The sequence below is a fragment of the Sphaeramia orbicularis genome, chromosome 18 (genome assembly GCF_902148855.1).
Source record: "Sphaeramia orbicularis chromosome 18, fSphaOr1.1, whole genome shotgun sequence".
NCBI classification, from domain to species: domain Eukaryota; kingdom Metazoa; phylum Chordata; class Actinopteri; order Kurtiformes; family Apogonidae; genus Sphaeramia; species Sphaeramia orbicularis.
In genome coordinates, this window is record NC_043974.1 from 26,728,233 (window position 1) to 26,789,180 (window position 60,948).

At 38.0% G+C, this 60,948-nt stretch overlaps 2 protein-coding genes and 1 non-coding gene across 3 annotated transcripts; all 3 read right to left on the reverse strand.

Annotated features, from left to right (window-relative positions):
- Positions 1–5,644: 5,644 nt before the first annotated feature.
- LOC115438859 (transmembrane protein 151A) lies at positions 5,645–21,494 on the reverse strand. The gene is made up of 6 exons (XM_030162721.1): positions 21,070–21,494; positions 10,992–11,330; positions 9,025–9,159; positions 8,607–8,746; positions 8,349–8,388; positions 5,645–7,696 (listed from the first exon to the last, which is right to left on the reverse strand). Exons 1-6 carry the CDS (start codon positions 21,136–21,138, stop codon positions 6,476–6,478), a joined length of 1,944 nt encoding a protein of 647 aa, XP_030018581.1. The 5' UTR covers positions 21,139–21,494; the 3' UTR covers positions 5,645–6,475.
- A 258-nt stretch (positions 21,495–21,752) lies between these two features.
- spag17 (sperm associated antigen 17) lies at positions 21,753–58,456 on the reverse strand. The gene is made up of 49 exons (XM_030161906.1): positions 58,349–58,456; positions 57,497–57,637; positions 56,227–56,286; positions 55,978–56,106; positions 55,328–55,463; positions 54,591–54,812; positions 53,320–53,495; positions 51,997–52,143; positions 51,787–51,853; positions 51,560–51,678; positions 51,242–51,442; positions 48,651–48,755; positions 48,352–48,502; positions 48,002–48,190; positions 47,479–47,516; positions 47,280–47,396; positions 45,903–46,057; positions 44,572–44,681; positions 44,418–44,488; positions 44,008–44,274; positions 43,764–43,878; positions 43,288–43,428; positions 43,020–43,127; positions 42,724–42,851; positions 42,516–42,618; positions 42,173–42,336; positions 41,385–41,499; positions 41,122–41,276; positions 40,752–40,896; positions 39,783–40,231; positions 38,437–38,622; positions 37,675–37,817; positions 37,419–37,549; positions 35,450–35,589; positions 35,166–35,354; positions 33,632–33,745; positions 33,477–33,528; positions 33,231–33,321; positions 33,093–33,143; positions 31,869–31,962; positions 28,314–28,440; positions 28,176–28,215; positions 25,941–25,999; positions 25,363–25,499; positions 24,832–25,010; positions 24,532–24,592; positions 23,061–23,208; positions 22,099–22,235; positions 21,753–22,010 (listed from the first exon to the last, which is right to left on the reverse strand). Exons 1-48 carry the CDS (start codon positions 58,454–58,456, stop codon positions 22,129–22,131), a joined length of 6,381 nt encoding a protein of 2,126 aa, XP_030017766.1. The 3' UTR covers positions 21,753–22,010; positions 22,099–22,128.
- trnag-gcc (transfer RNA glycine (anticodon GCC)) lies at positions 51,054–51,124 on the reverse strand. The gene has a single exon. It is a non-coding gene; the product is annotated as a tRNA-Gly (tRNA).
- Positions 58,457–60,948: the final 2,492 nt, after the last annotated feature.

Below are 60,948 nucleotides of genomic sequence, written 5' to 3' on the forward strand. Positions count from 1 at the left end.
TATCAGCTCTGAAATTAAACTCTTATGAGCTATTTTTGTTGTTATTATTATGTCTAAAAAAAAAAAAGTATGTTTCGTTGTACCAGGCATTAAAATGAACAAGAAATTGAAGAAAACAAGGGTGGTCTAATAACGTTTTCTGCGACTGTAAAGTTATTACGTGACGTTATTGTCTTTGCTAAGTTGCTAAGTTTGTTGAAACTGAGACAGTTCTGACCTTGTTCGGATGAGTCCAAACAGATCTTTAGTGCAGATATTGACAACACAACCTGGACAGAAAACAGAGATTTGTGGTTTTACTGTGGCTGTTTTCTGTCTAAAACAGAGCTACGCTAACAGAGCTATCATGTAAACTGTCAGCTGTGTGTGAAGATTGTCAGACAATGTCAAAATTAGGGATGTAACGATTACTGGCATAACGATAAACTGCGGTAAAATTGCAGGCGGCTAGTATTACCGTTTAAATTGTAATTATCATGATAACCATGTTTGATTACTGCACTTTTAGGGGAGAAAACGCCTATGTAAAGTTCTGCTTTTATGTCAAATATTTGAGTATAGTTTTAATTTATTACAATTTTAATTTTATATACCCAATATTTGGAACCAGTATTCAGTACTTTGAAAAGGTTCGTTAAGCATCTGTGTGCTATTTATGCAATCAATTATATACATTTTTCAAATCGGATTTTAGATATTTTTTGTGTTGTTTGTCCTTTTGTGTTGATATAGTAGGTTAAAGTGAAAAAAATTACAGACAGTTGATATAAATGAAGTTGTGCTGAAAAAAAAAAATCCCAAACATGGGTATAGTAAACATTTGTTTATATAGTATATAAAGGCAAAATTAAAGGACTGAAAAACGGACAAAATAGACTCAGACCACTAAGGATTAATATTTGAATGTTTCTGCCAAGAGAAAGTACATTGTGCCAATTATTTTATTTGGTTGTTTTTTTGTTTTTTTTTTTTCAAAATACAATTTGGTTAAATTATTTCAGTGTGTATTACTACTTTTTGAACATTCTGAGCACAGTTTCAACAATACCGCGATAACAATGATAACCGTGATAATTTTGGTCACAATAACCGCGATATGAAATTTTCATATCGTTACATCCCTAGTCAAAATAATCAGCTATGAGTTATAGTTTGAAAAAGAAAACTCGATGATACTATAATAAAGATGTGTAAACGATGAGCTTTATACTTGATTCAGTTGAGAGTTTGGAATATTAATACTACATATAACCCCTTTAACTATTGCACCTACTTGCCGGTGGACTCTGACTACTGTCATTCACCAAAATTAAAATGGAACAGATGTAGCCGTCTATATTTGTGTGTATTTCTTCAGTCCATTGTTGTATAATAACACGTTTGGAATGAAGCCCAATCCAGCAACACAGAAAAGTTACATGGATGTCCAACTGTATCAGCAAATAATGTGCATATATATGAATGTGCACAGGCTTTTTCTCTTTTTTTACGTCTTTTTTTTTTTTTTGCTTTGGAATGTTCATGGATTTGTATTCGTATGTGTGGCACCAGAATGCAGCATTAACTGAAATCCTGAGAAACATAAGTTGGCAACGTCGGACGCAAAGGCAACATAGCGGGACAGATTCATGCTTTCAGTGTGAGTGCGCGTTCGTGTTAAAGAGTCTGGGGGCGATTATGGGTATTAATGTCACTCTAGTCTAAAATAAGCTGTTATAATTGTTGCTTTACTGCTGTGACTAAACATGCAAGAGCACATAAGTGTGTTATTCGTGTAAGACATCATGGGCACGAAGTAGTTCTCTTGGCACACCTGAAGCAGCTGAGGACACACTTTTGACACAATCTGAGATAATAAAACAGCGTAAAAAAAAAAAAAAAAAAAAAAAAAATCATCACGTATGAGTGAAATAAAACTGTAAAATCAATTATTAAATGAGAATTTTTACATCTTGCAAAGACATTTATATTCTTAAAAATCACCTTAACAGCCTGGAATAATAAAAGACTGCAGATGACAAATAAGTGATAAATTACAGACAGGAGTCTTGCCATTTTTGCTGTTAAAACTGTAAAGCAGTCCGATGTTGATTGGAGCTCTAATTTCTGGTTTTGGTAACGACACCGTATGCACAAAAATGCATACAGAGCACGTATTTTCCAAAGCTTATTACAACTAAACAAAAATAACAGAAGTGATTAGACGATCAACATGATCTTAAATTAAACGAACATATAAGTGGATTCAGTGCTTTTTTTTATGCTTCTTTTCGTTAAAGGACGTCAATGGAGACAATTTTCGCCACAAGTCAAGAGACTGAGATGATTTATAGCTGTAAAAATAATTGTCTTTGTATCTCACATTTTCACTCCTTTGCTTTTCTGTGGCTCTGAACAAAACACCTCCCCGTCTTCTTTTCCAGTCCTCTCGGTGGCGTAGAAACACATGTCCTTGTCGCGGTTTTGTTTTCCGTGTCAGTGTTCAGTGTCCATCGTTTCGTCCTCTAGTTTCCTTGTGCCGAGTTCAGATTCCCCCGAAGCTACCGAAGGTCAATGAACGAGAATCAGTGTATGTGAATGTGTGCCGATGTGTGTGAGAGCATATATGTGAGTCCCGTCCGCCGAACCAGGTCATCACTCCTGCTCTACTTTTTCTTTGCACAAATTTTGTTTCTAGAGCGTTCCCCCCTGTCTCTGCTGAATCCAGGTTGACTGTTTTTTGTTTTTTTTTTTGTTTTTTTTTTTTTGTTACTATACGTGTACCCATCTATCATTCATCAGGCGTGCGAAGCGGGTTGTTTTTCCCCCCCTTCTGTCAACGCCACATGTGACGGATTTCTTCAGAACTCCATTGGTTTCGTGTGCTTTTTGAGTCAGAAGGATGCAGGTAGAGAACGAGGGAGACCCTTCCATCAGTGCAAAGTGGCTGAAGTGACCTTTGGAGGGTTGGGAATACTCTAAACTATTCTAACTGCTTCTTGCTACAGTAGCAGATTATGTGCTTTGTAATGTATGTATATGCCTCGAATGACTGCTGAAGTGTGTTATGTTTCTCACCTATCGAGTTAATCCCTGCTGGTTTGAAAACACTTCTTGTCCACGCTCTGTGTCTGAAATTTATGTTCATGAATCTTTTCTTTTTGGCACGGCAGTCATGTTTGCTACATTACATTGCTATTAGTAAAATACCTGAACGATACCTGTTGTAAGGTTACATGCATCTCTATGCCAGCTAAGGTTTATATTTTTACACCGAGGCAATGTTTCAGAGAGCATTGTTGCTTATTTGCAGGTGACTTAAAGAAGAGGAGGTAGCAGTGTGGCACGCTTTGGCCAATCTTGATCTATTGCAGGCTTGTGTTTTACTGATCATCACCATCATTATTATTGATTATTGGTTTTTGCACTGAAGGGTTTATTATTTACACAGTCATCAGGAGTTTTACTGTCTACACTAAACACAAAGCAATTAAAAAGTCCGATTTTGGGTGAGCTGAGGTTGACAGCTGTAATTTGTACTCCCATGCAGTCCAATATTCTGGACATAAGTGAGACAAAGAGATGAATAACCATGCCTCAACTCTTTCTCTGATATATACGTATTGATACTGAAAGAATGCCTTTTGGATATTTTGATTTTTTTTTCTTTTTCTTTAGTGCGTAGGGCTATTTTTGGGTACAAAAACTGTATTCTACTGCACAACTACACAGGCATAAAAAGTGAAAATTATCTTACTGTATGTGATGATCACACCCTGTGTTAGCAACCTCTGCCTGAAAACTCAACACCGATTTCCTCCACTGATCATAGAAACGGACTTAAATACATATGCGTGTGTGTGTATGGTTTATAAATAGGGATGAACGGATACCAATACCAGCATTGGGTGTCAGGCTCGATACTCAGCATGTGTACTTGTACTCATACTTGTAAATGTATAACCACACCGATACCACTTACGGCAGCGTGACATTCGCAATTAAGTGAAGCAGGAGGAGTAATGTTAGCAGTGAGGAGATTTCTCAAAATAAATGACGATGACAAAAGTAACGTTAAAGACACAGACGGATACGGACGCAAAATTCTGTCCGTCCTCTGTGTACATTCCATCCATTTTCCAGGTGCTCACGGATGCGTACCCAGATGGAGAATACCACCGGGAACCGTGGAGGTAGAGGATCTGTTCAAAGAGCGACTGTGTGAGTTAGAGAAAAACTACTGACAGATTTATCACAACTACCCTCATCAATATCAACATTAGTATCCACATTAGTGTTACATCCGTCGTCTCCATGTTTATTATTACTGACTTTCTTCTTCTCAAAAAACTTTACTTTTCTTCATGGTATTTGGCCAGTATGGTTATTTAAGAGTGACGCCCTCTGGTAGATTGATTGAGAAACGCTCATTCCAACACATTAAATGTCAATAGCAGCACTTTGTTCCAGTCAGACTAATGACAACGACAATAAAGCACATTTTCAAAAATAACTTAGAACTGTAACGGTATTATTAAGTACTCATATCGGTACTTGGTATCAGCAAGTACTCAAATGTAAGTACTTGTACTTGTACTCGGTCTGGAAAAAAGTGGTATCGGTGCATCCCTATTTATAAAGATACAATCCTAGGGATGTTCAAAGTGGCGTGACCGTAATGAAATGTAATCCTGTAGCACAATAATGTATCATATAACCAGCGCTCTAAAAGGAGGAGAAAGGGAGGAGCGAAGGAACGAAGGAGAAGTGACAACATGATGAAAAAAAAAAAAAAAAACACAGAAGAGGGGAAGATAATGATGGATGCACTTGATCTATTTTAGTACAGCACTCTCAGGATACATGTCAGAGATGCACAAAATGTGTTCTATGACAAGACTGAGTGTACAGTATTGGCTGCGACTCCACTATGAGCTAAAAACTAGCGTCAGCATGTTAACACAGAATGATTACACTAAACAGAATATTAACCAAACCTGACCTGGGGATGCGACTAAAAGGAAAACATGCGTATACACAGTTTTAAGCCAATTCATGAGACAATTGTTGGCAAATACTTGCGCTAAATAAATTAATAATCCTTCATCTAAGGCTAAAAATGCCTCATGTGTTGCTCAGAATTAGCCTTAGGCACTTGATAGCAGTTAGCATATTTTCATGGGAGGAACAGAAAGAAGAAGGAGAAAGGAGCGAAGAAAATGTAATAACCTGGAGGGAGAATGGCAGGTAGGAACGCTAAAAAAATAAGTGTGTGTGTGTGTGTGTTTCATCAGCTCCATTTCAGTAATGGATCGAGAGCAGCGGGGAAGCTAACGGTGAAGCAAGCAGTAAGATACCGTCAGGAGACTAAGGGGGGGGTAATCAATGTTTCCTCTCATTTCACTGGCTTTTCCTTTTGATGGTTTAGCGTTGGATGCTGTGCTGTAAGTCGTACAACAAATCTTAAAAGACGTGAGAAAGAGCTCATTTGTTGTCAACATTGCCCTCGTTGGATTCTTCTGGCACACTGTGAAAATTCGTTTGATGTTTGGTTGGTTTTAGGTCAGAGAGCTGCTACTCACAGGGTGTCTGGGCTCGGTGATAAATCCTGATTTTTTCCACCTCCTCTTGAGTCTGTTTGATAAAAATGCTCTGTATTTTTTTAATTCGCATGTATTCCACTTTAAATGGAAAATAAGATTTGGGATAATCTGGTCACTATTCTGTCCGTCTGCTTTGTCTCTTTTCCCTGCTACATCACTGAGGCACACCAATACTATGTTCTTACTGTTGCACATTTAATGTTGAAATCCTTTGTGTGTATCCTTGTTTTGTCTTTTCTTTTTTTTTCTGAAATAACCAGAAATTCTTCCCTTGCTTGATATACTTCTACAAAATCCCACTGAAATCTACCCTTTTCCATGTCCATTTCTATAAAATACCCGCTAACACTGCTCTCCAAGCTGCTATCTTTAAACTAGTTTCTCCTCCTTCCTGTGCTCTTGCATAGATTAATCTGGAAATAGACATTCCTACATTTTTTAACCGTTCTGCTTGTCATTCTTCCCATCTGTCACTCTCATCCCACAATGCATTCTGTTCACATCTTCAATCTCAGACATCTTCAGCAAAGTCTGCAATTGCCAAGATTTTACTGCTGCCTCTCATTGCCAGATTGTGTCCTATCTTCACTATTTCGTTCCTTCTCAGCCCTCGTCTACCTGTGATCCATTTATTCTGCCATTCAGAGTGTGCACCGCATCTTAACCGTCCAAACATTTGCGTTCTTCTCTTCTTACAGTCTTTTCTTTTCTTACTTTATCATACTTGTCTGTGGTTTACATTACTATCAACCGACTCATCCCTTCAACCGCACTCCTTTTCATTCTTCTTCCTTCTTTTCCCTCACACACACACACTGATCCGCTCTTGTTTCCGTTCGTTTATCTCCCTCGGCCTCTGCCCGTACCTTCTTGCGCTAACTGTGTTTGTTTCCTCACATGTCATCTCCAGCATGGCAGCTCTCCTCTCCGTGGATAATAAGAACAGGGAAGAAGAATGCGTCCTGGTAGGAAGGAGGCCGATCCCTGTCGCCCTCCCTCCCTTCCACCGCCCCTCCACTCTCTTGCTCTGCTTCCTCATCACATTCTCTTCCTCCTCTTCCCCTCTCTTCTCTCCTCCTCACCACCTCCTCTTGTTCTTCCTCCTCATCGTCATCGTCTCCCTCTCCTTCTAGCACTCCTCTGGTCTCTTCGTTATCCTGTCTCGCTCCTAACCCTAGGAATCCTCCGCTGCTGCCCCCTCCTCCCCCTCCTCCTCCACTACCTCCTCCATCTTCCCTGCTTCCTCCCAGACCTCCCCCCATACTTCGGGAGTGGAACAGGCTGTTCTGACGCCCACTTCCGAGCCTCCCTAATGAGAACCCGCTCCGACTCAGCACCAGCCTCCCTCCGATGCCCCCGCTCCCTTGCCCTGCCGCCCTAATCCCTGCCACGGTAGCGTTCAGGAGGGCTGTCGTACCCATCGGGGCTCTTAGCCGGGATGGAAGACTGGAACTCGACGTGGTCCTCCGGCACCGAGGGCAGCTCTGGAGTAGATATGCCGAGTTGAACACCACAGGCAGAGCTAACGGGGGTGGGTTGGTGCTCTGAATTGGGGTGGTACCTGGCCCAGAGACGGGTGTGGTGGTAGTGGGGTTTGTCCCCCCACTTGTGTCCAAGTCCATGAGGAGGGCTTCGGAGTAGCTCGGGACCATTTGTTGGTTACAACGAATGTGCCATTCCAATTCTGTCATGTCCACTGTGTTGACCCGGGAGATGGCTCTATAGCTTGTCCCATTTAGACCCATTCCAATCCCAATTCCTCCTGGGTGGATTCCATTCTCAGTCCCGCCATCAGTCCCGTCTCTTCCACCTCCGCCCGGCCCTCCTCCTCCACCGCCGCCTCCCCCGCCTCCAGAATCCTCATCCTCTCCGAACAGCTTCTCCACGTGGTAGTGGACGTACGCTGTGCGATATTCAGACACGACCCGCAGCGGCCATGACAGGAGGAACGCTGAGGCCAGCCAGAACACCCTGTGTCTGGAAAACCACGGCTGATGAGCAGGATCAGGGAATGCCAAGATGTGTTCACGGAAGTCCACGTTTTTCAAGTGCATTCCTTCCCGGGCTTCCATGTAGTCATCAAGACCCTCATTCTCACCGAAGAAGCGTGCTCGCTTGGTAGGGCAGAAAATGAGATGCAGAGAATTAAAGAAAAGCAGAGAATTTAAGATGTGTTAAGACCATATTAAAAAAAAATCTAACAAGAGGGATTCTCCATGTTACAAAGGAATTAGACAACCAGAACTGCTTGCAAAGTAAATTAAATTATTTGCTCATGTTCCTCTCAGGCAGGATCTCAATTTCAATTTGCCCACATTAGATTAAAGTAATGTTAATAGAAACCATTTTTTGTTGAGGGAAGATGCCATGTGACACAACAGTTGGTATGATTATGTTGTTTAGTTATAAGATCATCAATCTTTTTTCAGCAAAAACACATTTACGAATGAGACTGAAATGTATTTAACGTCATTCAAATGACATTAACTTCATAACAATTTTCAAGACCCACCAAAATCATATTGAAAGAGATTATAGGGTCTAAAATTCAGATTACTGGATTCTAGATTATTTAAGAATACAGAAACCCTGTTAACCATAATTTAGCCCCCTTGTGTTTTCATCGATTCAAATTAAAGCATTTGTTCTTACCAACTTCAATTTAACTGAATATTTTAAAAACAATAAATACTAATAATATGTATATTTCCGTTACTTTCATAACAACATAAAACATTAAATGCATTGTTTTGTGTGAGAGCTTACCTGAGTGAGGTAGGCAGCTTCAGCACGTGCACTGGAGAAGCTGAACAAGCACAACAATACGTTAAAACCCATTTGACTACTAGTAAATAATTAACAATGTTTATGTAAAAATAGCTTAAGACCTAGTCAGAGCTCTTTGTGTAGTAGTGCACTGCCTTGGTTAAACTGACAAAGAAAAATGTGCACATTGCACAAGTCCTACACACATGTAGTTTCTTTCATTTCCATATTCTGATGTGTTACTGTACAATGTCTGACCTGAAACACTTTGTGAAGCGCAGGCGAACAGCGGGATGCAGCTGAAGATCCAGCAGCTCCTTTGAAACATCTTTGACACCATAACGGGCGTAGTCGAACTCCGAACTGGAGGCGTGAGTGTTCACTCGCTCATGGTATACCTGTGGAAAAGATGGGCATGGATAGAGAGGGATGGGGATGAGGATGATGAATCTGGTAATTGTGAATGTTTATATTTGTGTTTCAGAGTCAAAAAGAATTGTTACAGAATAGAATTATATTTTCTTTACACAGCCGTTTACCCAAAGCACGGCGATATTTCACCACAGGAGAAAAAGAGATTGCAATATTTTTAGAAAATTAAAACTTGTAGAAATTCCTATTAAAAAAGTGAAGTTATGAGTAAGTCTTTGTTTCTGTTGAATCCTGTTCCTCTCACCTGTGTGGTTGTATATGCATCTCCGTTGCGGTACCGTGTCACCTGTCTGGTCCTCCTCACATAGTGATAACTGATGGCCTTCCACCAAATGCAGGGTGTGGCCTGTTGCAATCGCTGCACACGCTCATACACTTCCTGTAACAAAGAATGAATCAGAATCACAACACTTTATTAATCCCAGAGGGAAATTATTGTGTGTTACAGCTGCTCCATCCAAGTATAATAAAAAAGTAGCAGGAGATAAATTACCAATACAACAAAAATTAAAAAAAAAAACATATGCAAAGCTCTAAATATACATAGATATATGTAGCTCTGAATATATCAAATATACATATTAAACAGTCTATTAAGCCACAGTTAGAACAGCAGTTTGTACGATATGCACTAGACAATATAATAATTAAAGAAATATACATAAATAAGTGTGAAAAAATATTGTGTTATTAAAAATAATGTGGTAATAAATAATAATGTGGTAATAAATTATAAAAGAGTCACTAACAGTACTTGAAAATACATTTTAGGCACATAATGAGAAACATGTTTTACCCTAGTTTTAAGAGCTGCAGTGAAGACACAGATTTTTTACACTATAGAATTAGGACAATCCAACAATAATAAGTCTGCCTCGGGTGCCCTGGTGTCCCATCAAGTAGCTATCTCCTCTGTAGCTATCCAAATAAAGTGGAAAAAACATTTAAAAAAAAACAACAACAACAACAACAACAACACATGGGCATTTCTTCAAAAATGCAATTTGTGCAAAAAAAACCCCCAAAAAAACCCAAAACATTTCTAATGAAGACAGACCCTGATAAAGTATGGGGCTAAATATTTATTTGGAAACCTTAATGATGTATGTTACAAATATTAACATAAACAATATTTACTGGAGTTAGAGTTGTCTTAAAATACACGACATCCCATTGGGGATAGTGAATTAAAACAAATTACTTTTTGTTGGTTGTAAACAGTGAAGATGAAGAGAAAGCGCTTGGAATTTCTGATAATGGACCGAGCCGACACTGAATACACACAAGCAAATGACTGAGGCCCTTGGGTCAGTTCATTTCCATACTGTGCAATTTTCTTCTCCCTCACACATGAAAATGGAAGTGAAACATTGCTCTTCTCATAAAATGCAAATTGACTGCATGAAATAAGAAGAGGGTTGTTATCTTCTATCTTTGCCAACAACAACCTTCAGTGTAAATGTTGATCTTTATTCATGCAACCCTTTCTGTTTAAGCATCTTTGTGAAGCTCCTAACCCACAATTTAGTTCTGCTCAAGGATTATTATTATTATTATCATTATTATTATCATTATTATTATTATTATTATTATTACTACTACTACTAGTGTGTTGACCCATGGTTCTAGATCCTTTGATACAGTTCATTCATTTACTTTCTTGGTAAATTCCACTGGCATTTTCAGTTGATTACCTCTCAGCTGGCATGTATGTTTCTGCACATGAAATTTGACACTATCACACCGTGACCCTATTGTTTATCTGTTGCTAGGTAACCCACTTTAATGATGATTCCAGACTGATCTCATGAAATTGCATTGCATGTCACGCCAGTTCCTATGGCATTTGGCATGCTATATGTACGCATTTTCATCCTTTTGCGTGTTATTCAATGCCATTTGAGAATGGCATGCAAAAGAAATGAGCATAAAAATCTAAAAAAAAAAAAAAAAAAAACTACTGTAACTAAGAGAAAAATATATATTTACAGAAATGTGCAATATCTGGGTAATTGTGCAAACTGGTAAACGGTATATGACGTGCAAAACTGCCTGAGGTAAATATGATGTTAAACATGCAAGACTTTTCAGAGATGAACAGGTGGTATATGTATAAGGTGCAAAATAGTCAGTATGATTATTGTAGACTCCTGTCAGCTGTTAAAGAGTCTGATGGCAGAGGAAAAGAAAGAGTTCAATTATTATTTCTACCTGGAATTCAGCATGAGCCAACATGGCTGTTTTGGAAAAGCAGTGCCAGCACTCCACCAGGTACACCACATACAGCATGGCTAGGAAAGCCAGGGGGATGTAGACGTAGCCGCTGGAACACGGACTCTCCAAGTGCAGGATGTCATTGTAGTACGCTGCTGAGGTGGCGTCGTCATCAGCACCGAGAGGTATGGAGGAGGAGCCGAGGACAGGGACGCGGCAGAGTGCACACCAGGCCAGTGTTGCAAAGCAGCCGTACATGAGGAGGGTCAGGAGGAGGCACTTCCAGTGAGACTCGCGACACAGGGAGGAGGCCAGGGACTGCTGAACCGGCCGCTGCTGTGAAAGGGAGAGGAGAGGTCAGGGCTGATTTACTGATGTCAGGGAGCACGACACAGCATGTGAAAACTGCTCAAGTGTATCATTTCTTCATGACACCACTATGACAGACTGACTGTCATGTGGGCTGTAGCGATTCTGTGCAATACAGCGGCATACAATGTGTGATGATGAGAAAAATATATATCATTTCGTATTGTTGAGTCACAAGGCACCATCTTTGAAGCATATATTCAGATATTTGGGTGTGTTAAGTTTTGACCACACTGGTACAGGAAATAAATGAGTATGAAAGGAACACAAGCAAATGTGGATGACAGTGGATGTAAAGGATTCTGAACAGGAAATGTTTTTTGATCAAGGTCTTTTTTATTTTCAATGTATGACAAGAAACATACAACTTGAACATGAAACTGTTGTATCCAGTTCCTATCCAACTGCCCTCCCACCCACCTCAAGTACTGGACCTTCATTAAATTTATATACATTCATGAATAGGAAATGTTTGTATGGATGGACCAAATAAAAGAAGAATTTGAGTGATTTCCTACTAGTCAGGAAATCTTAACACATGACAGACAGACAGACATTACACAAATATTACCGACAGACAGATAGACAGATAGATGTGTGTCCTTGCTAAAACACAAAACTGTGAAAATAATTGTTTTTTACTGATACAACCAAACATTAAATAAATGTTTTCCTTCAAATTGCACAAAAAGTAGTGCCATGATGCTGGAGGGGAATTGTGATGAATGTACATGTTGTGTTTGCTTAAAAATGCCCATATGGGGATGTGTTCCCTGTTCATTCGTTCATCCATCTTGCTAATAAGAGGCAGATGCGTGGTACAATCTGGACATGTTGGCAGTTCATCACAGGTTTGACATAAACAGATGAACATCCAGTCACTCTCACATTCACATCTATGAGTGTTTTAGAATGACCAGTTAACCTACTGAGGTGCATGTCGTTGGATAGTGGGAGGAAGCCAGAGTACCAGGAGAGAACCAAAGCAGGAGGGCTGCACGATTTTGGCCAAAAATAAAATCCCAATTTTTTCCTTTAAAAACTCGAATTTCGTTTTCAATTTTTGGGTAAAACTACAAAAGACAACAGAAGTTATTTCAATCATTTTGTTAGCTGGCATGTTGTTTTTGTGTGCAGCTCGCAATGCACACTGCTCCCACTCTGGTGTGTGATGATGTTTGAGGTGCTGAAATAAGTTGGATGTGCTGTTGTCTTTGACAGAAACTGCCTTCAGGCAGAGTTGGTTTGGTCTTCATTGGAAACTTCGAAGCTGTACCAATTCCACACAACTGGTTTGATCTTGTTATTTTTAGCTACAAACTTCTCACTCCTTAGAAAACGTCATTTGTGTGCTGGTGTGTGGAGACCAAAGACTGTGGAGACTGCTCTCACAGTTAGGAGGAGGAGCCTACGGTAGCCCGGAGACATGAGAGAGATGAAATTCGATTGGACGATTACCCTTTTGTAAACATTGTCCTAAATAAATAATTCAATTCCAAATTAAAATCAATTAATCGTGCAGCCCTACAAAGCAGACAAAGGGAGAACATGCAAACTTTGGGTGTGTTCTTTATTCCATGGCAGTAAGATATACAGTAACACACTGAATCGAAACCCTTGTATCATGATACATATCATATGGCCAGATTCCTGTTAACACCCAGCCCTGGTCTATGTCCTTCATCTGCAGTCCACTGTTTAGATTTTTCACTCTGATTTAATAGGATTTTATTCAGCCATGACCTTGTAGCTTATTGTATCCCATCCTAAGATTAAAAAACTGAAAACCATTCATTTCATAGTGAGCTTTTTCAATCTAAAACTGAAGCTGGTCTGTGAAAGTCTTAAAAAAAAAAAAAGTTTATGCTTTGATAAATAATAGAGCAATACCTCAGAATGTTAAATTTTAATCATGTCTAGCACATTAAAAAATGAGTGTAGATGTGATGAAGATGAAAAATATTTGTACAGGAAACAGAATAAATGATATGTACCTTGTAACACCCCTGGTGAGTTTTTAATAATCGTAATTTTTCTGTTTGGTAAACTGTTATGTTCCAGATCAAGCGGTGTAAGATGAGGTCCTGACCAAAGGAATGCATTACTACGCCCAGTGCCCATCATCAGCCCATCACGAGATAAGTGCTGCATATTAGACACACACACATACAGTTTAGACCTCTCTAAGTGCACACTTCAACACAGCCTCACTTGCACTCTGAAGACATCATATTACAATGCACTCAAAGATACAGTACACACACACACACACACACACACACACACACACACGCATTAGATACACAGACAGTCTAATGTGCCCCTCTTCTCTCTCTTACCGTCCCTCTCTATCCACGCTCAAACAGACATACACGTTCTCAGCATTGTAATGCAGCCAGAGGAGTGTATGTGAATAATTTAGTTGAGAACGATGCTTCTAGACTGTTCTCCAGCCTGACTTGACTCCACTCCAGCACCAGCAGCGTATCACTGCTGCTGCAATTTGAGTGTGTGTGAATGAGGGAAGGAAAGGCAGAGAGGAGACAGAAGGCTGGTGCCAAAAGGCTGAAGTCTGGGCGTTACATATGTGCATGCATGTCCTAAAAACACGAAAACAGACAGGGATGCGGAGCGAAACTCGACGATATGTTTCCATTCGCTGAGGGGTGTTTATATGTAGGACCAAAAAGAACAAGAAAGCAGATGACAGAAAAAGATGGGATGACACGAGTGTCCTCTCAGCCTGTCCTGTCAGCACATCACTCTATTCACAAGCCCCTCTCCCTCTCTTATCCCCTCCGTCTCCTTCACTCTCTCCCTCTCTCTGTCCAGCACAATGCAGCCATAATTTTCTATCCCCTAGCACATTTAGCTGGCTCCAACACACACTCTCATTCTTTTTTTTTTTTTCTCCACTACTGCACATGAAGGGCAAGTGATAAAGGCAGTGTGAAGGGCACCTACAATCCACCAGTCTATCATCGCCTAAAAAAGACAACCAGCTGCACACAGACAGATCTAAACAGTCGGATATCTTCAAGGCAGACTTAAAGTTATCTATGAAGGCAATTCAGTGTAATATTTCTGCCATTTCACTGGCTTCTTCCTCTCCTTATGTAATCATTTTTCTTCCCTGAATCTTCCCTCCCACCTCTCCAGTCCCAACCTCAGCTCTCTATACCCCGTCTCCTCTCTAAGTCTCTAAGTGGATTGATTGGGCTAAAAGTGTAGAGACAGAGCGATTGAAAGAGGAACAGAAGAGACTAAGAGCGTGAGAGACAGAAGAATGGTCATGAACTTTTCATGAATGCAAGGAGGCAAAATTAGAGAAGGTGGGGTGAGACTAAAGAGGTGGTAGCAGTGACAGACTGCACCTCTCCAGGGAACTCCGTCGTTTTCGTCACCCTCCCTCTCCATCTCGCTGTCTCTCATGTCCTTCTCCTCTCACTTTCTGCAGATAAATGTTGCTAAAATGGGAATGCTCTAGCAGTAAAACAGAAAAACAAAAAACAAAACACCGCGCAGAAGCAAGTCAGAAATAAGACCAGCCCCCACCAGAGACTCATCTGCCTATAAATAAGTCATTACTGATGAACTCTGCTGTTTTACCGGTTGTGTCATTACCCTGCCAGCCAACAAAGCAGGGTATTGTTTCCGTTCCTGTCTCTACGTGACTCACAAACATATGCAAGGATCTTTTTAAAAAAAAAAAAAAAAAACATGGTTGGCATATTGACTGAATGTAGGAATGGTGTGCGCAAACTGCGGGGCGTGCTTCATTTGGTCTGACTTGTACTGCTTGAGCTTTACCTATTTACTTGAAATTTGTTTGGAGGCAACAGATCAAAGCTAAAAATCAGTCACAGAAGTTAAGATACTTAGTTGAGACTGGTCTGACACCTCACATCAACACCCACCACCACTCCTGCAAGATTACCTGAAGAAAACTAATGTGAAGGCAGAAGAAACATCTGCCACACTGGTATACATCTTAGCATTAAGTAAAATGCATAACTAGGGGTGTAACGGCACAAAAAAATGTTGGTTCGGAACATTTTCAATACTTTTCAGTACAGTGAAGTAGACCGATTTCATTTAAAAAAACTGATCTTCACAAAACAATGCCGGCACGCCACTCTTGCTTTGTCGACTTATCTCTCTTCATTGACATAACTGACAGAAAATCCGAAATGCTCCCAAACCGGACACCTTAGAGAAGATGGAGGGTCTTCCGACTATGGCTTTGTAGCTGTGACGCTGCTCTGAGTTGCCATACTGGTTCAACGTTCAGCATGTGTATGGTGCGTGTACCGCTTAGACGTCTATCTAGTATATTAAATATTGCACATGGGTTCAGCTTGCGGCCACCCTGCTCTTACTGTGCGCGTTCTGCTTCAAGGTTAATGCAAAAACTTAAGGTGAGTGTTTGCCTTCTTCACATAGGCTACATGTATTCGTTCGGTACACCTTCGTATCGTACTGAAAGCCCCAAACAAAAATGGTTCAGCACCGACGAGTGCACTGTTACACCCCTCTTAAGGACTATACTCATTATAAATTATGCTGTCTCTGTTATCACATAATTGTCTTATTGTAATTATTTTAGTTAACTGCACTTATTTTGATCATCTTCATTTATTTGTATACAAACAACTTAATGAAACCAAAAGAAATGTCATATTTCATCATTATTTACACATTGTTTTGCACCATTTGATATTTGCCTGTCATCTTGTACCTCTTCATAACAAGACTTCTATTGGTACCTGTCACTATCAATACTCTATGTGTATATTCAGTAATAGACTTTATACATGAAGTCATTTATGTCAAAACTGTCCTGTGCGGTTTCTGCTTGAAATGCTTCAAAAACAAATGAAAATGCAATTTCATTAAAGTGTCCCAGTGGTAAATGACAATAAATGGCTCCTCTTCTTCATTAGACATACTGTTAAGCTTAAACTAACAGACTGTTTATGATTAGTGGGTGGAGGAACCAAGATTTCATCCACTGTTTTTGAACATCTGTTTTAAAGCCAGTAGTTTGTGGTTTGGCTGTTACCATGTTGTCTGTGGAGTCAGAAGTCACTGTGGTCATTTCTCAATCTCAAAAGGACCATTCGAGGACTCATTATCAGGAAACTACGTCATCAGTTCTCTATAGAGCTCTTCAAATGACCAGGATCCTTCCAAACACTGAGACCTTCCTCTGGAAAATTTTCAAGGATGCATCTGTGGATGGCTGGTGCTGTTGAACTACCCATATCTGTTGAGGTCTTTTAAAAATGTAGTTACATGAAAAAGATTCTACCAGAACTGCGAAATAAATTTTCAATTAAGAATAAAAAGTTGTATATTTCACCAGTGCAAAATGCGTTTACATGTAATAATCGAGTGATGTTATTAGATAAGTCAATACAGGTTTATTTATATTATATAAAAAAAAAACTTTAGTGTGATTAGTAGTTTAGTGTGATTCTAAGCAAATGGAAGATCCAGAGGGAAATAAACTCCAAACAAACAAAAGACATACTGAGAGAAGAAAGAAAAGAACAGATAAAATTATAACAGAGTAATATGATTTATAATATTTATAACACCATAGTTTTATTTGTTATAAATTTATTGTAATAATAAAGAATTAGTAAGAGAAGGACCAATACTCCTGAATTTCCAAATAGTAAATTATACAGTGAAAGAAGATTTAACATAGAGCTAAATTAAAGACATGAGAAGTCAAAGGTTTGTTTTGGTTTTATTTTTTATTTAAAAATATCTACTTTTGGGATAAAATTAAATAAATAGTTCAGCAGAAGGCATTAATACTGCTTCACCTTTATTATTGCTTATGTAAATGTATTTATTATTAGTTTTCTCTTAAATCCTATTGTCATGTCAGTCAGTTTGTTACTGATTCCTGATTTGAGGATGGGACTTTTTCTGCTTTTGGGTCCACTCATAAGGCCATTGATCAGAAGGAAGGACTATGCTCTGGTCTATGAAGGAAGTGACAACCAAGGAAGGATTCTTTAGAGTGACAAATGGCCCATATTTGGATAAAAGGGGGCAGAGCTGTGGAAGTGCAAGAGGTCATAGATGGGCTGATATTAAATGCTAGCTTACTGATTCAGGTCAACTTTACCAAGCATTGCATAACAAAACAATACTACAGTCCTGTTAGTGTAACCTATTAACTACAACTACAGTCAAGCTGTCCTTCTGGGGGAAAAATACGTGTTAAATAAAGAAATTCTAAAAGTCCAGTCTGAGAGGCAATTGCACTGTCAAATAGTCATGTATATAAAAGCCCAACACAGCAGACGAAGCAATAAATGACTGACTAAATATTTTTAAAAAGAGGTTCAATGTAGCTCCCTTTGCCCTAAACTACAATAGTGGCATAAAATGAACAGAAAAAGGCAGAATAATCAGAATTATTTGTATTTGAAATAATACTCGGCTAAAATATCATAATTGCAACATACTGACTAGGGTCAATGTTACTTTTATACAGAATTCAATTTGTTTACTATACATTATAAAGTAGAGCATATCTGTTTTCCTTCCTGTATGAACTTTTATTATATATATGGCAAATGTGTTTTAACTTATCCTTAGAGTCTCAGAGATAACAACTAAATATTTGCCATATTCCAAATAAACACAAAATAAACTTTGGAAAGGGTCACATATTACTTGATATTTGACTAGATTCCTTATGAATGTATACTGCCAACTCCCTAAAATAAGAAACACATCATCAACACATTTGACTGTTTAGTTTTATATCCTAATTGTACATAAACATCTTCATACCCTTTTACATTTGTTCACAACAAGAGGAAAAGTGTTTTACAAAGCCCTCCCTGTATAAAGGTGTCTGGCAGAAATGTGTTTTTCTCCCTCTCCCTCTGTGACTTACTGATTCAGCTGGCTAGGTGTGACTGGAGCAGCTATAATTAGCAATCCTAGCATGTGGGTGGCAAATGAAGTGAGGAAGTGAGGGAAGGAAAATGTGCTGTGGATACCCGCAGTACACTGTTAAAAAATGATGTGTCATTTCAAGATGATTGTGGGTGTCATTTAGGATGTCAGGTATCTATTACCGATGCTGCAACAATGAATAATCATTAGCAATTCATGTGTGAAGCGTCTCACCAAACACTCACTTGACTAAAAAGATGTTTCCGCTACTACACATAATTTGTTTTACAGTGAGTTTAATGGAGACTAATTATCAACTGTCCAAGCACACATTTCAGCTGTTAATATATGTAGCAAATATACATACTGAACAAGGCACAGGAAATAGGAGCTAACAGCCTGATTGTAAAGGCACCACCCAAAAGCCACGTGGGCCAGAGAGGGAATGAGTAAGATATGAGTGCAAATGTTTGTGTGTGAGAGGAAGAGGTAAGGAGAGAGTAACAGGAGGATGAACCTAAGTAGTCCATGACAGGAAGGAAACCAGGAGGTAAGAAGGAGAGATAGAGGAAAGGAGGCAGAGACAGATGCAGACTAAATTCATTGCATTACGTTGCACTGTCTGCACTGCAGGCACAGAGTGATAGAATTAAGTCAAAGATCACTTCATATGTTTACCTCGATTTATTATGTGCCACACCTTCAAATAACAACCATGTCGAGTGCTAAATTCTGCCAGTAAATTTCAGTTTTATTAGTCTCATGTTGATAAGGATAGATTTGTTTATCATAAAAAAGCAGATGAACAATTATGAAGTAAAACTAGAGGGTAAATTTTATATATTTTCCACTTTGCCAGCTAAAGACAAAGTTACTTTCAAGATATTTAAAGCTGAAGATTAGTCAATCTCCATAGTTTTGACTAGAACTCCATAAATAATCAGAATAAGTAGATGATAATTAGATTCATGTTTCATAATTTGGGGATTTGCTGTTGTTCACATTTTTCAACATTATTAGGTTTCAGATTGTTAGTTTGACAAGCAGTTTGAAAATGTCATGTGTAACACAGTGAAACAGGAATACTAATGTTATCTTCTTTGCAAACAAATCAAAAATTATACTAACAATGTATTTATGGAATTAGATGAGAAGGTATTAAGTAGCAAAGATCATATGCAAGCACCCAAGGCTGCCCCATCTGTCGTACTAGTGTGACGCCAGCATCCCGTAGGGTGCAGCACCCACTGAAGTCTTGCAGCTGGACACACATTCATGCAGCCAACACTGTACATCAGTTTTTTGGTCGATATTGCATCCACGCAAACAAGATGGTGTAAGTGGGTTAAATGGCATCTGGTCACTTGGTGTTTGGTACTAACTTTCATCTTTGCTGGGCAGACACTTCCTCATAATCTGACAGCTCTGTTGTCCCTCTAAAGATAGAGGCCAGATCATGTTAAGTGCAACTACAGTATGGATGCTGACAGAGAGTCTAGCATGCCCACTTCCTTAGTTATCTGTGGTTATTTTTGCCTGCCAACTGACTTATGTAATGTTTTTGAAACAGTCTAAGGTCCAGTCTGTATTCTGCCTTTTTCATAAGAGAAGAAATGTGTTATGAAATAAATAATGCAGAAATATTTACATGCTTAAGGTGGATGTGATGGAAATTTATGACATGGAAAGGCTGACCTTCTCATTAAGACTCACTACTGACAAATGGGATGTTTATGTTAATCAAAGCAATCCTTGAACCTGTATAATCTTATACTTATGTATGCTTATTTTGACTTTTTTTGCTTCATTTATCCTGAATCTGTCTATATTTTACTTGTCTAAAGGTTGAATCTAGATGCTCTAACTGTTGTGGTCTGTTTTTATTTAGTTATTTGTTTGCTCTGTATACTGTAAAATGTGTGTATTTAAAAAAAAAAAAAAAAAAAAAAAAAGGTGGATGTGATGCCGAGGCAGCAGGATGGTGTATCAAAATGTGTTTTAACCAGTTTAAAGCATCTACAAAACTGTGTCATTTCCCTGTGATCTTGTACCAGAATTCAATTATTACGGTTCAGGAACAGAAAAACTTGAGATGTGTACATGTGGAGCAGCGACATTATTTTTCAGCTATAAGAGTTGCCAAACATACAAAAAAAAAAAAAAAAAAAATCTGGATGATGACATTCAGACATTTCCTGCAAAACACAGATGAAAATGAACATTATACTGGGGAGGGCTTGCCATGTGTGTGTAGTTTAAGCTGAGAGGGGTGTGTGTGGCGTAACTGTGATGTCACCCTCCAGTGCATTTTAGTGGAGTCAGCTTGAACATGAACACACTCTAACAGATTATAAACAGGCAACACACACATGCCATTAATTACTTCATGTCTTAAGAGGCATGTAAGCATCTCCTGACCTGTGTTTACCTCCTCCAGCCTCATCCTCATCCTCATTTCTATAAAAGCCAAGGTCCTGCTGGTGTCCTTGCTTTTCTGGAAGGACTAAACGTTAAGGGGAAAACGTGACTTTGCTACCGTCCACAACCCCAAACACTGTTTTGACAGTAGCAGGAGGACAGTTTGCAGGATTTGATAATGGATGTAGGAAGGACCAGCAATGACATGAAAACACAAGGTGGTTCATGCGCACAACTTTAACATGGGGTTCCTAAGATTTGTCATCTCCCATATAAGCTGCACTCTGGCGGTGCCAAATGGAACCACTGTACCAAAAAAAAAAAAAAAAAAAAAAAAAAATAGTCCGAAAATGTCCTTCCTTACCTGCTCTCGTCCTGACCCTTCCTCCAAAATGGGCTCTTCTGCAGTGGCCGTCTCCTCCTCCGTCTGCATTTTCCCTTGTTGCCACTCCTTCCTTCCCTCGAACCGGGCTCAGGCAGCTCCCACCCCGGTATCGTCCGAAGGTAGGGACCTCCCCGGCGGAGCAGGGAGCTCGGTCACCCCATCCGCCGCAGGTCGGTATCCAGTTTCACGATGGCGGGGCCTGCGGCAAATGAGCATCATCTACTCTGGATATTCAGCGCGAGCCGTGTCTCCTTCTAGCCTCTCGTGCTCGTCCGGTTATTTACCCGCTCGGTGGGTATCTCCGGGGCCGCTCCATTATGCTCCAAGCAAACCGAGCCTGAGTATCCGCTTAGTCGGGTCGGTCACCCTCTCTCTTCCAGCCGCCTCCTCAGCCGCCGCCGCTTCCGCCGCCTCTCGTGATGCTACGGTTGTGAGCGTGCGAATGTGCACGTCGCCCGCGTGTCCGACAGTGTAAGAAAACGGAGCGTGGCCAAATGTTTCACGAGCCGATGTTTTTTTTTTTTTTTTTAAATTTTGAAGAACGTGGAGGATTAAGACGCATACAAAGAGACTAGGAGAAAGAAAATTTCGATGACTTATTACTCAACTTTGTTTTGTAGGAATGGTGGGTGCACCTTGCGCCTCCACTGACGTCACGTACCAACATAACCGAGCACGCGCACAGGCATGACTCTACCGACATGCACGCGAGCGCACATTCACGTTTAGGGACGCATGTGCAAAATTGGACTATTAAAGAGAATAAATGCAATTACTTAAGCATTAAAAACACACTTGGATCAGTGAAAAATATCCATTGAACACTGTAATACTAGATTTATTTTTTATTTAATTTTTTTTTTTTCTAAAATAAAGTGTAGTGTAGACTCCTCAAAAGCTGGTGGTCTGATTCACATGTCCTGAAATAGACAAACAGGACATGTAAAATTCATACTCTTCCTTTCCGAATATTACAGATTTTAGTTCCTTTCATCATAAGATACTAACCTGTGTTCATGGGGGGGGGGGGGTACCAGCTCATTTTTTGGGGGGCTGACAGAGTTTCGGTACCCTGTAGCCTCTTTTGTTGTGTACGCTGCTGTTGTCCTTTACCCAAATGTCATAAAACCTCTCAGAAAGGATGGGTGAAATGAATTAAGGACCATAAAATGCATGTTTCCACTTGAAAAACTTCACTTCAGTTTTGAAATCATAATGAACCGCAGGGGGTGTCCAACTCATTTTAGTTCAGGAGCCACATATAGCCCAATATGATCTCAAGTGCGATCAGACCAGTAACGTAATAACAGAATGACCTATAAATAATGTCAACGCCAAGCTCTTCTTTATGTTTCAGAGTGAAAAAAGTAAAATTACACTCTGAAAGTATTTACATATACAAACTAAATGTGACAAATATGAACAGCCGGACGTTTAAGAAAAATAAGTGGATTTTTTTTTTTTGACAATATTATGCCTCAGCTAATCGTTTACACATGTGCATTACAACTTACAGACCACAGTGGATCTACTGTACTACTGTCTAATGTTAAAATTGCACTTATTTTTCTTAAGAAATTTCAGGTTGTTCATATTTCTTCAGGTTAACAACATTTTTGTGAAAGGATAATTTGTAAATTTTCCTTTTTTACAATAAAACAAAGAGAAATATTTGGACTTGTCATTATTTAATTTATTTAAATCGTTTATTTAAAGGTCTGCCCCTCTTGAGATTGAATTGGGCTACATGTGACCCCTGAACTAAAATGAGTTTGACACCCTTGACTGTTTTTTTGCATTTCACAAATTCATCCCACAGGCCCAATTGGACCCTTTGGTGGGCTGTATGTTTATCTAATTTCATATTCATACACCAGTATTTATTACTAAGGCTAAACACCGGTGATTATTACAAATACATGCTTCTAAAATGCCAAAGGTCAACATTTCTTTTAGTATACTTAGGATATTAGCAGTGACAGGCAGGTAGAGGATCTCGGTCTCAGTTTGGATGGTAATGTCCTGGGAAAAGGATGTTTTTGACTCCGCCCCTCCGGCTCTGACTGCACACATGGCGAACAATTGAACCTGTAGTTCAACCTGTAAACCAGCGGCTACCTGCACAGACAAAGCCAACAATATAGGTATTTGGAGTATTTCAGGTAATTAAATGAAAACATTGAACAAATAACATTAAATATATGACACTTCTTTAAAGTTATTAAAGGGGTCATATTTCGCTAAATCCACTTTTATTAGTCTTTGGTACATTTACTTGTGTATTTGTGGACCCTAATAGTTAAAAAAGTTTGAATTTGAACCCTCCAGGTGCTGCTAAGCTATCTTTATATTCATTATGGCAAAAATCGAGTGGATTTCCACAACCCGTTTTAATTCCTGCTTAATTTGTTCTGTTGTATAGCTAGTTAACCTGGAGGGGGTGGGGCATGGAGTGGCTCATGTGCATTTAAAGGGCAAGCGCTCAAAACAACCTTTCTGGTGTCATTACTAATAAACAGGGTTGAAGATGGACCTGTGGAGTTGAATTAAGGAAGAATTCAGACCCAAACATACACTGTAAGAAATGACTGTAGAATTTAAAACCAAAAAGTTGTAAAATTGCAACATAAAAAAACTGTAAGTGACAATACAATGCAAAGTTGTTTGTTTGAAAAGATTTTTGTGTTAATGATTAAATCAAATATGGCTGTAGTTTTTACAGGAAGAGTATGTGAACAAAACTAGATTTGTATGTAGAAATGATGTATTTTAGAAAATAAAACTGCAAATTGAAAAACAATGTGGTGCCGTTTAAATTGCAAGACCATAATGTTAAAATAATGGCCTATTTGCTTTTTTTTTTTTTTTTAATAAAAAAGTTTTTTAAAAAGTAAACATTTACAATTTAACATTTTAAACTTGTAAATTAATGGGCTGGTCGAGTTGGTAGAGCAGCTCGTCCAATAACCAAAGGGTTGGTGGTTCGAATCCTGGCTCCAACTGTCCATATGTCAAAGTGTCTATGGAAGACACTGAAGCCTAAATTGCTCCCAAAGCGCTTTAGGCATCATGAGGGTGTATAAACTGCGCTAAATAAGTGCAGACCATTTAAATCCAATGTTAAATATACTAGTTTAAAATATTAAATCTACATGTTACTCCATAAATATGTTTATAGTTGGATGTGTTTTTTTTTACAGTATTGTTCTGGCAACCACAGCTGCCAGTTTTTTTCCGTTAAAACGACAGGATTTTTTTTTTTTTTTTTTTTTTTTTTTTTTACAGTGTAGCATTTACAGCTTATGTAGACCACAGGGAAATGTTTTAAAATGCATAAGTCCATTAAAAAAAGAGCAAAATATCACTCCTTTACCATATATTATTAAAGACAGTCTTAGTTAACGTGGAGAAGAGCTCATTCAACAAATGGTGGAAACTTACAGGCCCAGGATTGTAGATAACGCGGAGGCCTGTAGAACAAGGAGGCTGCTTCACATGGAACCTTGTACAAGACAGATGATTGCAGGTCAACATTTTCTCCATGGAGTTGAAGGTGACCCAAAAATGCCCTAAACCTATCCACAGTACCTATTCTATTTCAGTTGTGCAGCTGCAACTCATGATCCTTTCGAACATTTCCTGGTATCAAATCCAAGTTTCCACCATTCATTCACTCATACAGTAAAGGGAGTATTAAATACATTTTCCCAGCTCTGTATGTCTAATCATCTTGTGCTGTACCTGCATGTGTCGACGCCCACGTTCTTCATGACCACTGTTATGGTCGAGGACGTGCCCTCCTGCAGCGTACCAAAGTCAACAACGGTCGGGAGGAGCTGGAAGCCCCTCACTATGGCGCTACCATCGGTCAGGGAAACCGTTCGACATTTTCTCCTCACTGGTTCTTCCACAGACAGAAACTGAAGCAGACACATGCACTTTTATGTTAAAAAACATGACCGCAGAGAGACAGGTGTAGAGAAACAGGTGTCAGAAACAGAGAAAGTGATGTGTGTTTACATTTTGTAATGGCATGGCAATCCAGGCACTCATTTTTATAAGCAATTTCATGATTATAGGATGCTAAGGATAAAATTATGAGCTACACAGAAGGTAAATAACAGCAGATCCTTATGCAGAAGTGTCACTTTAGTTGATGTGTTTTCAACTAGAAAAGGGAACTAACAGAGAAATTTGTTATTTCTCTGTGCCAGTATCATATATTTTAACTTAAGCAGAGTAATTGGACATTGGAGAATTGTTTTGCTATACCTGATGATTTGGCACACTACACGGTTTGGAGCTGAGGATGGAGGTGGGCAGTCTGACTTTAGTCCGCCTGGGCTTTCCAGTCACATCTACGCAAAGTGGTTTAGACGTCACAGATGAGCCTCTCAGACTGCTTTCAACTGGTGTGGACACAAATGCAAGGACATGGTCATTTAAGCGTCCAATTCACAGGCACTGCATAATGTCCATCCTTGAAATAACTGTTGCTGTTATGATGCTGGACAAGACAGGTAAAAAAAAAAAAAAGAAAAAGAAATAATTGTTGTATTACCGACTGTAAAACATCCACTGAGACTCACAAATAGGATTGAAAATCAGGCTTTTCCAGCACTGTTTGTCTTTGTACTGCACCGTGAAGAAATGGGACAGGTTTAATGTATTTTCTTGCCTGATGATGCTTTAAATAGAATTCAGAGTACGCCCTGAAAAAGTCTGTGTAATATTCACTGTAGTTCTTGATTGATTATAAGTAGAGGTTTGAGGTTAATTGTGTCCTTGCACTGACTGCAGTCATTTCATTATCTCCTATCAAGAGGATGAAGAAAAAAAAAAAAACAAACCAGCAGGCTGAGGGACAGGATGAGTGGGTCTCTTTCCATGAGTCCTTCCTGCTGCATAACTAAAACATAAAAGCAAACATAAGAAACAATTAAATACAGTAAAAAAAAATAAAAAACATGTCTGGATCCAAATGTACCTACTGCAACTGTTAAATAATATAGAAAAAGGCAGTTCATCCATGTTGAGGATAGGTGTGAGCACTGTAATTTAAACCAAGCTAACATGACACATACGTTTTGGAGTTTCCCTAAACTAAGTGCCTTCTGGTCATGTGTTTGTAACTCCCTTAATGGTGTTTAATACCAAGGTGAAGCCGTCTGCAGAAATGGCCATTTTTGGCATACTAATTAATGAGCTCTTATTGGCCACAGACAAGTAAAATGCCTTTGCCTCCCTTATAGCCCGAAGGAGAATAGCTCTAGAATGGAAATCTCCTGACCCACCAAAAGCATCTGTTTGGCTTAGCGCAGTGTTCTTCAACCATGGGGTAGGGACCCTACATGGGGTTGCCTGGAATTCAAATGGGGTCGCCTGAAATTTCTAGTAATTGATAAAAATGAAAAAAACTTACTAACAAAAAATATATATAGTGAGTTGAGAGAGACAATCCCAATACATAAAAGACATGACAAACTGTGAAGCTGAAACTGAAGCACTGTGGTTCTGTTTATCTTTCAAATGTTCATTGTGGTCGGTTTCAGATGCTGCAGCTCTTTCATAATTCATAGTTTGAGTTCTTGTTTGTTCAGTATTAATTGTCAGCCTCGTAAATACAAGCTGGACTGACTGTACATATCCTGACCAAGGAAAATAAAATTCTCACTTTGTGCAGTAATCTACACCTGGCTTTTCTGCCTCCGTCCATAATAATATACATTATATACACTGACTCCTGGCATCCCTCCATTGCCTCCCTGTGTTTAGAATTGATTTTAAGATTTTACTGATCACTTTTAAAGCCCGAATGGGCCTGGCCTAGGGGCTATATAGACTATATAGATGAGATGCTAGTTGACTACGAGCCAGTATGCAGCCTTAGATCCTCGGGCAGAGGGCTCCTGGCTGTTCCAAAGTTAAGGCTTAAATTGAAAGGTGACTGGGCCTTTTCCATCAGGGCCCCTCGACTTTGGAACAGCCTGCCCGAGGAGATAAGGCTTGCGGAATCAGTGACATCTTTTAAATTACTTCTTAAAACACATTTTTATAGACTTGCTTTTATGTGATGTTTGTCCCTTTTAATTTTTAATCAATTTTTTTTTAAATTTGAATTTTATCCTGTTTGATTATTAATTTATATTCTCATACATGATGTTGTTTATCTCACTCCTTCATTTTTACATTGATTTGACAGCGTCATGTTACGTTATCCTTGCCCTCTTTTCTCCGATTCACTTAATTTATTCGAAGTGTCATGTTTCTGCATTTGTTGTACACATCTCTCTTATTGTGTTGCTTCTGTTTTCGTGTTTTTACTTGCATCTTGTATCCTGCTGTTGTGCCCTCTGCTTTGTCTGTCAAAAGCACTTTGTAAACTCTGTTTTTAAAAGGTGCTATACTAATAAATCTATTATTATTATTATTATTATTATTATTATTATTATTATTATTATTATTAAATGTAGTATAAAATTAACATTGATTTGCAGCATAGTATAGCAAACTATTACATGATCAAAAACATAAATTTTAGCAAAAAAAAAAGTCTCTATTTTGAATGTCAGGGGACGCCAAAAATTTGTGATGCTAAAATGGGGTCACGAGCCAAAAAAATGTTGGGAACCAATGGCTTAGCAATTTGATGTTTTTCCTAAAATTATAAAAAATAACGTATTTCACCAGAGGATCAATTAGAAAGTTCAATAAGTTATGGGACCCCTTAATTTTGCATTTTGATAGATCAACACCCTCCCGTAGCATCATATACCCTGTAAGCTACAAATAATGCGTGAAAGTGTCCCTTATTTATTTACCCATATCATTATTTATATTACTGTGTGAACCATATCCCCTCACCCTTTTTTTGTTTTTGGTTCATATTTAGTGGCAGTTTATATGTATGTGGAAAGGGTGGGAGGGAAGGGATTCGGTTGGTTGAACTAAGAAAAACAATTCAAGACATTATATCTAAAATGCATCATATATTGTTTTTCCTTTCTTGAATAAAAAATAAATTATATATATATTTTTTTTTTTTAAAAAAAGGGCAGTTCACAATAATACTGGGTATGAATTACCTTGTTGACTTCGAGGGTGTTGGGTTTAGGGGGCGTGGAGCTGCAGTGAGAAACACAAATACAGTATTAATCAAAGAAATTCAGAGCAGTTTTCCCAACAGGACAGTTTCATCTGAGTAGTACTGAGCACATACTCACAGTGTAATAATTCAGCTGTCTCTTGTGGTGCATCTTTCAGAAAGTCCTCTGCATTGACTGCCCGGGAGGTTGGAGGGAGATCCATGGACGGCGTGTTCATGTCTCGTGTTTGCTGGTATAACAGATTCTGTGGAATAAATGGGTACGTTGTCATTCATGGTCAGCACCTTGAACCACTTAACCACAGGTACACCCCCAACTTTAAGGTTTTATCACAGCAAAGCGTCGACGACAGCCAGTTTTCAAAGCCATTACTCAGTCCCTCCAGGAATTCGCAATGTTGCAATCGCAACTATTAATGCAAATTCAACCAATCACCGCGAATTCTGCACAGCCCTGCAATTTCGTCCAATCACCGCGAATTTTCTGCAAATTTGACTAATCACCTCAGCCCCCTTTCGCCCACCCCTGTCTACGTGACAAGGAAGTTCACTTCCTTGTTGACGGTTGAGAAGATGAAGACATGTGCGATTAAAAACATTCATATTTACCGACAAATATCACAGCCAAAGTTCGTGCAAGTCAGTTTCCAGATGTGTTACACAAAAGCGGAAGTATACTGTTCTGCACTGCCTGCAGTATTGTGGTGGAAAAGGAATGAAAGTGGCCGCTCCACAGACACTTTTCAACTGCAAAACATGAAAGGAGAACAGCTGAAACTGGAAGAGGAAAGACGAGACAAGTCCCAATGACAGAGGCTGTTGGATCCAGAACAATAGCAGGAGCTGAATGGGTCAAGGTTAGCGCAGATATACTCTATAAGGCAATAGAAGAGAAGAAGAAAGAACCTGTGGAGGCATGCTTTCCTTTCTGTGTATTGTGCGTGTGTGTGTGTGTGTGTGTGTGTACACATGTGTGCGTGCGCGTGTGTGCGTGAGGGAGTGCTAGCGCAAGTCTGTGTGGAGTTAAAAAATGAGCTCACAAACAAAAATAGTCATTAAACTTGGTGTTAATATTAATGTTTACTCTTATGAGTTAGATAGAAAGAGACCCAAGTTTGGCTGAACTGTGTGTCTGTCTGTATGTGTGTATGTGTGTATGTGTGTGTGTGTGTGTGTGTGTGTGTGTGTGTGTGTGTCTGTGTGTGTGCATGTAACCCATCTAACCCTAACCCTAAATATGCTACTATATCATTAAGGAAGCAAAAGTCATGTGTTGTGTTGTATAAATGTGAGATGGGGTGGGATTTAATCAGTTTTCTTCTTCCCACTTCTTTTTGAGCAGTACATATTGAATTTATTTTGTTATTACTAGTGTACATGGCAATTGTTATTTTGTCGTGATCATCTTTATTAATGTATTTGCTCTGATATTAGTTCCTCGTTCACAAAAAATGTTCACATTTTTCTTCTGCTCAAAACAAATAAATGAATGAATGAAAAAAAGCCTGTTTTGTTTAAAATCATTGCTTCCTGGTGTTTTTTAAGGCTAAAAACTCAAAAAAGACTGTTCTAGGTAATTTGCAAATGCCCATGTTCCTGTGACTTTAATAAAAGAAGCCTCAAATCATCACAACTTTCACCGCAATTTTTTGGAAAAGCTGACGCAAAATCAGGCATTTTAGGCCGAAATAATAAAAAAAAAATCCTGCGAAATCCTGGAGGGACTGATTACTGTATAAACATCACCATTATTCTCTACAATATCTGCCAAATTTTCAAACATTTAATGCCGACATTTAATTAAAGTGGAGTTGACTGACACTAATGTAAGACAGCACATTTAGGTCTATTTTTTTTAATAACTGCATTTTTTCATTTGGAAAAATACTTTACAATAGAGTAAAACAAAAACAAAAACACCTCAGCACATTTGTATATCATGTCTGAAAAATTAACAATGGTAAAACATGAAATTTAACATAAACACATTCCATGTACTGTAAGTTCTCCGCCCCCCATCCTTTTTTTTTGTCATATTTGTTAAATAACATACATTAGAACAAAAAGATGTCACATTTCCCCCCTTATTTTCACTATTTTTATTTTAAAATCCACACAACTTTCAAGTCCATTACATTCAACCAGTACAAATATAGCTATCACTTCCAGTTAAGTTAAATCTGGCCTCAGTGGGGTGATATCAGGGGCGCAGAATTGCGTAGGGATGCTAGGGACATGCCCCAACTGATATCAAGCCACTACTGTGTAGTCCCTATCAATACAACCGCTGTCCGTAGTGTTTAGTCAATGATTACGACACACAAAGGGTTAACAGTTGGTCTCTGCTAGAAGTCCCGCCTCTAACGTAAATATCGCTCTCCGATTGGCTCTTTGGTTTTCCTAACGTACATGTGATTGGCCGTCCCCGCTGTCACTCCATCTACTTGTAAAAGGAACCTGCTAGTTGGACCGCTAACGTAAGTTTTCGATATGTTTGGCATTTGTTCTGCCTGGGTCACGTTAGCTAGACGGATTTGAATATCAGCGGTGTCGTTTACATGTACATTTGTACATGTGTCTGTTTTCATGCGTGCGTGTGCACCCGTGCGTGTGTGCTCGGTAATTAGGATGTAAAGGATGTTAAAGAAAAGAAAACTGGTCATAAGACACTTCTTTAGGAGTTAAAGTGTAAGTTAGTTCAAGGGTATAGAACTGTAGAGGCTCAACACAGATATTGAATAAAAGACAATATTTGATACCAAACAGACACACTTTTTCAAAAGTTATTTATCATTTTCATGTATTTCTATGGAAGAGAGCAACTGTTTAAAAACACAAAGATAAATAAAACCTCAGATTCTAAATGTGATTCTAGATCTGATTTTATCCATATTTTTGGGGAATAAATGACAATAATAATAATAATTCAAAGTAAAAGTCTTTTTTGCTCAGGCAATAACTGTACCATCAAACTATGATCACCGTATCCCTAATCAGTTCATATGTCATGCATAAACATATTTATGTCAGGTGACAGAGAGTAGAGAGGAGGGAGGAGGTCGAGGAGGAGAGGCTGTAAATTCCCAGTTGAGGTTAAATAATAATGGATATGTTAGTCATGAGAGTAACATTGCGGAATGCATTAAATTCTTGCATTCTCTTTAGATATTCAGATATACATTATAAACATGTCAATTACTGAATTTTTTTTTCTGACTATGATTGTTTGCTCGTTTGATCAGCTCTACATGATGTGAAATTATGATCGCAAATGCAAAACAATCTATGTATATACAATCTATTTTGACCACATTTCCATAAATTTATTCTGCTTTGCTTTTGATGAAAAGAACAGTTTCTCCATTACATAGATTTTGCAGATTGCTTTTAACAAGTCTTCAAGTTGTGGTACATCTGGTTGTAGCTAATTCCTTTTCTGAGCTTTTTTCCCTCCAATAAGTAGTACTCTCATGAAATATTTGTCTCCTTTAGTTTGAATGTTCTGTGTCTTGGCCCCCCATATACAATGTCAAAGCATCAAATGGGATTGTGGTCTTAAATATAGATTCCAAACAACTGTGAATATTCTACTTGAATGACTTGAGTTTTGGACATTCCTAAAATAGATGGTAGTGATGAGCTATTTAGGTACTTTTTTACAGTATACACATACCTGGTGTAGTGAAACATTTTCTACATGGAAATAGGGAACAACAATCTTCTTCTTCAGAGCCTCTCTGCATGTCTTCTCCTCACAAAGCTCCTGTCTGAAGTACACAAACACATATCACAACCAATACTGCAACCTACACTTTATATGTACATGCATTTGAACGTAATTTCCTAATTTCACCCTGATCTCTGCCTGCAGTAACTGATGTAGATACTGCAAAATAGAAATATTACAACCTTTAATAATCTGTACTAGGTGACCATAGGAAAAGGTATGTATTTAGACACAGAATTATCACAGAGATAAACACTCGTATCATAATGTATAAAGCCCATGACTATATGCTCACCTACAGTCTACAGGAGATATCTGAGCTCAGGCAAAGTCACTATAATTTAAGGGAAACTGAAATCTTCAAGCAAATTAAGTGTAGAATAAACAAAAAAAGCCAGTGTATCTCTGTTAGAGGAATTATCTGTGGAATAATCTGGACCAGAACTAAAAAATGTCTTCTTCAATTTGAGCATTTAAAAGGATGTATAAATCCACTACAATATTATTATTATTAATAATAATAATAATAATAATAATAATAATAATAATAATAATAAAAATATATAACATTATCTGAATAAGTGAATATCTAGTGATAATATAGACGAATGCATAAAATAAGACATTATTGTAATTAATTAATTAATACAGACTATCATGATTAGGAGATATTATCACATTTATTAATGATTGTATTAGTAGTAAATATTTAAAGTGCATATGAATATAATAGTTTATATAAAAAACGGTTGATTATGCAAGTCTGATTGTGTGTGAGGTGACTAAAAAGAGTATGTGAATGGTTTGTATGGATGCTTTGTGTTATTGTAAAAATATACAGGAAAAAAAAGGGTGTTAACAAAGCAAAGGAAGCGGAATTAATTTAGTCATTAGTTTGTAAAAAGGGGGTGGGAGTCTATAAGTTATACTTCTTCCCACTCCTTTTCGAGCGCTGAAAAATTTTGTTTGACCATGTTGTGTGGTTCTTTGTTATATGATGATTCTATGTGCTTGAAATAAAACTAAACTAACCAAAAAAAATAATAATTTGTATTTGTTTTTATTTGTTTAGTTACAGGACAGTGTGTATTGGCATTAGTTACTAAGAACAAGATGCATGCACTAGATTTAGCAGAGAAGCTAAGAATAAATAGAGATAGATGTTTTTACCTATGTTGCGCAAGTCTTCCAGTCCATTTTGATTCTTGTCCATGGGTAAAACTAAATGGAAAAGATGGGTTTTATAAGCGTGTATGACGCTAATTTCACTTTTAACTACCTATTACCTTATCTGTGTGACTCTATTACCTGTCACTATTTGCTGCAATTGTGTCTTCTGAAGCATCTGATTGTTCGACTGGTGCTCCAACTCCCTGGATGTACAGTCTGCCAATGTCCACTGTAGAAACATTCCAAAGTAATCAGACTGCATAGTTTTAACTGAATATTTGCCTTTAATCCTCTTTGCATGTGACTCAAACTGAACACATAATCTGTTTTTTTTTAAATGCTAAAAATAAAACCAGACAACAAAAGACACAAGCATTCACCCACCTGAGGTATTTTTTTCAGTAGCATGATCTGAATCCTCACCCTCTGTGAAAGACTAAAAAAAATACATATTTGATTATTCATACTGTATTATTGTTGTTATTTGTGCAGTTGGTGATAACAGTGACTATGTTATGTATTTCTCTGTGTGTGCTGACCAGGACCAGATTCAGCAGATCACTGGCATGGACAGTCTCCTCCACAGTGCGAGGGTCTTTAATCCTCATCTCCTCTGATCGCTGCTCCCTCTCCATTAAGCTTTCAATGTATTCCTGCAGTCAAAGCCATATTTTAACATTTGTCAGAATACTTTTATAAATAAGTGTTAGATAAATCATCTTTAAAGGGGCAATATGTAGTATTAGTGCTTTCAAATATTTAAAGGAGTGATATTTTGCTTCTTTAAATGGAATTATGCATTTTAAAACATTTCCCTGTGGTCTGCATAAACTGTAAATGTTATGCTTGGGTCTGAATTCTTCATTAATTCAACTCCACAGGTCTATCTTCAATCCTATTTCAGAATAATGACACCAGAAAGGTTGTTTTGAGCGCTGGCCCTTTAAATGCACATGAGCTATTTCATGCCCCACCCCCTCCAGGTTGTTGGCTGTGCTGAACATTTGAGGTAATCGGCTCAAAGTTTGAACATATTTTCAGTTTTTACTACAACCGCTGCTGCTGACAAACAATTATGGTGTACTCGGAGAAATGTTCGTCGGAAGTCTTGACCTTATATGTGCAAATGTCGTCACGTAACTAGTTGTAAAACGTAACAAATTAAGCAGGAATTAAATTGGGTTGTAAAAATCCACTTGATTTTTGCCGGAATGAATATAAAGATAGCTATAGCTTTGCTGCACCTGGAGGGTTCAAATTCAAACTTTTGGAACTAATAGGGTCCAAATACACAAATAAATGTATCAAAGACTAATAAAAGCGGGTTTAGCAAAATCGACCCCTTTAAATTATCATGAGTATTTAGAATAAAAAGTTATGAAGTTATGCGAAGACTCCAGTGTACTGAATTACAGAGATGTGCAGTGAATGTATTCATACCAACAGACTGCTGGTACGAATAGATGGATTTTGTGTGTCCACTGGGAGTAGTGAGGGATACAAATGCCTCGGAGCCTTTGACCAGTGCATTAGAAGGTGACCAGATGGGATAAGAACCACTAAGAAGCAACTTTTAGAGTCAAACAAAGTGACAAAGTGATAAAAGCTAGAAGCACTGTTGTTGTTTAAATGAAAATGGAGTTTGATGCTGAAATCACAGCATTTTTTTCTGCACGGGTGAGTTTGATGATGAGGTTTATGAAGGTATAAAGTTATCATGTGATGTTACTATCTTTGGTAAGTTGCCATTTGTTGACTAACGTCTGTAGTTTTACTGTGTCTGTTTTCTACTTACAAAGATATGTTAACAGCACGTGAAGATTATGACTCAGTGTTATTATTATCGACTGTCAAAATAAGCAGCTATGAGTTTTTTATTGATGAAGAAAATTTGATGATACCACAATAGATGTGTGTAAGCAATAATCTTTATACTTGTGATACAGTCTATGTATTGATTCAGTGGTGGTTTTTGTGTGAGATTTTGGAGTACCAATACTACATAGAACCCCTTTAATAAAACCAATGTTTTAACTGAATGAGCACTTCATCACAGAGATAGATGCCCTTTACCTTCAGCCGCTTGTCCACAGTATTTTTGAGCAGTGTAGTGAAGGGTCTGTGCTGATAGAGTTCACTCATTTCCAGAACTTTTGGGCAGTTTTTGACGGGTAGACGGTGTGCTGCAGAGCCTCCAGACCTCTCATTAAGCGTCAGACCTCGTCCCATATCAGTACCAAACGGAGGACCTGGGCTTTGTTTCTAGATTACACACACAAACAGAGGATGAAGAAACTGCCAGTGTTGAGCTGTGGCAGTGTGCTTTCGTGTCAGTAAATCATTATGTGTGTGGTTACCTGTACCTCTACTCTAGGGAAGTCATGCCAGCTGCGGTTTTTGAGGTTGGGAGGGGTGATGTCTGGGTTTTGTTTCCCTAACAACCACTGAGACCACATACTCTGGTGGCTGGGCCTCAGGATGGTAATGCTGAACTCATCTGTGGTAGAAACAAGCAAGCTTATTATTTATCTTTTAGGTAACAGACTCAGAGGGTTTGCTCAAATAAAGAAGCAAATGTGTCTAGTGTATTGTCTTTTTATTCATTATCTTACAGAGATTTGCAACAATCCTTATTAAAAACGATCTCCTTCTAAACAAGAGCTTCTCTCTCAGGGAGTATCATCCATTGCAACCTTTTATGCCAGTCTGAGGGAGTGCTTAAATGCTGGTGCTCAGACAATGAGGGGGATCTGGGAGAGGGAACTGGGAGTTGTAAGAACAGAGGAGATGCGGGAAGAAATCTGGGATAATCCAAGGAAAATTTCAGTTTGTAACCGAACAAGAGCATTACAGCTTAAGACACTGCACATGTTGTTCCAAGCCGTCTTCACAAATATAAAAAGGATGTCTCGACAGTCTGTCTTAAATGTAGGACAGAAATGGGTGATCTTACTCACTGTCTCTGGTCCTGTGTTAAAACATAAAAATATTGGAATGATGTATACTGAGCAAAAACATAAACGCACCATGTACAGTATTTATGTAACATGAGACACACAGCCCAAAATGAGCTCATGATGTCTTATAATTGTAAAACATGGTTCATTCTCTTGATTTGTAAACAAACTTTGTGTCCATCTCTGTGAGTGAGCACTAGCTCAGTAATCCAGTGATTCCACCCACAACACAGCTGTGGCATGTCCAGACGCTGCTCAAACAGTGTTAACAGTATTCAGACACTCCTTATACTGGGGACAATAAAAGGACATCTCAAAATGTCCCATTTCCTCAGATGTCACCATGACACAGATGTTGTAAATCATGCGGGAACGGTTTCAGATAACATCCCATAGCTCTGTGTAGCCCTTGAAAAGGAGTGGAATAACATTCCACGGGCCACAATTGATAATATTGTCAACTCGATGAGAAGACGATGTGTCCCTCTACAAGAAGCCAATGGTGGACACACAAGATATTGAGTTGTGATTTTTTTAACCAGCCCCCACTGTGTCCACATGAATGTCCCTGAATGCCAGATGCAACTATCATGTTCTAATGGACAGAAATCTGTACCACATTGATCAACAAAATAAACTGTGTGTGATTTAATATATTATATAACACCTATTGCTATTAAAAAGTTCAAGTGTCACATGGTGCGTTTATATTTTTGCTTAGTATATTATTTGCAATACAAAAAGTTCTCAAAATGGAGCTTGAAGTCGACCTGGTTTCTCTGCTTCTGGGCTTTCCTAGTGTCCGTGTACCTGATGTATATCAGAAAAAAACTGTATAATTTTATAGCATTCTGTGCTAGGAAAAATATTCTACAGCACTGGATATCAGATAAAACCTCCTCAGTTGTGGGGTGACATAGGATAGTAATGGAATTCATACCCCTGGACTTCCTGACCTGTCTCGTGCACCACAAGACCAATGCCTTTGAAAGAATATGGAAACCATTCCTTGACTATATTAATGTGAACATATCTGCTATTATGACAAGAGCAATTGAATAAAAATGATTTTCTTTCTATTCAGCTTCCATTCTATACTGCATAATGTACTGTACCTTTCATACGTATGGCCTAAAAGGTTTGTGTATGTGCATATGTATATGTGTGCACACTCATGTGCGTGTATGCATATATATAATTTTATTTATTTATTTTCTGACCATTCCCAGCCTGTGTTTTATTATTCTGTTTGTGTGCATTTAAAAAAGAAAAAAAACAATAAGCACATTTATAAAAAAAAAACAAATTTAAAAAAGGATCTCCTCCTATATTCTTTTAGTCATTGTTCATATTCCTCAGATTTCTTTACCTTCTGTGTCCGGCAGTGGTTCCTTCAGTACTGCTATGGTTGGGTCAGAATATGCATGGAAGAGCAGCTCCTCTACTGTCTGAGAGCTTAGCAGTTCAACCCCAGACCCATCCTCCTGCACCAGAAACAGCCTGCGACACAAAATGCTGCCATCAACTCATCCATTCATGGTCATTATCATCATATAATCTTGTTAGAAAGAGAAAATTGCTAATAGAGCAGAATTTCACACTGTGATAATGTGCCAGAAGCTCACCGTGGAGAATGTCCTATGCGTTTTGCATGAAGCTTGGCCATTTCTCTGTCTTCCTCCTCATCCAATAGCTCCTCTTCATCATTGTTGAGCATACTTGGAGTCGGGCTGAAGTTTAGAACTGATATCTTCCCATCCTCCATCACCTGCAGTGCACAAATACACACATATCGAACTCAGGTTAATTAACTTGTCTGGTAGAATTCAGTATTGTACTTTTTTTTTATCATCCAAGATTCTGACACAAAAGAGTTTTCTTTTCACAGTGACATTTCTTTTACTAAGAGAGCAGCCACAACCTGTCTCTGTGCTCCTGAATTGACTGTCTGATTCTGAAAATAGAAGCTCAGCCTCATAAGCCAACAGACAAGGGATTAGAAGATGGGTCATTATTATGCAGGTGTGGAAGCAAAGGGACACAGCAATAACACATATTGTTGTTGCCATGCCCTGTGGAGGACGGATTTGTACACATTCAGCTACTTTTCCAACATTGTGCTGTGTTTACTTTCTGTCTTCTATTTTTATTATGTACCCATGAATAGAACATATGTTTTATGTAGTTGTTCTTATACTTTTAGGTACTTTGACCATGTGACGGCGACACATACAGGGTGTACCCCGCTGTTGCCCATTGGTAGCTGGAATAGGCTTTGGTACCCCCACAACCATCTCAAGAACTAAACAGCCTGAAATGAATGAATGAATAAATGATCATGTGACTTAACGCTGACCTATCTTCCTGTAATAATCCAATGAACTGACCTGAAAGTGATTCCCATCAGAATCTGTGACATCACAGGCCACATTGTCAGTGTGACTCATTGTGTAACTTCCAGGTTGGTTAGTGGGGGTGCCACCTTTTGGAGTGGGGGTTACAAGTGGATCAGATGTATACACACACTTCCCATCGCTGTGGATCTGCAGAAGCCCCACACTTGAGGGAAACACCTTGGACAAATAAAAAGAGGGATAATATTACTCAAAGTGGTAGATGTGGTTCCATCATTTCATCATCCCACATTTTCTGGGAAGATTTTCATTTTCATTATCAATGCTTATGAGAGCAAGGTAATTTAACAGACATATTTATTCAAAATGACCCTACAGACTGCTTATATTAGACATGGTTAGATTATTTTATCACATTTCTATGCATGCCATAAATACAAAATATTTTCTAACTTTTGTAAAGGCAAACAATTGTTGAAAAACTTGTCAATAGCTGTGAAAAATTGCTGTTTTTGCATCATTACATATAATCAAACACAAATGACATACAAATCTTTTAAATAAGCAAATAAAGAAATAAATGACTAATACTTGTGGTGTTTTTGCTATATATCTGTGTTTACAGTAAAGTTTTCTTACAACACATAGGTATTTGAGAGTGTAAAATAGGAATGCATTTTCTTAACACAACCCACATATGCAGGAGGAAACTTATCTTTCTTTTCCCAAAATGTTAGTGTTAGGATTAAAACTCCATAAAGTACACATTTACACTGTATGAGAATGCATATTTATTTATGTATTTATTTATTTTTCCTATGTGAGTTGTGACTCCCTGATCCTGCTGTTTGTGTTATGTATGTTTGTAGTAAAACAAGAAAAATAAAGTTAAAAAAAAAAAACTCCATAAAGCATAATGATCAAAAACAACACATTTGCGCAAGAAAAAAGAAGAGACAAAATAGCAACTCTTTGTGAGTTTAACTTCATCCACATCATATGCAATGAAACTGAGAACAAATGACCACAAAGCAGCAAGCTCTGTTTTCAGTGTTTCAAGAAGTGTGTATAAAAATTGTATAAAATTACAAACTGGGTGTAAAACAGTGTGTATCAAACATGACATACTATAAATATTGGGAAAACATTTTTTCTCACTTTTGGCACAAATAGTATATGCACTGGTTAAAAAGTATTAATGTTTTGAGAGACAGTGCTGTAAGAAACTGGAAGAAAACTCCCACTTCCTGAATGAAAATATGTCAAAATAATCAGAACAATTGAACAAAAACCCTGTAAACACTTATGTATCTGTTATAAGGGGCGTAGTGGTGATCAAGTATCATATAGTGGACATGGTTTCTTCAGTATCTTCATACCTGATAAGCTCCATTGTTGTTCCCAGTGATCACAGTTCCATCGGCCAAAAACACATGGGCCATGTGTCGCTCTGGATACATCACCACTGTGGCACATCCCTCCTTCTCCACCAAAACCACCTTTTCTTTGTCTGAATCGCTTCTCTTTTCCGTCAGGCATGCACTGCTCCTATTACTCTCATCTACAGTCTCTCTGGCCAACACATGGTCCTGTCCATCCTTAAACACAATACTTTCAGCACACTCCTTTTTGTCACTCAAAACCTCCAGATCTGAATGAGGACCGCCTGCACTGTCCTTGATAATCTCTTCTCCACTGTCGCTAGTATCCAGGATGTGCACATTCTCAATGATGCTCTCTGCACAGCGTGTGACACATGTACACTCAGTGAAGCCACATCCACAAACAGCTGAAGTTGATTTAAGGGTCACGGTCTCTGGCCGATCCCCTGCAAACATAACAAACATGATCTTTGGCTATGTTATCACACATATACAGTATGCACATTATTAAGCTGCAGTCGCAGAAAAAATTATTAGACCATCAAAAGTCATCAAAAACACTGGTTATGCAATCAAGTACTAACTCCTGTGTGTATCATGTGACTAAAACGAACAGAAAAGAAAACATGGAATGCCTAAAAGCACTGTTTTTGGCAGTACAGTGCCATAGATATTGATGTAAGAACTGAAGTGATTTTAGTTATTATCAAGAAAACCATGGAAAACGACTAGATATCAGCTCTTAAATTAAACTCTTATGAGCTATTTTTGTTGTTATTATTATATTTGTCCAAACAAATGTACCTTTAGTTGTACCAGGCAGTAAAATGAACAAGAAATTGAAGAAAACAAGGGTGGTCTAATAATTTTTCAACGACTGTATGTGTATTGAGCCATTTGTGAATGCAGGTTTAATCTCTATGGTTACTCGTGTCACTATGTGTCTATGTATTGTGTGGTATCCACCTGTGTGCATCAGTATGTGTGGTGGTGTGTTCGGTGGTCTGTCTTGGTACAGGTTGGTGATCCTTGTTCCATCTGCGTGCTCCACACTAAATGATCCATTTGGGTTCTGGACAGTCATCACCAGATCCTCCCGGGTCACCATTACCTGACACAACAACACACGATAAGCTTGATTATCATCAGCCAAAATACAAGGTCATCTCAGAATGGAAGGTGTCTCATTTGTGCAGTGTACAGATTTTATGGTTATTTTTTCATACTTTGGGTTTATGACCTAAAATACAGACGACGCGTGTCCTTCAACTGTTCACATTTTCTTCATCTGCTTTTTCTATGGCAAAAAAAAAGCTGACTGTCGAGCCACACTTACTTCATTCGTGATGGGGTCTGTCGCCTTGAAGGCAAGAAGTGGGACTGTGGGTATGTATTCATGTGTGATCCCCACAGTGCAAATGCGAGCTCCAGTGGGAGTTGTAGTGGTCCAACAGCCTGTCTTTGTTTTGGCGCTGGTCTCTGAGCTCTGCGCTGTGAATTAAAAGGTAGTACCTTATGTCATTGAAAGTTAATTACCCTCCTCCCTCCTCTCATTAGATGAGGGAGGGGACACTGTTTTCATTGCTGCTGCAGTCTAACCTTTAGTGTTGTCCTGAATTTCCGGAGCCATATTTTGCTTCTGAACCTCAGAGTCTGGCACCCACACTGGACCAGAATCCTGGCTGTTACTGACCGATCCATCTGCAAACAGCACCTAAAGTACACACAAGGTTACTTGACCTTAAAGGAGTGATATTTTGCTTTTTTTAATGGAATTATGTATTTTTAAACATTTCCCTGTGGTCTACGTAAACTGTAAATGCTATGCTTGGGTCTGAATTCGTCATTAATTCAACTCTACAGGTCCATCTCCAACCCTATTTCTGAGTATTGACACCAGAAAGGTAATTTTGAGCGCTGGCCCTTTAAACGTAAATGAGCCACTTCACACCCCGCCCCTTCCAGGTTGTTGTCACTTGTGTTCGATTATACAACCTAAAACTGAACATTTTAGGTAATCAGCTCGAAGTTTGGACATTTTTTCAGTTTTTACTACAACCGCTGCTGCTGACAAACAATTATGGAGCACTTGGAGAAATGTTCGTCAGAAGTCTTGACCTTATATGTCCAAATGTTGTGATGTAACTAGTTATAAAATGTAACAAATTAAGCAGGAGTTAAAACAGGTTGTAGAAATCCACTCGATTTTTGCCGGAATGAATATAAAGATAGCTTTGCAGCACCTGGAGGGTTCAAATTCAAACTTTATGAACTATTATGGTCCAAATACATAAATAAATGTCCCAAAGACTAATAAAAATGGGTTCATCAAAATATGACCCCTTTAAAGTTCGAGCCTCTATACATGAGTATGTGTGTATGTGTACCTCTGTGGACCCATCTCTCATGTAGCGGATCACAGTTCCCTGACTTGTGACAGTGCGGGACAGTTCTTTGGAGAGGGAGGGGTCCTCAAGCTGCCCTGCATCTCCCCTTCCATGCAGGGGAAAGCTCTGTCTCACTAACAAACCCAGCTCTTTAGAGGGCACTCCTGGAAACATGGACAACATTATAAACTATTAAATTAGATTGTTGTAAATAGTTCTGCACAAAAACACAAATTTAGAGGCTGGGGTTCTTTCAGCCTTTTGGTATTTTCACTTCACAGTCTACACAGTTTTGTACTCAGTGTGTATTGAGCATACATAAACACAGAAGTACAACACTGACCTTGTGTATCCTCCCGGAGGAATTTCACTGACAAGCCACTGGGGACAGACAGGTTGAGGCTGTTGAATGAATAGGATGGCGATGCTAACCGCCCTTCACATGCCTTAGAGTGCACACAAAAGTTATAAGGCAATGTTATATTTGTATGGTTAAAATGTATGTGTGCATTTCTGTATATGTTGGAGTTATTTTGTTGAGGGTATGAAACCTGGGACTGTGGAGGTCCGGTTAGGCTTGACGGGCTCTGAGTGTTGTTGTGATGTGATTCTGGGGGTGTTTCCTTGGCGAGAACTGTGGAGGCGTCTGAGATCCCACCTTCTGCTTCCTTATGACTCACTAGAAAACCATCAAACAAATACACGTCTAAACCTGCACACACTATGAGTCTTTCATTGGTTATTTACTGTATCAAGCAAATGAATGGAACACTGAGATTGTGGACTACTTCATAATATTTGTGTGTAATATTTGTTTATTTTTGGAAAGCGCTACATATTTAAATACCTATGTATTCCCCTGTAGGACCGTAAAAACTGTATGACAGGTGGACTCCATTGTCTAGCACAGATGAGAGGGAGCCCTGCTTCCTTTTCATCCCCACAAGCTCTGACACTGAAGTGGACACAGAGACAGGCTTACGACATTATGCATTATTTACTCATTTGCATCAATGTTTTACAAGGGTATAAAGGTTCCTAAAATTACAAAACAGGCACTCTTGTAGCCATGAATGTTAGGGGCCTCTTAACAGCTTCTGAATCATGACCATTACCTTTAACATCTTCACTTTTTTCACTGGTTTGTTTGTCTTGAGGCTCAGAGGAAGCTTTTGACGACTCCACAACAACGTGGTTGATGTGTGTGTAGAAATGATGCCCATCCTTTTTCACAGCAACCTTCATTAGGCTGGAACCTGGTGTGAAAATGGTTTAAAAAGAAAAAAAAAAAAAAAAAGAAAAGAAATGTGTTGCAAAGGAACAATCACCCCAGGAGCTTCCTACAGCTGTCGAGTGTGAAGAAAAGCTGAGCTCTACAATGCATTCTGTAAAAACATCTCATACACAAACTAGATTTTTCATTGAATTACCTTTTAAATTAGCCGATAAATATTAAATGAAGTTATGAATAGAAAGCAGTGATAAGGAAAACATTTGCTTATTCACATGAAAATATGTCAAAATATAGTTTGCCTGCAGGGCGTGTTTCTTGGCTTTAGATGGTTTTACAGCCTCCGTGTTGTTTCTGTACCTTCAACGTAGCTGACAGTCTCCACGGCGATGGTTCCTCCGTCTGAGGGGTAAAGGTACTGAACTTGACCTGATACATGAACTAACTTTCCATCCATGTTGTAACCTGAAAATCCCTACACAAACAAACACACAGACAGTATTGTTGGTATGGAAATGTTGATTTGGAAGTATGATATGGATCTGAATTTGTTCTTATGTAAAATATAATCTCAGTCATAGATTTTATGTGGGTGACACCTTACATTTAAGGGTTCCTCCGTTAGCTGAGATTCCTTGCTTTCTTCCACAGGGGGCACTGTGGTTATTTTTGTCTCTGGGGAAGTCTTATCTAAGCTGCACGCGGTCGCTGTTCTGCTCTTCTTACCACTTAAAGGGGGATTGTTCTGACCTTTATTATTGTCTTTTAAACTAGCCTCCTCTTTTGCCTGCCTACCCTTCTGCGTACTGTCTTTCTTGGATTTCTTGGACACCTCCTCCTCTTTCAGCCGCTCCTGCTCCAACTTCCATGCCTGTAATGTCATATACATAGAAAATAAGTTGAAGATTTTCTGATTTTTTGCAAGGTGATCGCATGTCTTTAGCTTTCCAGATTAACCAAACAACAACACCATACATATTCCCATTCTTGTGTTTTTGTGTTAATTTTACTGACTTTCAGGGAGTCTTTTCTGATGACTGCCTCCAATACACACTCCTCTGCTGAATGTGCAACCATGTCATCTGCTACAAAAACAAAGCAAGCTCTGTGTCTGAATGGTGACAAGTATCATTGTATTACTAGAGTTTCATGATAACAGCCTCAGTACCTTCTGGGGGTTCAGCAGGGCTAAGCTTTTCCTGCTGCATGGCCTCTGTCTTTGCCTCCTCCTCTTTTGTCCAATCAGTAATTGTATTTGCCACATGCTCCAGGTACTTCCTGCAAAAACATAACAGCGGGATTTTACCTAACCCTATGTAGCACAGATACTGAAGCTATTTTAAATGGTGTAATTTTGCTGATTTGACAGTAATGCGAGGCTTTTCAATACTTTTAACCCTTCATCAGGCAAGTGGGTCAGTCCATCTCAGATCACCCAATTAAATGGCATTTTTAAACCTCACCCCCTCAGATTTTTATGAAATTTGAAAAGCCAAAATTTAAAATTTTAACTTTATTGGACCAATGGTTTTCGAGATATGACAAGGTACATGTAGGCTCTGTATGCACATCTTCTGCACTCTTAATACATAGAATTTACTAGAAATCTTGAGGTAGGCCTTTATTCTATCCCAATTTGCTCAAGTATAAAAAGAAAACCCCTCTAAATTTTTTATATGTTGTAGTTGACACATAGGGCTTCATTTTTCATAAGATGTCAAAGAAATCGAGCATGTCCCACAGTGTCAATTTCAAGGTCAAAACATAAATCAAAAGGTCATCCACCTCAAACATATCCAAATGTACAAATGAATGTTAGATTTAGATTCATTATGGTCTCCCCTTTACAGAAATACCCTGCTTTTTAAAATCAGACCAGTGGTTGCTGAATTATAGCAATTTGAAATAAGGCTGCCACGACCTTTTTGGCAAAAAAGTGACAAAATGAAATTGCCATATCTCGAAAACCATTGGTCTGATAATATTCAAATTTGAAATTTCAGCTTCTCTGGCTATGAATTACCCATACACCAAATTTCATCAACATAGGAGGAGGTGTGGTTTTACTCATTACGTGAAATGAGAGGAACTGACCCAAGTGACTATTTTTGGTAATTTCTGCAAACATTAAATATGGGTCCATATGGGTGCCTTGGTGAGGTCAAGAAGCTTGTTGGTTTTTATAACAGTATACAGTGATTCAGAGAGATTTTATAGAAATTTTGAAGCTGTAAATAGTGAATATGAGTGATTTTTTGTCAGTTTATGGCCTTATACCAGTTGTTTTATTGAACGTGTTTACTTTTCAGCAAGTGCTGCTCAGATGCATATGCCAAGAGGAGGGAGACTGTTGTCATGGCAACCGATGAGGAGGTAGATGGCGATGTCTAATAACACACTGAGGTTTAAATTTTGACTTTCAGAGTGTTTCAGTGAGTGCCCTATAACAGGTTAGTATCATGTGAACAAACATTGAAATATAAGTGCTTAAATTCTGACCTGAACTTGATGTTAGTGTGCAAAGCTACATCCCAGGACTCTTTGCATTGGCGATGACCAGTCATGGGATTATGACAAAAAATGTAGAGAATGTTGTTGCTGCTTCCTCTAAAAGTGTCCATGCAGCGATATTCTTCTGAGGCTAACTGGAGAACCTACATGTACAGAAGACAACAGATTATTTTAGAAAATATCATTTGCAAAGTTTTTGTTCCTGTTTGGTTAATGAAATGATATGTTTGCTTCATTTCCTCAGTTGAGCTTTGAACCTGTTTTGAGCTAGGCAAACATTATGACAGTCATTACAGGAATAAAAAAAGAAAGTAAGATAGTACAGAAAATATGGGTGATGGAAAAAAATGACTTATACCTTAAGATTAAAAAAAAGATGAGTTTGATAGAAAATGAGACAAATGGATTGGATTTAAAAACAAAGACATCAGCGCTGAAATGGTAATGTGATGCCCTTATTTTCCTTTTAATGTATTATTTATGGATATCTTTTGCTGAATACTGTAACCTTCAACTGGCCTTGCTGTACTGTTTGTTGTATTTTATGTTCATGAAGATGTGAAAAGAAATTAAAAACAATGTTAAAAAGAAATAAATTAATAAAATAAATAATAAAATACAAAGTAAGGCTTCATGACTAAAATTCTTCTTATTATTTTATCCAACTTCAAATAAGAAGAAGTTGCCACAGTATGGAGAATGCAATTTAAAAAAAAAAAAAAAGCAGTGATATTGTAATTTACTCTGACTTGTATTTCAGTGTTGACAGTATAGCCACAACATATTTCATTTTTGGTCAGCTTCATTTGGCTTGTACATATCCACCCACAGTATTTCTCACATTAAGGTTTCAACACGAAAGAAAAAGATCAGACAGTGGTAATTTAGGTGAGTTGAAATAATTACACAACTTGTGATATAAATACGTTATTGTATAGATGTGGCCAAAAGTTTAAGCAGTTACACAAATTTTGCTTTTGTGACATTTGCTGCTTCAGTTTTTAAATTATTCTTAATTTTTCTGAGGTAGATTAAAGAATCATTTTAATCACTTTATGAGTTTCAAAAATTTAATTGCCAAATGAATCACATTTACGCAAAGGGTCACTTTGTGTTACTACTAAAGATTTCGAACTCCACTGTAGTCATGATGTGGTACAAAAGCCACCTCCACGAGAGGTCTAGTCTTTCAGGAGCTAATATGGGCCACGGATCACCAGTTTGTGAACAAATGTGTAGAAAATTATTGTATAAATGACCTTCACGTTAACTTTTGCATTACCTGTTTTTAAGAATCCATAATACTAAAATACAAATACTTTATTTGCACAAAAGAAGGATCTGGAGCCAGTGTAAGTATTTCACCTGTGGAAGGGTGGTGGAATTGTGGTGTTCAGTATAGTGCCAGTCAAACAGGGTTCTCAGCCTGCATCTCTGAATGTCAGATAAGTCCAGTTCATTACACATGGGCCCACTGGTCTGCTAAAAAAGAATCTAAATATTATATTCTTTTACTATACAAATTGTATATAGGTAGGAGAATAATTTTATATATTAGCAATACCTCAGTGTTAGTAGAGTCTTCAGTGAAAAATGTGGGACCTAAATTTAGAAGGAGACGTTAGGTACAGTCATGGAAAATATTATTAGAAAATCAAAAGTCATCAAAAACAATGGTTATGCAATCAAGTACTAACTCCTGTGTGTATCATGTGACAAAAACGGACAGAAAAGAAAACATGGAATGCCTAAAAGCACTGTTTTTGGCAGTACAGTACCATAGCTATTGCTGGAACAACTGAAATTATTTTGGTTATTATCAAGAAAACATGGAAAATGGATAGATATCAGCTCTGAAGTTAAACTCATATGAGCTAGTTTTGTTGTTATCATTATATTTGTCCAAACAAATGTATGTTTAGTTGTACCAGGTATTAAAATGAACAAGAAATTGAAGAAAACAATGGTGGTCTAATAATTTTTTCCGTGACTGTATGTCACAGCAGTACCGATGTACGTCCACTAGATACAACTTCTTCAAATGTGAGTTAAGTGATGTAACCACTGAATTAAATTAAATAACAGACCTTTTCTGCTCAGGATACTAAACTGCTGTTTAGCATAAGATAGTGGGTTGTCCCAGGGAATTATGGGAGGTGTTTGCAGTGACCCAGTAGCATTCAGCAGCACTCCCTTTTGGTGTAGCGTGGTCAGCGGCATACTCTCAAACACACTGTGATGAAACAAACGCTCCACCTCTGGCCACGACACTACATCTGTTGGACACGATTAGATTAACAGCTGGTGAAACAACAACTGCAAATAAGCAATTTCTTACTTTAGGAGATATTGATCATTACTTTACTTTATTTAAATAAATAGAGTGAAACTGCCAACATATAGAGGTGAAAATGTGCAATAGTAAACTTTTTCTGACCATCTGCACAGTAATGTTGTAGCTGTTGTTTGATTGTCATCCAGCAGGAGGAGCTGTTTCTTTGTTGAGCTACAGAATGGATCAACTCCCACACTGGAGTCCTCTTCATCATTGTCAGCTCCACTTCTGCTGGATCAAATCCCTGGACCACCTAAAAGAGAAACACAAACACATAGACAATTGAAAAAACTTATTTCTGGTCCAAAGATAAAAATACTGACTAAACAATAAAATTATTACATTAATTGTAAAGTTTGTCTTTTCACAATTAGGAAAAATACTCCAGAAAATCAACTTACAGTGACGTCCCTCAAGCGCAGGGCCCTCTCATCATGGTGTCTGATAACCAGAGGGTGACCTAAATTCCTCTGAGCATTTTTTGTTCCAAACTTCTCCACCAACCTCTAAATATAGAGAAAGACAATAACACAGAAAAATGAAAAGTGTCTGCAGCTGTTGTGACAGATTTGATTATCTTGATGTATCTTGAAGTGCAGTATTTACAAAATTCATCATTTCATTTACCTATGTATCCTTGCTTTAACTACCAAAGATCATTTAGTGTGTACAGGGTAAACAACAAGGATTCACAAAAACTTCAGAATCATTTTTCAAAATGATCTGATGTTTGTGCTGCTTCATCTCCACAGATACAGTCCAGTCGTGTGCAAAAATGTGGTCACTCCTTGAAAAGTAGCATCATTTGGTAATTTTTTAAATTGAAAATATGCAAACACCATCTCCACCAGCGACACTAACGCATAGTTACTTTAAATTTCATTAAATCAACAAAACTAATTACAAAAGAAGAAAAATAAATATAAAATTGCAGCATGTGATTTTATATCTGGAGGGAAATTTCAAACTATTCTTAGGATTATTGTAAAATTCATCCTCGTCTATGCTTCAACTTTTGATGGACGGTGGGAAGTCTGCTTCTAGACTTTGCTGGTATTTAGTGGAATCCCTCTTGTGCCATTGGCTGCAACATACAGGATTCCTACAGGTTTCTACAAATTAAATTTAAGACGTTTTAAAACCTTGTTAAGACTACTTAGAACAGAATTTAATGCCTATTTCACAGCCTATTTCACAACCATACAAAGGCTAATGGCTGAACATGTGTTGGCCTGAATGTTCTGTGATCATTTCTCACCAGGGGCTGTGAAATTAGCAATAGTTGGTTCCTAATCTCAATATAAATTGTCAGGTTGGAAAGGGTGGAAGTGAGTAGAATAATGTTACTTTCTTTGACAGTTTGGACATTTCCCAGACACATCTAAACAAAATAGAGTGAACAAGTTTATGGCAACATAATCTAAGACCTACCATATCAAATTTAATACTTTTTAAAGACTTTTTTAAGGTATTTTTATTAAGTATATTTGTAAATTCAAGAATTTTAAGACTTTTTAAGACCCCGTGGGAACCCTGAACACAACCCTGAAACATGATAGATCCACCCCCATACTTAACAGTTGGAAAGGTGTCCTTTGTATAAAATACTGCTTCTTTTTTTTCCTACAGACATACTGCACTTTTGCTGATTATGGCCAAAGAGTTCTATTTTAACTTCATCGGTTCACAGAACTTGTTTCCAAATCATGTCAAGCTTCTGCAGATGTTCCACTGCATTCTCTTAATGTTAGATTTTATGATGAAGATGCAGGTTCTCTCTTAATGAGGGTTGTCTTTGTGCAAGTACTGCTGCACAGTGGATGGTGCACGTCCCTTCCTAACTTTGCCAAGTCATTTTTTGCAGTCACGTAAGGGATTTGATTTGAAATTGTGCAAAACTGAAAGCTGAAAACACTTCACTATCTTCTTGTAGCCTTTTCATGCACTGTGAACATCAACGACATTCATGTTGAGAGTCTTACACAGCTGCTTAGAGGACCCCATGGTTACTGAGTGTTTTCACAAGGTTTGAGTTTGAGAGTTTTTAAAATCTGTGGAAGTGGAAGCAGTTGCCTCTAATGAGAACTATTGACAATCATAAGGATACAGATCTAAACTTGCAAAAATAATCTGAGTCTTGGTAACTCTTAAGACTGCCAGACTTTTCACACGCCACAATTTGTGAAACAAACTAAATATGTATGATTATCACTGGTAATGGTTCCCTTTTTTCCATATCCTACAGAGACTGTGTTTACAACTTTTTAATTTAAAGCATTACCAAATTATGCTGTTTTGGGGGTGTTTGCTGTTCAAGAAGACCCCACATTTTTGTATAAAACTGAATCTTCCATAAGCAGACAATTATACAAAGACTGTGATTATAGCGCCATCTGCTGAACTGTAACCACTGCTGCTGCTCTGCAGCATGTTTATATGCATATGCTCCTTAATCCTTTTATATTGGAAAATTAATTGTATAATACATGAATTGTGGATTAAAGTAAACAGTAAAAGTCACCCAAAAATAGAAGATATATTCATACATACATATCAAATAGGGCAAATGAAAAAAGTTAAATCACATTTTTGTCACTACTTTCCTGGTTCAAGAAAGCATGTGTTCTCCAGTCTTCACCCTCCCTCACCAGACAAGCCCACTCTGCTATGTGAGCTGCAGGACAGCCCTCCCACTGTGACATCAGAGCTGCTGCTCATTGGCTCTACCACTGAATGGATTTGCATGCAGCCCTGCTCAATGACAGGCGAGGGCGTTACTCAGTGCAGCGGCTGCAAAAAGCTGCTGCATTGGCCGGGAATCGAACCCGGGCCTCCCGCGTGGCAGGCGAGAATTCTACCACTGAACCACCAATGCTTGCATACCCCACAAAAAGTAGAATACCTCAATTATTGCGGATGGTGGTACAAAATAATGAGGAATTTGAGGTTCTTTCTATTATGTGAAGAGATGTTTAAAAAAAAAAAAACATACCTTCTTGTCATCTACATTATGCACAATGTTCAGCAAACTATTTAACAAGTAGCTTCTCTCCTCTTCTGTGTGCACCAAAGGCAGAAATCTTTGGAGAATGTAGCAGGCCAGTTGTTGGTCTAAGTACAGACCAGTTGAAGCTGCTGCCTCCTCTGGCACATTGGAAGTATTTTGAATGGACTGGTCAGTGGAAAGAACCACCTACAGAAAGGACAAATGATCAGTGCAACTTAGTTGTAATTATATCAGTAATAAAAACGTTTACCAGCTTTGTATTTTCCCCCTTGAAGGACTGATTTTTAACATACACATACAGACCTGCTCCAGCATACTGTGCAGGATCAGGGGCACAGAGCAAGATTCAGGAGAAACGAGGTCCAGTAGGTTGTTATAGTAACGCATGTCCACGTCTGTAGAAAGGGGAGGCAACTGGGCCTCTGATAAAAGAAGAGACAAAGTAACAGCACTACCAAGACAGCATGACATCCATGAGTGTAGCCTCTGGGGTTTTTTCTGAAAAGCTACTGTGCATGACCAGATTATACCTTGGCTTTCCCCGCGTGGTGTCCTCTTTTTGGAGCGTGGACTCATGGGAGGAGGGGTCAGCACAACCTGCACCAAATTAAAAAAAAAAAAAATTCTAAGAAATAATGTTCGATAGTTTGATAGTATAACTTAAATTGTGCAATATCCAACACATATACAACCACTGACACACCATGGTCAAGTTATTATTATGCCCCACAAACATGTACCTCTGCAGGCTGTATGTCCGGCACAATCACTTTTGGTACATTGATGAGTTTGATGTTGTCGAGGTAGTGCTGATGCTGCCTACGCCAGTCCAGACAGTCATAGACGAGATGAGCCACGCCCTCAAATATTCTGCATCCTAGTGCCAACTGCACCAATAAACACAACCAGTCAATTTTGTGTTGCTTGCATCTGATATGGTTTGTGTCAGAATCTCTGAGTAAATGTAGCAAATCATAAAAAATGACAACAGGCAGAGAAAGGCTACAAAGAAAGAACACAGACACTACGAATAGATCAGAATAAAGGCTGTATTTGGAGTTTGTTTTAGCTTCATGGACAAAAATATGGGACATATTACATATTATAATAGTTTGATGGAGGACTTCCAATTCCTGGTGATTTGAAATATCACCACAATAAAAATATTCATATCAGTTGTCAGTATTTAACACAATAAATGTCAAATCAACATTTACCAGAAATTTTAGGATGATTTTCTTCGAGAGTGAGAGGGAGAAATGATTATTTAGTCAGAACATTTCAAGTGTCTCAGAAATCTAGAGATAGAAAATGTTTAAAAATGATCATAAACAAAATTAAATATATTTAAAGTTATAAATATGGCACTGTCCATCCAAGCCCCCTGTTAGCAACGAAACACTGGAACTCAATGTGTCCCAATACTTTTGTCTATATGGTGCAGTTATATCCCACTACTGTGTTTTCTTTTTGTGACGTAGGCATTTGTCAAACATAAGCATGAAGTGGCCCTTAAGATTTGACTTTATGAATGAAATCTGTTCATTCAAATTATGAAATGTAAGATGTTTTGTCCTTTCTATGTGTGACAAATGTAGCACTATCTACAATCAGGAAACATGTTTCTTTATTACATAGGAGAGGCCTGTGACCATCACAAATTTTGTATAAAACCATGCTAGACTTAAGTGAACAGAATGTTACCTTAAAAATCGAAATACTGGATGGAACTGCATTATTCGGTATTTGGGTGACTGATGAAGGACTGGGAGTTATATTAAGATTGTTATGTTTCTCTGTGACTGATGTTGTACTGCTGTAATTTTCTTTGGTAAAAACAAATATTTATTTTCCATATAATTTCCCTTTACAGTATTTCTATGGTATTCCATTTACTTGTGCCTTCACCATAGGGTCCTATGTCAGAGAATTTTCTGTTTTGTGGAAAAATGAAAATATCTAAATAAAAGGTAAAAAAAAAAAAAAAAAAAAAAAAAAAATTGATACTGATCCTTATATTTTTTTAAGTTGCAGAGATCTTGTATTTTCATAGCCAAACTCACCGCAGCCTCTGGATCTTGTTTGTCAAAGGGAGGACGATGATCGGTAACAGTGTAGCTGAGTTGAGCCACATCATGGAGCTTTGAGTCCGGTGGTCCACTGTCCAAAAGTGGTCTCAGTCCTGACCAAAACTGATTCAACCTCATGGTTTGGGTATCCAGTTCCTTAGTGCAACCATCTTAAAGTTGTTGGATACAAATAGGAATGATGGTTTAATGTAGATCAACATTTGATTTAAAGACAAAGACACCAAGTACTACAGCTCTGGAAAAAATTAAGAGACCACTGCAATTTCCTGTGAAATCAGCATATGTGCATGTATGACAGCTATTTCATTCCTGTGTCTGTTGAATTCCAACATAAACACACCTTATTCTACTGAATAAACACCTGATCCATGACTTATTTAAGAAGGAGAAGTATAAAAACCACTACTGTGGCCATCACTACCTTCTTACAATAGTCAAAAACAGTGCTGTTAGTACTGCAAAAGTAATTAGAATCCAAAAATAACTATTGAAAACCACTCAACTTCAGCTCTGACAATGTTCCCAAACTCTGAGGACTGGTTTTTCTATCAGGACAATGCTCCTGGCCTCAGCTAGGTCAATAAAGGTGTGGATGACGGACCACCAGATGAAGACCCTGTCATGGCCAGCCCAATCTGCAGACCTGAACCCACTTTGAAAACTTCTGGAGGAAGATGGATGGTCACAAGCCATGGGACATTGCTGAGCTTCTTGAATTTCTGTTCCAGGAGCTGCATAAAGTGATCCAACAGCTATGGTGGAGAGCCAAGACACGTGAAAGCTGTCACTGATAATCAGGGTTATTCCACCAAATACTGATGTCTGAACTTTTCCACAGTTACAACAGTAGTACTGTGTTGTTTAGAAATGAATATGAACTGGTTTTCTTTGCATTATTTGAGGTCTGAAAACACTGCATCTTTTTGTTATTGTGACTGTGTGTCGTGTTCTGCAAATACATGCTCTAAATAACAATATTTTTCTTTGGAATTTGGGAGAAATGTCAGTAGTTTAGAGAATGAAACAAAAATGTTCATTTTATTCAAACACATACCTATAAATGGTAAAATCAGAGAAAGTGATCATTTTGCAGTGGTCTATTTTTTTTTTTCCAGAGCTGTATATTTCCATTTAACGGTTATATGAATTATTGAATAAATATATTCCATATTTGCATGCACATTTTAATCAGACAAACAATAATCACTTGCTATGTAAATCTAATGCCTTGTATTTAAATGTACCTGAATGTTCTTTAGATGGAGCCAGAACAGAAGATGGTCTGTCATTTTCCTTGTTACTGTTGTGATTTTCCTGTTGCCCCTCAATAGTTTCTGTTTCCTGTGACAGCAACTGGATGACATTGGCTACATGCACGCCCATGGAATCAAGTGCTCCAACCAAGTGTGGCTGGTAAAAGCCCAGCAACAGGACATAGTGCTGGGGACCATCGTCTGGTTCATCATCTTCACCGAGAGAAGAGCACATGATTGCATTACAGCTCCCATTTTTGAACATGTGCTGGATTTGTTGTGTACATTTTTTTTCATTATATATCATATGCACTTCTGTCAGTTTCAGTCAGTAGAGGATGGATGTGGATGTGCAGCTACAGACTACAAGCAATATGCATTCACCTATTTCATAACTGTATGACCTTCTGGAGAGCAGAAATCTAATCATGCATAAATTATTCAATTTCCTTTAACCATGACACTCCTACTTTATATAGCACTCTGGTTTTTACATTACATTACATTTTCAGCAGACGGTTTTATCCAAAGCGACTTAAATAAAAAAATGAGAGGATCAAATCAAGCATCACTGCTAAAGTACAATAAGCAAAACATTATCAAGTGCAAGAAAAAGTGGGTGAAATGCAATTGAAGAAAACAGGAGGACAGAACAAAAAAAGGGATTTGTTTTTACATTGGTATATCTAATAACTCAAATGTAAAGCTGGTTTGACCTTGAGTTTTACCTATGAATTTAGGTGGTTCAGTGTTTTCATCCCGGCGTCGGAGTTTGGTCTTTTTCTCTTGTTCCATAGGTCCTTTTGTCCCTGCTTTGTCTTTGCCTGCAGATTGAGGAGCAACCTTTTTCTTCTCCACCTCAGCCTTAAACGTAAAAAGAAATATCTCATCCAATGTTTTCTATGTTTGCAACAAAATGTTGTACTGATAAATCTGCTGTGATCATTGAAGAAAATGTTTGATTTGTTGAGTCTGTTTGTATGACTATACTGACATGAACATACTGTTGTGGATAATTCAGTTACTGCATTGTGGATTGTTGTGGTACGATGCTAAAATTAAGGAAATAGTATAGGCTGATTGCTGTATAAAGTTAATGATGAAGGGGTAAAAGCACTGAGGGGTAGGATTAAATAAGTTTATACTTCTTCCTACTCCTTTTTGACCATGCAGGATTCAGACTTGTATGTGCTTGAGGATAGATTCTGTCCATTTAAATGTTGCTTTGTTTATGTCTTAATTTGCTTTGTTTTGTTTTATTTTCTTTGCATGTTCAAAATAAAATGAAAAAAAAAAAAAATAATAATAACAAAGAAAAGGTAATAATTTAATAAATAATCATTAATAATTAGAAACACATATGAGAAGAAGCACTCACCTTCTCTGCTTCCCTCCTCTGCTGATCATTGGTTTTGATTTGTAGAAGCAGAAACTTCACTATTTTAGCCATTAAGTCACAGGGAATCTGTTCCCCAGCATCCAGAAGCATCTTAGCCGGCTCTGTAACCTGCATACACAAAGAGTCAAACACAAACATGTGTACACACAAAGACACCGGGAAGAAAAGATATAATCTGACTTTTCTCGAGCATACAGGGAACATTTAATATTCCCCACTGAAGCCTACCTCAAAGAACACAGGGGTGTCATCTGTTTTTTTAGCTTTGGGATTTCCCAGTTCATGGATCTGTAATAGAGAATGAATGGCAAATATAAAAGCTGCTACAGCAAAGTGACAGAAATGTTAACAAAACAAACTAGAAGAGCAAAAAGCAAAAAAAAAAAACCCAAAACAATCAGAACAGACTATTCATTAAATTATCCTTCAGTAAGAGCACAGAGGCAGACTGACCATAGAAAACATTTCAGGCCTTGGATTAACACACATGTCCAGCTGTGAGTGTGTTGTTTGTTCACACCTAGCATTAAAATGCACTGCCAGCTTTTAAGGTGCAGTGTTTTCTACCTTATCTAACTGTATGAGCTGAAACCATGAATCAGTCACTACATTTTAAAATATTGACTTGGACCGTTTATGAAGCATGTTTATGAACTTCTACTTGTTTAGGGTCGGCTCACACACCACCACACATATTAAGTACTCACAATACATTTTTGTGAGCTTTCTGAAAATTTTAAACATCTTAGAACACTGGAACACTTTAATGTGCTGCCATCGTCATGCTACAACATGAAACTGAGCAGGCATTCCTTCAAAGTTTCCCTAGATGCATACAGTCATGGAAAAAATTATTAGACCATCAAAAGTCATCAAAAACAAGGGTTATGCAATCAAGTACTAACTCCTGTGTGTCATGTGACTAAAACAGACATAAAAGAAAACATGGAATGCCTAAAAGCACTGTTTTTGTCAGTACAATGCCAAAGCTATTGATGTAAGAACTGAAGTGATTTTGGTTATTATCAAGAAAACCATGGAAATGTCTAGATATCAGTTCCTAAATTAAACTTATGAGCTATTTTTGTTGTTATCATTATATTTGTCCAAATAAATGTACCTTTAGTTGTGCCAGGCATTAAAATGAACGAGAAATTGAAGAAAACAAGGGTGGTCTAATAATTTTTTCTGTCACTGTAGTTCAGATTAGTCGGAAAATGAATACTCGCGTCCCAGACCATCTACATAGGCTGAGTGATTGGATAGACACGCATCCTGAAAGGTGTCTTCAGTATGTTTGAACCATGCATCCAGCTGTCAACATGTGATGTGATTTGCCAGTGCGGATGTCAATGCCAGGTCTGAAAAGGGCCTAGGGGGGTTATATAACACTACACTATGTACAAGGTGTGAATTAAGTGGATCTAACAATAATTATAGCACAACATTGATGAATGACATATTTATTATTAAACCACTTGAAGTAAACTAAATTTACCTTTGCCAGGGTGCCACCCCAGGTCAACACTGTGAAAAGTTTGCGTACAGGTTTCTGAACTGCCAGAGCCAGAGCCTGGATCAGATTCTCATCCTCTGGATTTCGCCCAACCACCAGAGACACACAGGCCTTCCATGAATCCTAGAATAGAAAGAGTATACTAATGCTGTACATTCAAGAAATCAGATCCATGTTATACTGATTCGGTGTCACTGTGACCCTGCAGCCTACAGTAAACTGACAGGTGGATTTACTGCTACATAAACAACAAGGACTGAGAACATGATATTAAAAAGCAGTGAATCAAACACAAAAGCCTCCATCTGCACCAGGATGAAAAACAGCAAGTGACTCATACGTGAAAATAAGAGTTTTAATCGACGCGATAATAGTTACTTTAACGCTAATAAAGTGTGACTTCCGGTTTTATTAAACGCAAAAGAAGAAGAATATGATGCTTTCCGGTTTTAAGGATTAGCCTTCAAAATTAAAGCGCAAACGCCACTTGTTGCTCTTTTAGTAAATATGACAGTGACCTAACCCTGAGTAAAACTTAAAGACAGATAAAAGACAGAATTTTAAACCTTGTATTTCTTTTATAGTCTGGGTGTAACAATGGTCTACAGCTATAAATCATGCATATACCCGCTGTGCTGCTAGCTAGGTGTAAAAGTTTGCTAGCTTAGCTACAATTAATGTTAGCTAGGTGTAAAAGTTAGCTTAAAACAATTAATGCCAGCTCAGGTGAGGTAAAATAATAGGGTTACGTTTCACTTTGTCAAATGAAAAAACTATTCTAACGGACAAATTATGCTGTCACTAACAAATAAAAGGTAGTCATTAAGATCAAACCTCTTCAAATGGGGCTTTGATGAGCCCAGCCTCCCAGTTCTTGTTGACTGCTGAGGCTCCAGTGTCGGATTTTCTGGCCGAGGACTTTTTTGCTGCCTTTGGTGGCATTTGTCAGCATTTAAAAAAAAAAAAAAAACAGAAATAACTGCAACAGCCGCAGAGATATCGGAACAAATGACAAATAAGTGAGCGTCCTGCTGAGAGTTTATGGTCACTTTTCCTTGAAGTTTGGGTTAGTGCTTGCGTTGCCCTTGGCAACAGCAGTGGAGCCTGAGGGAGGCATGAGCTCCATGAGTTCACTAAGTATTAGGTTGGATGTGCTGGACGAAAATATATATATAATAAATGTGTGTGGAAAAACATGCAGTGCTCTGCAGAAATTTTAGACTATCTCTGAATGAATGAATAAATGAATTCATTTTTGGTTTGTACATTAATTTTAGTACTTAGTACAATAATTATATTAATAAACATAAAAAATAAAATAGGAATAGGCAAGAAACAAAAGCTTATTTTTTTGCCTATCCTTTTCACCTGATACACTGCTTACATTAATACCTTATACATTTAGTTTGGTTCTTTGCATGTTGTAATGGATTCACATAGATGTCTTGTTAAGATACAACATATAGTGCAGAAAATACGTGCACAATGTTAAATGTTAAAGACCAAGCAGTGATTGTTTTTCCCTCTAAACCAGTGTTTTTCAACCTTGGGGTCAGGACCCCACATGGGGTCGTCTGAAATGTCTAGTAATTGATAAAAATTTTTTTTTTAAATAAATAAATAAATAAATAATAATAATAATAATAATAATAATAATAATAATAATAATAATAATAATAAACTTACTAATAAAAAAATATAGTATGCGTTGACAGAAACAATCCCAATCCATAAAAGACATGACAAACTGTGAGTGTGAAACTGAAATCACTGTGGTTCTGTTTATGTGTCAAGTGTTCATAGTGGTCGGTTTCAGATGCTGCAGCTCTTTCATAAATCATAGTTTGAGTTCTTGTTTGTTCAGTATTAATTGTCCTCCTTGTAAATCACAGCTGGACTGACTGTACATATCCTGACCAAGGAAAATCCAATTCTCCCTTTGTGCAGTAATCTACACCTGGCTTTACTGCCTCTGTCCATTATAGTATACATTATATAGACTAAATGTCGTCTAAAATTAGTGTTTATTTGCAACATTCATTCATTCATTATCTGAACCCGCTTTATCCTCACTAGGGTCACGGGGGTCACTTGGAGCCTATCCCAGCTACATAGGGGCGAAGGCGGGGTACACCCTGGACAAGTCGCCAGTTCATTGCAGGGCTATTTGCAGCATAGTATAGCAAACTATTACATGATCAAAAACAAATTAATTTTATCAAAAAAAAAAAAAAAAAAAGTCTCAGTTTTGAATGTTTGGGGTCACCAGAAATTTGTGATGTTAAAATGGGGTCATGAGCCAGAAAAGGTTGGGAACCACTGCTCTACACCATTCCTAAGTGGTTTACCACCATTTATTATAATAGTATCCTTTTGCATTTTTCATTAAGGAAATTACATGATAAATTCTTTCATTCATTTACTTATTTAAACTGAATAAACTAGCTAAAACAACAAACCTAAGACTGGTTTGACTTTTGCACAGTACCAATGAGACAAACTCATATTTTTTGAAAAGACACACATTTTGTTAGAGGACCCTGTCTTTGATCCTATTTAGAGAGGAGTCTGCCTGCAGGACTTCTATTTTTGTGTGAAACATATTCTCCACTAGATGGCAGTAGAATCATTAGGCTGTGGAAGCAGGATTTAGAGCCCAAATTATGCCAAGGACAACTATTAATATTAATGCACATTGTATTTATGTAGTACAGATGAAGTATGGAAATAATTGTGTGTTGTTAGGCAGTTGTTATTGAGTTTTTAATCATGTAGAAATGAATCTAAGTTAAAACCATCTGGTCCTGGCCCCTAAATAGCTCAAAGATTTCCATCAAACACACAAACACTGCCTCAAAAGTCTGACTCAAATGAAATATATCCTCTTTTGTTTCCATTTTACTGTCTCAGTTCAATGCACAGTTTAATTTCTATTACATCAGTTCAACAAAATTCCCAGTATGCAGGAATTAAAAGCATGTTCCATAGGATTTTTTTTTTTAGTTATTAGTGTTGGACATTGTTATCTTACAGTTAAAATGATCTATTATTATCACTGTGTGTTATGAGGGCTTAGTTATTCACACTGTAGAACTCATGTGCACCAGCTAGTGAGTGTTCTGTTTGACTATTCTATTCTATTCTATTCTATTCTGTTCTATGTTGAGGTGAATCCAAGCAAAAACCATCTGGTATCTGAATATTCCACAAGAATTTCCAACACACACACATATGCAAAATTAACTTTAAAATACATTATGAGGAGAAATGAGTTGGTTCAGGCACCGACTAAGCACTTGAGCCACAAGAATAACATGATAAACAGATGGATTTGCTTTCAGAGCTGGGACAAGTGAAAAGTACAGCGACTCAACGATGGAAATTTGGAATCTGTGTAAATAGTGATCAATCCATTGTTCCACCGGATGAGCCAA

Excerpts from the sequence above, each read along its gene's own strand:
- LOC115438859 (XM_030162721.1), bottom strand. The coding sequence starts at position 21,138 with ATGCAGACGGAGGAGGAGACGGCCACTGCAGAAGAGCCCATTTTGGAG. Across the intron at positions 9,160-10,991 it reads TGGCTCATGCTGAATTCCAG|GAAGTGTATGAGCGTGTGCA; the intron begins GTAGAAATAATA and ends TCTTTGTTACAG. Across the intron at positions 7,697-8,348 it reads AAGCTGCCTACCTCACTCAG|CGAGCACGCTTCTTCGGTGA; the intron begins GTAAGCTCTCAC and ends TGCCCTACCAAG.
- spag17 (XM_030161906.1), bottom strand. The coding sequence starts at position 58,456 with ATGCCACCAAAGGCAGCAAAAAAGTCCTCGGCCAGAAAATCCGACACT. Across the intron at positions 46,058-47,279 it reads ATTCCACCACCCTTCCACAG|GTTCTCCAGTTAGCCTCAGA; the intron begins GTGAAATACTTA and ends CTGTACATGTAG. Across the intron at positions 35,590-37,418 it reads ACCACTGCCGGACACAGAAG|ATGAGTTCAGCATTACCATC; the intron begins GTAAAGAAATCT and ends TTTCTACCACAG.